This window comes from Dendropsophus ebraccatus, chromosome 6 (genome assembly GCF_027789765.1).
Source record: "Dendropsophus ebraccatus isolate aDenEbr1 chromosome 6, aDenEbr1.pat, whole genome shotgun sequence".
Taxonomy (NCBI): Eukaryota; Metazoa; Chordata; class Amphibia; order Anura; family Hylidae; genus Dendropsophus; species Dendropsophus ebraccatus.
Window position 1 is genome coordinate 112,889,931 of NC_091459.1, and position 72,089 is coordinate 112,962,019.

General features: G+C 41.9%; 2 protein-coding genes across 3 annotated transcripts; one reads left to right on the forward strand and one right to left on the reverse strand.

Moving 5' to 3' along the window:
* Window positions 1–959: 959 nt before the first annotated feature.
* Window positions 960–31,835, reverse strand: CLDN18 (claudin 18). 2 transcript variants are annotated; one of them, XM_069975682.1, is made up of 5 exons: window positions 31,539–31,835; window positions 9,637–9,801; window positions 7,582–7,720; window positions 5,804–5,914; window positions 960–4,573 (listed from the first exon to the last, which is right to left on the reverse strand). In XM_069975682.1, the coding sequence occupies exons 1-5, from the start codon at window positions 31,756–31,758 to the stop codon at window positions 4,426–4,428; spliced, it is 783 nt and encodes a 260-aa protein (XP_069831783.1). In that variant the 5' UTR covers window positions 31,759–31,835; the 3' UTR covers window positions 960–4,425. The 2 variants fall into 2 exon arrangements, with proteins under 2 accessions (XP_069831783.1, XP_069831782.1); XM_069975681.1 differs by lacking the exon at window positions 31,539–31,835 and adding an exon at window positions 12,807–13,083.
* Window positions 23,595–49,485, forward strand: LOC138795931 (uncharacterized). The gene is made up of 2 exons (XM_069975680.1): window positions 23,595–26,501; window positions 49,376–49,485. Exon 1 carries the CDS (start codon window positions 23,855–23,857, stop codon window positions 26,273–26,275), a length of 2,421 nt encoding a protein of 806 aa, XP_069831781.1. The 5' UTR covers window positions 23,595–23,854; the 3' UTR covers window positions 26,276–26,501; window positions 49,376–49,485.
* Window positions 49,486–72,089: the final 22,604 nt, after the last annotated feature.

Here is a 72,089-nt window from a genome sequence, read left to right on the forward strand (position 1 = left end):
GGAATTAAGCGTAAAAAGACCAAATCTTTCATAGCAAACATAACAGGGTTGGGTGGCCGGTGTGAAAACAGAGATAACGCCAATTATCTACTGGTCGACTTAGCTGTGTCAACACGTCAAGCTCTACCTAGATAAGGGCAGAAACATGGTGCGAGCAGCAGGGTTTCTCTTGGCCGTCTTTCAGGGACCATAGTTAACTATGTGTGAACAGAGGTACAAATATAAATTTCCAGGTTGTGCCATTATCGAGCCGTGTAATATTCCTACTAAGCAGTTGGCAATCTTTGTCTTTCAACATGTTGACAGACACACGACGAGGATAGCAGCGATCTGCCGCCGTCGCTTTAAGTAATAACTTTTTGGCACCAAAACACAGACGTCTAAAAAAAAACACCTATAAAAGGGAAAAAATAAGGTGTTGAGTGAGCATTGCCTTAAAATAGTGTTTTCATAGCTAAAATTTTTTCTTTTTTGGACGGCACAGTAAATAACGGCCATTATTTTTTAACAACAACGTTATTATGCGCATAAAGGCTGTTGTTGCAAAATAACCGTCATTATTTACCATGCAATGGCGTCTGTCCGAGAAAAACTGCCGCCATTTTGAGGATGTATGAACATAGCCATAAGGTATATTCTCTTCTCCTATGCGCGGCCTGTGCTCCAATCATTTTCTGTGAGACCCCAAAACATTTTTGAGCACTAAAACATTTGGCAGCCCCATAGAGGGTGAATGGTGCAGGCTGCTCAGTGAGTCCCTCATTCATTTTGGGGGACAATTGCATAACCGTTCTTGGGATCAGCTTGTTGTCCCCTATCCTATGCATAAATAATAACAAGCTGAGATGGCGATGTCCCCTTTAAACTTACTACAAATTAAGCAAAGAAAAGTTTTTGGAACCTTACCCACTGTCTGATTCACCATACACCAGCACAAATACAAAGAAAAACACACTACAAATTTTTGGCACATTTATTGATATATAACCAAACGTAAACTAAGCATAACAAAGTAGGCATTTTCTAAAAATTCATAGGAAAACATAAAGAAATACAGAAATTCTGACAGTGTTGAATGTATTTGGTAAGGTAGTCACGCCAAGGTTTGATGAATAAAAAAAGAATTCTATAAAAGTTCTGTAAAAAGCAGTGACATGGAATAAAACACATCCTTTGACCCTCTGAGATGTTAGAAATCTTTTGATACCAGTTAAATGGTGCATTCTAAGTAGGATCCCTGTTTCAGCTTTGCATTGGGGCCCAGTAGCTTTTAAGGGATTTTCCTGGATTTTTTTTTTAATAATGGGCTGTCCTCAGAGTAGGCCATAAAAATCTTATTGGCAACCTTAGACCCAGCACAACCTGTACACAATGTTCCGAGTTGTCTGCTTCTGTCTGTTTTTACTGTATATACTCTGGCACACAGCTGCTTGGTGGGGTGATCAGGCCTCCACCATCTTGAGGATAGAATGTCAATAAAAAGTCAAATCTTTATGACTCTTTTATCACCCCCCCCCCCCTTCATGAGCCAGGACGTAGTACTACTAACTAAGCGCCCCTTTACGTGGACCAACTGGTTTCAGATAATAAGAGCCTAGTTTACAGCCTTTGAACGGCTCAATCAGGCAGTCGGGTCACACAAACAATCAAGCTTGATCATTCTTGCGGCCATTAAACTAATCAGTTACACAAGGTGATGTGCAACTGATAACAGTGATTTTATTGGCTGCACAAAAGATGCAATTAGCCAACAATTTACCATTTTCTGGTTCATCAGCTGATCGTTGGCCGTTTTACATGGGCCAATTGTCATGAGCGAGTGTTTCTACGAATGCTCATTTGCCAGATAGTTGGTGCATATATATATTAGGACCTTAAATGTGGCCTCTCTTTTCGGACCCAGCCTGTCCTTGTTTAGATGATTTTTGGCTGATTCATTAAATAAGTTCAAGGGAGGTCTGGATGCTTTTTAAAAATAAGATAATATTACAAATAATGGCCAATAGCTTTCTGGTGATACGTTGATGCGGGGATTATTTTTGTTGGAGTTTTGAAGTTGTGGAATCCTGGGGGGGGGGGGTGTTGAGAGTTTTTTTTGCAAATCACAAATAATTTCTCCTTTCTTATAAAATAAAATAAATTCATCATGTAGTCTATGCAAAAAATTGCAAATAGATAAATGAGGAATGATTGCTTATTGGCGGCAAGGGGACCATTAGAATTTTGTTTTCTTCCTCGCCTACATCAGCAGCCTAGAGATGCCTTAGACTGCTATCTCTTCTCGAATATTTATGTTAACATGGAAAGGTACAGGGCTTTTTGAAATGAAATCCATCTTTATTCAAAGAAGAGGAGTAGAATTGCAAATTAAATTGTACTGAGATTCCATAGAACCTTAAACTGGCACAACTCGCTGATTGTATATGGCAATAAAACCCCAGAAAACTCAATGTTTTGCTTTCAAAATGCAATAGAAATGTTTTCTCAATGCTCCTTTCCTGCTTTTCTATAAAATCTCATAGTACGTTGACAGTGTGTAAAATCAGAATTTATGTCTTCTTTAACTCACTGGGAGAAATGCACTTGGGTAAAGTCTGCCGAAGTTAAACCAGCAAGGAACTGAATAGAGATGTACAGGCCACCTAAATGTGAACCGCTTCATTGAAAAGCTCTTAAAGCCTCTTAAAATTCCCTTCGCTGCTTTGAACGTACATTGCAACATTTCCATCTTTATAGACTTGACCACCTGTGCTAGAAGGTATAGTTTTATCATGTATAGAAACTTTCTAGAAGTTTTGACAATTTAATAAAAGGGCCCCCCTATAATAAAAAGAAAAAAAAATTGGGCTAGGTTGAACACTTCTCAGATGAGGAGCCATAAAATTTAGATGTATCTGATCGGAATGGAATTGCTATCTACATATTCTACATATATGCCTGTATATATTTAAAGGATAGATTGGTGCCGGCACAGGGATGCCGATGCTGTGGTCCTTTTTTTGAACCACAGCCCAGATACCGTGCACGGTGCCGGTCTATTCCCAGGCACTTGCCAGGGGTGAAGCACTGGAGACGGACCAACCCACCCCCAGTGGGAGAAAAATCCCTGCCTCTCTATCATGCGGCTCCATTGGTTCTAATAGAGCTGCGTCATAGAGGAGAGGGGGGTTCCTTTCCGCCCCCAGTGCTTCACCCCCGGCCAGTGCCCAGGAATAGACCGGCGCCGTACGTGGGGACCAGGCCACTGTTCAAAAAAAGGACTGCGTCACCGGCTTCCTGTCCTGGCACTGGTCTAGCCATGTAAAAATCAGTAAAGCAATGTACCAGTGGTACATACGCTTTAAGCTAGTAACATATGGGAGGGGAATTTAAAGGAGTTGTCTGGTGAAAAAAACAACATTTTTAGAAAGGTGTTTGGATGGCTTGAAAAATAAGGACCTGATCCTCCATTACTATACCCACTGCTCAACATTAGTGTTGAGTGAACTTCCTGAACTGTTCGGGTTCGGCGACATTCTCCGAACCTGAATGCTGTGCCGCTCTAGCAAATCCAAGAAAACATTTTTGGTGGTTAGCACTCAAAATGTTTTGAAACACATGCCACATTACTTTAAAATTTGAAATTGAGGTGCAGATAGCTGTCAAACTTGGGAAAGCCCAGAACAATGTTGGCTTTTATTGCTACTGCCGGTGCTCCTGGGGTTCCAGCTATATCCAGAAAAGTTAAATATGTCTTGGAGAAGTATGATACTAGTCAAAAACATAGGCACTGTGTCTATTTATTTATATATTTTACAACCAAAAATATCAATAGTAAAAAATAAAAAAAACACAAAGATAAAATTAAGCTGGCGATAGACAAAAGATAGCTGTTGGCCAAAGGCTATGTCCTCTGGTCCCCATAAACACTGCAAATGCTCAGCCAAGAGTGCAATGGGGAAAACTGCTAACACCTCTTTGGCAGTGGCTTATCTCTCAAAGAACAAAAAGGATTGCCATGTTGAAATTAAACATCAATCGATCCCTCCGCCAATATCTGCCATGGAGTACAGGTATAAAAGCCCATACACATTAGATAAGTTAGACAATCCCACAAAAAATTAAGGCTTGGACAATTTTATCTAATATGTATGGTAAATAGGTGTGATATTCTAAAACTAGACTTGAGAATTATTTTTGCTGAAAAAATATATACAAACATCATAATGATACTAAAGTTGGAGTAATATATATGATGTGACATTCTCTCCTATTCTCTCCTATGTGACAAGTTTCTGTCCTATACAAACTAAAGAGACCTGAACTTATTGCCTGGTTTGACAATTATTCTTTGGTTTTGGGTGAGGGATGTCACTAGGTACAGGACTCTCTAATTTGCATTTTACACATTATGTCACAAAAGCTAAACTGCAGTCATTCACAAAGTTACACATAGTCATATTTGGAAGGAAAGCTCTTGCCATCGTCGCTGCGCCGAGACTCGTTGTAAATGGATTTCTTGCTCTTGTCTTCATAGGCGGAATTTTTGTAGGCGGGACTTTTGGCAGCTACATGGTAGGAAACAGCTTTGTATCTGTACAGGAAAAAAAAGTTAGGGATGAGCACATTATACATTATATAGTCAAATATTGTATAAATATTGTCAAAATTATAATATTGTCAAAATTTGTAATACATTAGAACATTTCAAATATTCAATTTTTTTTTAAATAAATATTTTAAAACCCCATATTCAAGATTCTAAATCTTTCAAACAAAAAATTATTTTTAAAAAATAATTATCACACTTGGTGTAGACAATAAATTAAAAAATAAATACATTAAAATATACATATCTTCAATTCCTGAATTGTTATTTTTCATTCCAAACTACAAATATTTTTTTCTTCAAAACACAAAAACATTAAATGGTAGTACTACTTAGTTAATCTGAAAACACTTGGCTTGTCCAATGGATTCTAGGAAGTTCCACTAATCTGATTGTACAGAACCACAGTTAAGTACAGGTACAATGCTTTCATCTGAATGTGGCCATTCTATACATTTGCCTTTAGGAAAGTTACTTGAAATAGCAAATTCATTAAAGGGGCTCTCTGCTTTGGACAACCCCTATTTGAGTCAAGTATCCACTAACAAAAGATCTTAAAGGGGTACTCCAGCCCGGCTGTATTTTTCAGATATGGCCGGGGAGGGGGTGGTTTTCGATGGCGGAGGTCACTTACCTCCCCGGTTCCAGCGCCGAGTCCCGGATCGCGGCGCCCCATACCCCTGTCCTGCGTCCGCTTCCTGGTCTGAGCTGCCGCACGAGACGGGACATCTCAAGGCAGCTCAGCCATTCAGCGGCCGAGGCGGGACCCTGCTACGGCCGCCGAATGGCTGAGCTGCCTTGAGACGTCACGTCTCATGCGGCAGCTCAGACCAGGAAGCGGCCGCGGGACAGGGGTACGGGGTGCTGCGATCCGGGACTTGGCGCTGGAACCGGGGAGGTAAGTGACCTCCGCCATCCATAACCACCCCCTCCCTGGCCATATCTGAAAAATACGGCCGGGCTGGAGTACCCCTTTAAGATCTTTTGTTAGTGGATACTTGACTCAAATAGGGGTTGTCCAAAGCAGAGAGCCTCTTTAATGAATTTGCTATTGTAATCGGTAAGAAAACTTGGAAGTGTTTGATTTCTGTACAGCGCCACCACAGGACATATTAAAAATGACGCAATGTTCGAATCAATGGGTTATCTGCCCTGTTGTCAACTTCCCTAATACCGTACAATATGACAATTGGTTCTGTAGAGAAGTAGACTTACGTGGTTTCTGGAGGCATTAGACCTCTGCATGCTATGCACATCATAATTCCACCGATAAATGTGATGCCACCAGCAACCCAGCCAACAAACAGAGCAGATCCAAAGGTGTATCTAATAAGACAAGGACATATTATACATTGTTAGTGTGAGCTAGCTTATACAGCTGTGCAGTATATGGTAGATCTTTCTGGAAGGGAGTATAAAAGGGCATGATATGGGAAACACTGCTATGGAACTATATAGGTGTTTAGAGATCAGGCTACTTCTTGACTGGGTGTTTGTAGGATATACCGCATGGTGACCTTATTGGATTGCTGTATTCTCGCCTTATAACACATATATCTTGTTGTTTTTATTCTTTTATTTACTTTTTTTGTATCTTGTTGCTTTGTAGTTAGCTTTATGTGTCTGTGATTGTTTTTGTGGGCTACACAAAATGAGAATGTAAAGGCAAGATCTGACTATATACAGTATGGCCATATTTCCCTGTTTTTGATTATTATATTCCACCCAGGTGCTAAACTGTATCCACTGAGTGTATTTGCATGGAGATTTGCATTCCGTAATGCCTCACACACACAAGAAGTTAAAAAAAGGACCCGCACAGCAAATATTAAAGGGGTATTCATAAGAAAAAAGCGGAGTCAACTGGAGTCAGAAAATTATATAGATTTGTAATTTATGTCTATTCAAAAATCCAGTTACCAGCTGCTGTACGCCATTCAGGAGGTGATGTTTAATTACCAGTCTGACACAGTGCTCTCTGCTGCCACCTCTGTCCATGTCAGAAACTGTCCAGAGCAGGAACAAATCCCCATAGAAAACTTCTCCTGCTCTGGACAGTTCCTGTCACAGACAGAGGTGGCGGCAGAGAGCAGTGTGGCAGACTGGAAAGAATACACCACTTCCTGCAGGACATACAGCAGCTGATAACTGCTTGAAGGCCTCAAATGTTTAAATAGGAATACATTACAAATCTATATAACTTTCTGACACCAACTGATTTGAAAGAAAAGATTTTTGCAGGAGTACCCCTTTAGGTTAGAAACATTATATGCCTTGAATACAAATCCACTGTTAATTTAAAAGAAAACAGCTTTTTTTTCAGTAAACTATGGGAGATTTATCAAACATGGTGTAAAGTGAAACTGGCTCAGTTGCCCCTAGCAACCAATCAGATTCCACCTTTCATTTTCCAAAGAGTCTGTGAGGAATGAAAGGTGGAATCTGATTGGTCGCTAGGGGAAACTGGGCCAGTTTCACTTTACACCACGTTTGATAAATCTCCCCCTATATCTACAGTATTTCACTTTTATGTGTGGACTGTATGAGTGGATTGTATTTATTCTCACAATCTTAAAATCCACCATTACCATTGTATTGCATCTATACTTTATCCCTAGTTGCTCGAATTTGCAGAAACCAATGAAAAATAGATATGACTTAAAGTGATTGTACCACTAATAAATAGTTTTCTTGATTTACACATGAATGGATTGGCAACGGCTCTGGGATACCGGTGTTGTGGTCCCTTTTTTGAACCATCACCCAGCAGGCCCGCCTCCAGTACTTCATGTCCGCCCGGTGCTTGGTAAAAAGAGCGTGACATCAGCATCCCCGCGCTAGTGTCAATCCATTCATGTAGAAAACAAAAAAAGCAATGTACTAGTGGTACATTCACTTTAAGGCTGCCATACACAGGTATATCAGGTAGTAACTGCATTGTGTAAGAATCTCCTACGCCTCATTGGTAACCGGTAAATATTTCTCACAATTACCTTGTCTGAAGGGTCTGGAGACCTCCCATACCTGAGAAGCCACTAATGGCTCCACCTGTATACATGCTAGCAGTGGCATTCCAGAAGTTGGTTATCAGCATATTAGCGAAGACAGACACCCCGATTATGGAGCAAAGACCTTTAAAAGATGAATGATAACATTAATCAATAATTAACAATACTAAAACCACAACATGGTCATAAAAAATGGGAGAAATAAATAGGAAACATTCAAAAGGTAGAAATATCCCAGTATTTAAAGGGGAACTCCAGGTAGAGGTTAAAAAAAATGAAACTTCTGCAGAAGCATATAGCATTACTTATCTATCCCAGTTTTGAAACTACCAAAAATCCATTTGTTTCTGGGGGTTTTGTTCTGTATTGTGTTTCTGTCCTTCCTGGTTGAGCAGTTCCCAGAATGCAATGCTTTCCCTCAGCTGATCATCACAGCCCCCCACCCATCACAATCAGTAAAATTAGTGTTGCAGCTGCTTCTGGTTGGTCAGAGATGGTGAATCACTCAGGGGATTGGTGGATCCAGCCAAGCCTCCTGTGACATCACGCCCTGCCCCCTGTCTGCATCATCAGCCTGCGCTCAGCAAACACACACAATGTGAGACAGAGGCATGGAAGATTTGTTTCTTAAGGGGGGAGAGCAGTGGGAGCAGGAGACAATGTGGATTGGCACAGGGGCCAATTTTTTCACTTCCTGGATTTCTATCAGTTACCAGTGTGGCAGAACTGTACAGATACAGTAATACATTGTATAGACACATCTATATAACTTTTAATGTACTTTTAATAGAAAACAAGTTTTTCTTATCCGGAATTCCCCTTTAAAGGAGTCAATAGTTTTACACGATGACCATAATGTAAAATATTAATCCATGTTAACACATTAACTTTAAGCTCCAAATTCTGACCATGTGATGTTAAGCCTTTTCTTTTGTTACATGACGGATGGGTCCGCAGGCTTTTCTATACCTGTATTTACACTGTAACTATAACTATATTGACCTATGATGTGGTCTATTGAAATATTGTTCAGCAAACATATATGAGTGTCCCAACACATTTATCATTACTTTACACTTCATCTCATTGACATTCGTGGAGATCTGTTACACCTTGTTGTTGATATTAAGTAAATTTTCAATGTAATAACTGATGGCCGAACAAATGTTCAGCGGTCAGTTACCTCTTCTGTACGGCCCCCATTCTTCCCATACAGAGCAATGTTCAGTAAGGCCAAGTGTTCTTGTGTTCTCTATGGGGAGGGGAGGGTTAAGCTGCAGAGAGTTGTGACTGTGGCTTATCTCTCCCAGAACAAAGGGCTTGGGCAGCGATTTTCCATCACAACCAAACATCTATCTCCACCAACATCATCTGCCAGTGGTCAGTTGGGAGACTCGTGTGCTATGTTAAGCTATGTTCACACAATGTCTTTTGAGCTCCATTTAAAATGACGTTCGTTATTCATAATTATGACGTCCGCGGCAAAAGCGTCCGTTATTCAATACACTGTGTGCATTGGACGTCCATCTTTCTATTGACTTCAATGCATTACCATTACAGTCAGTTAAATTGCGGCAATAACGGACGTTTTTTTAGATATCAATATCGCCCGCCTTTTCTCTATTTTTGACGTTGTGTGAACTTCGCCCTACAGATAATTAGATATTTTTTGCTCAATGTTACAAAGAATACAGCTTATTTATAATGATACAATTCTAGAGAGATCATTGTTGGTTGGTGGCTTCATCAGGGGTGATATAACACATAAATCTGTCCAGTATATTACATACATGTTTAATTTAATCAAACTAATAGGCTAATGACAGACGCTCCTTTAAAAGTCTACGGGGCTACTACCAGAAATAATCAACAGTGGGTAAGCGAAGCATGCTACCATGCACTTCTTCTCGCTTGTTCCTCTGATCAATGGGGGTCTTAGCTGTGAGACCGCAAGTTTTTGTCAAGTCAAAATTTTTTCTAAATAGCAGGTACATTTACGACCATGCAATCCATCAGAGAGCTATAATACAACCTACTCACCTGCAACAATGAACATTACTCCTGATACCAGGGTCATGTTGGCTTTAGCAGAGTCCTCCATACTTCCAATCCTGATACATTTCAGGGCAAAGATGGAAATTAGTAAACCAATTGCCCCAAGTACTATTCCTACGATCATCAAAGCTCTGACTGCCTGGAACATAGCTGTGAAAAGAAAGATATTAAAATTAGAAATATTCTCAGTATAGCTTTTATACTTCAGTAATGCTTTTTATGCTTCAGTAATAATAATGGTCCTTGTTCCCATTAGGACTCACAATCTAACTTCGCCTATCTGTACAGTATGTTTTAGGAGGAAACTCACGCAAATATGGAGGGAACCTACAAACTCTTTGCAGATGTTGCCCTTAGTGGAATTTGATTCCAGGACCCCAGCGCTAAAAAGCTAGAGTGCTAACCACTGAGCCACACAGTAGCTATAAACATGTTACTTGTATGAATTAAAACTATAAGATTTCTTCAGAAATGTGCCTTATCTTAGAACATTTCAACAAGCCCAGACGAGACTTGGTCCCACAAGATGAAGAGACTTGGTCCCACAAAGAACATGGAGTGAGGCATCATTTTTTTTTTTCTTTTCAAAAATTTGTGCCTTTCACTCTCCCCTTCCCTCAACATTTACTATCTTACAAATAATATGTCTATTTTAATAGTCACTGATGTTTCATACAACTTCCCTCCAAAGCTGCTTCCTATCATATATTTTTTTTGTAAACTTTGTTTACAAAAAAGTATTCTTTATGCCAGAAAAAAAGGCTTTAAAGTCTTGGCCACTGGTGGCCTCACTTCTTGACAAACTGTTGTCCACTACTTGTCATTGTGAGAATTTTATTTCTAGAAGCAGAGAGACCAATACAGAACACAGGAAGTGGGGGGGGGGGCTTATATAAGAAAAGAAAGCCTAGACTGTTGAAATGTAAGCTGAGTCTATCTGTCTCCTTCAGATAGTTCATGCTGTGCTCTAGGGGGTCCACACTTCCAAATCAAGGCTTCCATCTTATTTCTTACTGTCCATAATAGTATTGCAAGCTGAAAATGCTTGTTTTCCAACTATGTACACAGACCTGCCTCCTGAAGGTACCCCCCCCCCCCTCCTTTAGATTGGTCTAACAGCAGCAGCATTTTAATGCTTAGAAATTCCTTGGAAAATGAAAGGTTGAATCTGATTGGTTGCTGGGGGCATCTGAGCCAGTTCTACTTTACATCAGTTTGATAAATCTTCCCCTGTGTCACTCTAGCAGAGACGAATGTGTGCTGCCCTGGCCAGAGATGTAAGGGAAAGGAAGTCCAGGTGTGAGTGCTGCTGGAAAACAGCCCAGCCTTGGTTCCACCCCTTAAAATCAATAGAATTATAAATGGCTTTGCACCTTGAGGGGGCACTTAGTAGCTCTTACATAGTATGGTGCCAACTGGTATTCACATTGTATAGCAATTTGCACATCCACATCCCAAAGAAGGAAGGAGACTGATTCTGTATAGAACTGCTACCCCCAACAGCACAGTTTAACAGAAGGACCAAGAAAAATAAATTTGGTACCATATGAAAGCTTGAAATCCTGTTATGTCCCTGTGCAAAGATCAGATGTTTTCTATTCTTATAATTATTTTTAATTTTGGGTACAACTCGAGATTGCAGAGGCAAGTTTCAAATCTGTGGCGTTACGGGTCGCTGTGAAGTTTCTCCAGGAAAGTCTGCAAAGGACATTTACACAGTCACAAAACAGTAGGGGAGAAGTGTCCTTCCTTCAACGCTGTCAAAACCTGGGTTTCTCATTTCAGGACTGCTCAATTCACCGTTAAAGATGCACCCCATTGTGGGCGCCACACAACCTCAAAAGACCTGGCAACAAGCTTGTGCCTCTGCCAACTCAAGTTCTACTTGAATTTGAAATTACTATAAGAATCGAAAACATCTACCGGTTCATATGGTACCAAATTCATTTTTTAAGGCCAACTGAAAGGGTGTTAAGCCCAAGCAGGGGGGAACAGGGGTGGTGATATTTTTACAAGAAAGTATGTGTTTCTTTTAATCTTGGATAACCCTTTTAATGTAGACCAAACCAAGTAACCTGTGAGCACCCAATGTCGATCTCAGGGGAAGGAAGTGTCGGATAAGTTGGATTTCATCATGCCTGATCCTTATGTTCTTAGGAGATAAAGCTGTTGGCCAAACCAGCAATCTGAAATTGTTGGACGCTTTATTACATATATTCTTGGTATTTACTTTTGACATTGTATTTTTATCCATCAACCCTACACTATATAAAGACCAATATAGGTAGGTGACTAAATATAAGAGCATCAAGGGAACTTTTCCATTATAAGTTCTTCTTCTAATATACAGTAGTTGTATAAATCACTAACTCTTCTATTAGAAGTAGATTTTCCCTCTAAAATATATAATAATATACCGAATATATATATATATAAAAATATACCGAAGTCCAACATTTGTGTAAAAGAAACCTTATCTCTCCTATCAGGTTTCCATTATTCTCGGGCAGGGTGTGGACTACGTTGAAAATTTTCATAAGGTTGATAAGGTTTTGCACACCTGAATCATTGGTGATAAGATGTGTTCTGCTTTGTAGAACAAAAGGGCAAATTCACAATTGGGGCACCCTTTTTTTTAAATTTCATTACTTGAACGCCAAACGGCTAAACACAACTTTTTCCTATTTTAAAAATAAACAATTTCATATTTTTATCCAATAATTTTCAATGACATCTTTTCTTCTGAGGGCACTTAGCTCCCACCTGAATAACAGTCTTGAGAGATGTAAAGCAGTGTTTGCCCACTTCATTATCCTGCTCAGACTATGTCAATGGCTTTTCCACCTCACTAATAATTACTATGAAACAACTCAACTCTAGAAATAATAGAGTATGAATATAAATGTTATCCACGTAATTCCTGTAGATGTGATGAAGTTACCTACACTATTCCAAAACCATCTCAAAAACATCCTTAGCTGGTCAATATGTGTCAGTTTAATTATAACTTATTCCGTTCAAAATCTTTGGAAAATATGAAAATCTCTGAGTATCTATAAATATGTCACTCAATATATTAGATCACCTAAGAATTTAATGCTAAAAGAAACACATTATACAAGTATAAAAGAAAACATATTGAAAAATAAGTAGACCTGGTAACCCAAGGATGGTGAAGTAGGGACGGCACTCTGTGAATCCAGAGCTTTGTCGTACGCAGCTTCTCCATAGTCCCTGGTACTGAAATGTGGAAGTCACTGGGTTGTCGTAGAGGTCCTGTGTACTCCATGGATCCAGACATGTGCATGCAATGATTCCAGCAAAGCCCAGGGCTGAGACTATAAAGCCCATCGTTTGGCACATTGTGACCGACATGGTTGAGAGCTATTGAAGGTCCCGGCTGGTTCTGTGTGCTTCTCCTGATCTACTAGAGTCGCATTCTGAAGGACAATTATAACCTCCCCTTTCTGCTACCTGCTTTGTTTGCTCAATATGTTTTCATAAGATATCACAGTTTCGCCCTCATTGTGGGCAGTGTGTGGTCGAGTTTCACATGACCAAAGAGATCTCCACTAGGTAGGGCAAATGATGACAACAGAGTAACAAGGTTGCAGCATCATGATAGAAACCATCGTCACGGTTTCTGTTTCGACCAAGATTGTTAATGTTTTGGTCTGATGTCCCTATTTAGCAGCTTTGTTCCCCCCATACTTTCCAAATGTGATATCATCATTACTTATATTAGACTGTGGTCACATGTGCCTTAAAGACTCAATTGAATTTCATCGAATTTGATGTGTGTATAACACGATAGGTGGCTGTATCCTTTTTAACTGAACCTTCTGAGCCTCATAAATCAATAAAGGGGCCATTCCGTCCAAACTGAACCTTTTCGTAACACCCGTAATACCTAGTTAAACATTTTTTTAACAGCTAATTAAAAAAATGCAATTGAACCACAAAAGCTATAAATATACATTAAGACTCTTAATGTATATTTATAACGTTAGTGTTTAAATTGCAGTTTTACTAGGTTTAACTAGGTGTTACGGGTGTTACGAAAAAGTTCAGTTTGGATGGAATGACCTAAAGTCTATTAAGCACTGATGAAGTGGGTCACATAATGATTAGAGATGAGTGCAACTTGAACATGCTCAAGTCCGATTGTTCTGGATTTGAATACTGGTGGATAAAGAAGTTGGATGCAACTCTAGTGAGACTGGGGAAACATGGATACAACCTGTATCCATGTTTTCACTGATTCCCTAGGGCTGCATCCAACCTCTTCAGCCGCCAGTATTCAAATGCTGAACAATCGAACTTGAGCATGTTCAAGTAGCACTCATCTTTAATCATTATGTGACCCACTTCATCAGCGCTTAATAGGCCTCATTGATTTATGGGGTTCATAAGGTTCAGTCAAAAAGAATACAGCCACCTACCGTGTTATACACCCATCAAATTCGATGAAATTAATCTCTAATGATGAATTGATAGCGAATTTATAGCCCAAATGTACCCTTAAGTCCCAAATTTTCGTCTTCTATTCAACTACTTCTGAGTTATCGTGGTATTCTAACCCAAAGATTGAGTAAAGTAGAGCCAACAGTTTAAAGACTGTTTAGGGACTCCATTACTATAACTCAAGGTTCTTGTACTGTGTTTGGCAAATAAATTTAATATATGCCCCACAATGTATGAAACTATTCCATTGACTTCCATATTTTAAAAAATATATATATTTACCAGCCAAACACCAAAAAACATACCAGAAGGCTACACCAATGACATTTGTCTTATTATATTATTAGACATACAAGTTAAAAGTATTTCCCAAACTATAGAATGAACAGTATAAACCTAGACTTAACTATTGTCATTATATCCATAATAAATTATCGTAAATTGAACCCTCCCCACAACATCATAAAAGCATGACCAGTCAGGGCTACTGTATAACTGAAGTGGAGAAACGCGGTTGTTCTACGTGGATAACAGATGTTTACCAGAGGGTTAATAATTCTCCTTGATCAGAACCTCATATAGACGTGTGGAGACTTACAGGCCATTCCTTTTTTCCTATTTCTCGTAAGAAAGGACATGCAAAGTAGTTCTCTCACACCACCTTTTTATGGTAGTTTTCCTTTCAAATAAGTGTTTCACTTCAACTAAGAGTCTTAGGGCCCTATTACACGGAACAATAAATGTCCCGGTTTGGATGAATATCGTTGCATGTAATAGAGGCAACAATCAGCCGGTCAAACTATCATCGGCTGATTCTTTCTTTAGAACTAGATCTAAGATCATCGGCCACCGACCGTGCATCGCTACGTGTAATAGCCCAAACACTTAGTGGGACATTTACTAAGGAGTCTAATAAGTGCAACTATTCTAATGGGGATTGGGGGGTATTTTGTTCCAATATCTTGTGACTGATTTATTAACATGTAGCACTGCCATAGTAAATGTATCTAATTAAAAAGGTGCAAAAAAAGGCGCAAAAAAGTTGCAAATTTGAAAAAATTGCGCAGTTTTATTCACCTGGTACTGACCAGACGTAGGCCTGCGTCTGTTTATGCGACTTTTTAAAAAGTCACAAATGATAAACTGGGCGCTAATCCCAGATTATGTGAACTTTTGGGTGAATACTTAAAACAGGCAGATTAAAAAAAGTCAAATCTAAAAAATATTTACCTGTCAAATACTGGTTCATAAATAGAACTTAGGCCAAAAATGGGAGAAAAATGCAATTATTCACCGAAAATTAGGCGCAAAACCTTTGATAAACGTGCCCCTTAATGCTTAACCACATTCCCGGTGTTCTCCTGCGCATTGTATGCGTCCCGGCACCATGCACTACAGCTTCAAAGCGACCTGTCCGAGCTGCTCAGCCAATCACTGGCTGGCACTGCCAGATCAGCACTTGTTTACAATATTGATCAGGCCTTCATTGGCCTGTGTAATAGGACCCTTAGAACATGACTAGGGATAGATGCATCTGCAGGTAGCTGTTTCTGGGTAATTGCCCCTTGTCATTACAGAGCAGGGTGCTGGCTATTGAGAAAACTATTGTCGCTGGACCAAAGAAATGATAAATCTCCTTGAGAACTTACAGACCATTCATACTCCACTGGGAATTCTGGGAAAAAAAGTATATGCAAGGTAGCTTTCCCACACCATCTTTCCCCTGTTCAAACAGAGTATTGTTCGCATATGCTCAGTATTGATCTCACTCAAAACCGCAATGTGCACATTTTACCTTAAAGGGGACTCCAACTATAAACATCCTACTCTAAACTAACCATGGTCCTGCTGAAGTGTCATCAGGTCCCCTGCTGAGCGGACTTGTCTCGGCAGTGACAGCCTGTTTAGCCAATCACTGGTTATGGCAATGTCCAGCTTTAGTCAGTGATTGGCTGAGGCGGCTGTTACTGTCCATCTGAGAAGTAGCAATGGGAACGTTCAGCAGGGGACCCGAAGACGCGGCTGGAGGACCCCGGGGCAGCGTAGTTAGGTAAGAATAGGGTCTAACATGCTTTATGTAGCCCACCAATATATCAACATTTTTAAATAGCCGGAGTTCCCCATTTAACGTCTCCTCCTATTAAGTAATTCTAGAAACTACCAAAGTGATGTGGAGAAAAGTTGTCAACAGTGATATTTTTTCTTTGATCCTTCCTCTTGACTCATTTCCTCTTAGCAGAACTTCTTGTTCCTCCCCTATCAGTTTAGCAGGCCCAGTCTTTTGTATCATAGGCAGGGGCGTAACTACCACTGTAGCAGCCATAGCAGCTGCTATGGGGCCCGCTGCTTCAGGGGGCCCCGTTGTCTTTGAGCTGTCATCATTTGCAGCACCAGGTGTCCAAGCACGCCTACTTGGTTCTCCAAATATCCCTTTAACTGCAAGCATTCCTGACAACCTATTGCAGTTATGACTAGACTTGAAGGCTTAGGTGGTATTACATGGGCCGTTAATGCCTGTAAACAAGCAGCGATCTGCAGCTCGTTTACTGGACCTATTACACGGCCCGATAATCGTTAAACAAGGGCTGCAGGGACATTGTTACCGATGTCCTTGCAGCCCTTGTTTAAACTACATACATACATTACCTATCCACGTTCCAGGGCTGCTGCTGCGGTCTTCTTCTCCTCGGGTCCTGCGCGCTCTAACTTCATTGTGGCCTGTTAGCTTACAGGCCACTCATCCATTCACAGGCCGGGACCGCCGCGGCCTGTGATTGGCCGGGCGGCCTGTCAGCTGCCAGGCCACTCTGAAGCTAGAGCGCGCAGGACCCGGGGAGAAGAAGACCGCAGCAGCATCCCTGGAACGTGGATAGGTAATGTATATCGTCAGTCGCCGGCCGCGCACCGCTATTACACGTAGCGGTGTAATAGTACCCTTAGTAGTCAGTTGGGAAGGGGGGCCCCATCAAAAGTTTGCTATGGGGCCCAGCCATTTCTAGTTTCGCCTCTGATCATAGGGCCATATAACATAGCCCAAGCTGCACTGTAAACAAGGGCTTATTACAAGGCTTGATAACTGTGTAGCATCTGTTTGCCGCACACTAAGATATGTGCAACCAACAGCAATTTTTTTTTACATGTAAGAATCAAGTGACCAACCAATGTGTCAGCACTTTCCAGTTCATTGGCTGATCACTGGTCCCATTACACAGGGGGATATCAGCTTATTTTGTAATAGACATTTATACTATTGCATGAGACCTGTTTTCACCTACCAGATCAAGGAGAAGTGGGAGCAGCCAATCCATACAGTATCCAGATGCCATCGAGGTGGAACTCTAGTCCTGTGGACTGGTAAGTACTGTGTCCCTCTGTTCCTCTATTTGGTCCCTTGTCAGAACTTAATCTCATGAGATAGTATAAGGCTATTTTTACCTGTACTAGGTTGGTCAGTAGTTGGTGAGTATTTTAGCCAACATCAGGAGTGTGTGCCCAAAGCACAGAAAATGGTCAACATTTTTCCATTATGATTTTTCTCCATGTTGGTTCCACTTCTGGTTGTGGTTAAACTACTAACCAACATTCCAACCATATACTGACCAATATATTATGCGTAAACCCATTGGCTAGAGCGGGTGAGATCAGACAAACGTTTTCACGCGGTTTACACGCTTCGTCAGGTCTAGCAGACCTCCACTAGCCAAGTCTCACACACTACCGGCGGATTGTTTTTGCTAGTCCCACTGCACCAGTTGTATTGTATAGTTGTAGTGCCGGCCATCTGTCTTTTTGCCCATTGTAAAATATAGACTTTACGTTTCATATACTCATAAGAACATCATCCATATAAGCAAAACTTGGTCAGCATGACTAAGCTATATTTACTTAAGATTAGACAACCAAAAGCCCATTGTATAAGGGCCGGATGAGACGGGCGGACTGCTCCCCGATGCTAATTTAAATAGCCTATTACATGGCTCTGCTATTGTGCGGGCAGAAACACACAAATGATTGCCAGATTGTCAGTCCTATCTTCCATCACTTGTTGGCCTCATCATATCTCCTATTACACAGGGAGCTGTGTGGCTGATGAACAAATATGAGGTCGGCCAATGAAAGAACATCTGCTCCGTCCTCGTCTGTCTACTGGGTCTATTACACGGGGTCATAGCAATATCTCTTTATAATAGAGCCCCCCCCCTTTTCTCCCCTCAAATTGTACCGGGTCAATGTAAGCCCAAAGGGGAAGTTATCTCTTAAATTTTCCCTTTTCAATTGACTTTCTCCATAAAGAGATTAAGGTGACGTATAGAGAAAAATCACCTCTAAAACTTTCCATATCTGTGAAATGTAATAAAAACACTAGCACTGATATCAATAGTTGAAATTTCACATTTCAACCTCTTCAACTCAGTGAGGAAACAATACATTTACATTGCCCAGTCTGTACAAGTATATACGAAATTACAAATAGAATTAAAGGGGTACTCTGGAGAGAATTTTTTTTTGTAAAACAACTGGGCCAGAGTTATACAGACTTGTCAATGACTTCCAGTACTTCCAGTACAGCTGCTGTATGTCCTGCAGGAAGTGGTATATTCTTTTCAGTCTGACACAGTGCTCTCTGCTACCACCTCTGTCTGTGCCAGGAACTGTCCAGATCAGGAAAAGTTTTCTATGGGGATTTGCTTCTGATCTGGACAGAGGCTACAGCAGAGAGCATGGTGTCAGACTGGAAAAAATACACCATTCCCTGCAGGACATACAGCAGCTGATGAGTACTGGAAGGCTTGAGGTTTTCTTTTTTTTAAATAGAAGTCATTTACAATTCTGTTTAACTTTTTGGCACCAGTTAATTTGATTTTTTTTTTACTCTGGAGTACCCCTTTAACTATGTCATTCTTCCTGAATAAATCCTGTATGAATAAACTAACTGCATTACCACTCCTCTTTTCAGTCAGTGTTACAGTACTTGGTTACAAATACAGTACTGCTACAGAGTCACGCTTTTAACTCAGACCGGACGATATCAGATGATGTAGGGTTACGCCCTACTGATAACTGGAATGGTCAGGCCCAGATTTATCAATCAGGCTGAAACCAAAACTGTCTGGTTTTGCCCATAGCCGCCAATAGTAGCTGAGCTGTGATTGGTTGCTGTGGGCAACCACACCCACAGGTAACTTCCTCTTTTGGTTTGCTTACTTCAAGGCAGTTCAGGCTGGAGCAATCTGTAACAGATCTCTAATACTGTGACTAAACCTTTAGTAAACCTTTCTCTCTAACTCCGCCCTCCCTTCTGAGACGGCTGATGTAAACAAGTCCCTGGCAGGCTTTATCTGCAACATTGTTGTTTCTTTAAACAAATGGAGAGAAAGGAATCCGCACTCACCGGTCTGCAGATAGTAAGGTTTATTGTTCCATACACCAGAGGCAGGAGCTGGGAGGGGGAAGGTGTTACGCAGGTGTGCTCCTTGCAGCTACAATTGTTTCTCGCCTACTCGGCGCTTCGTCTGGCTGTGAGCAACGTCAGAGGAAGGGGGAGGTACAATATATACAGAGGCAGGTAAGGGACAAAAACAAAATTAACATAAATGTGAAACGATACAAAATGTAAATTACAATAATGTGTTCATGTCATTGCGCTCATTCAGGCCACAAGGGCCTGTGGCGTCTAGTTTCAAGATCCACTGGGTTTCGCGCTTTAAGAGGAGTTTGAGCCTGTCGGAACCGTCTGTGGTATGGTTAACCCTTTCCAGGCCAAAAAATTGTAGGAGCTTGGTATTAGACTGGTGTACAGTCCTAACGTGCTCAATCAGTCGTGGTACTCCTTTGCCCGTGCGCACAGAGTAAAGGTGTTCTTTGAACCGCGTCCATAGAGGGCGCTTAGTCTTACCAATATAGAATCTGTGGCACGGGCATAGGATAGCATAAATAACGTGGGTAGTACGGCATGTAATTAAATCACGCACAAAACAGTCCTGACCTGCCAGATTAAGGAAGGACGTATTATACATTTGCGAACAGTAGGAGCAAGAGCCGCAACGCTTATTACCTTCTGGTCTACTCTGTTGGAGCCAGTTCAGATTACGTTTAGGTGTACTTCTGTTTAATGAATCGCCTATAGTGGCATTTTTTCTGAAGGTAATGAGGGGTTGTCTATGAGCCACCGCTGCGATATCAGGGTCTTGCTGTAATAGGAACCAGTGTTTTTTGATGATATTGCAGATGGTGTTATTCATCTGAGTATTTTGTAAAATGAATGAAAATCTTTTATCATCAGAAGCATTAGGGGAGTTGGTGTTAGACTTATGCCTAGAGTGATGCAATGAAGCTCGATCTATTGCTGAGACTCTGGTATAGGCTTTGTCTATGACGGACTGGGGGTAACCCCTACTGAGAAGGCGAGACTTTAATTCATTAGCTTGTCGCTGAAACCCTGTTTCAGTGTAATTTATGCGTTTGATTCGCAACATCTGTCCATAAGGGATGGAGTTGCGTACCTGGGGAGGATGGGAGCTCTCATAGTGAAGTAAGGCATTGGCTGCTGTATGTTTACGAAAAACTGTCGTGTGTAACTGAGTAGATGTGGCTGTGACTAAGACGTCTAAAAATTCTAGACTGTTTCCGCCAAAATTAGAAGTGAAAAACATGTTACAAGTATTAGTATTGTTAAGATAGGAAATAAATGAATCAAATCTATCAGCAGTACTACTCCAAACAATGAAAATGTCATCCACGAACCGTTTATACAGCAGTATGTCCCGACAAAAGGGGTTGACAGGGGCAAAAACAGAATTGACCTCAAGCCAAGCTAAAAAGAGATTTGCGTACGTACAGGAGACCGGCGTACCCATCGCGGTGCCGGTCTCCTGGCGGTACCAATCTCCTTCAAAGGTGAAACAGTTATTTTGGAGCACGAAAAGAAGAGCCTCTTTAATAAACAACTTAAACTCAGAGGATTTTCCCATGCCTGTGAGGATGTGGTGAATGGCCTCCACACCCGCATCATGGGGGATGCGGGTGTAGAGGCTCTCCACATCCACAGAGGCCAGGGAATACGCAGGACACCATTGGAAATCACGAATAGTAAGGAGGAAATCATTAGTATCTTTGAGATACGATGTGAAACATTTGAGGATCGGACGCAATGCCCAGTCCAAATATTGAGATAGACCTTCGGTCACTGAGCCGACCGCCGAGACGATGGGACGGCCCGGCGGGCGGCTCAGCGACTTGTGAATCTTGGGTAACAAGTACCATTTTGGTACTCTGGGGGACTCAGGGATGAGTCGCTCCGCAGTCCTAGAGTCAATGACGCCAGATGTCACATGTTTATGCAACAGAGAACGGAGTTGTTCTTTAATTTTCGGCGTTGGGTCTTTACTCAATCTGGAATAAGTACGGGCGTCCTGCAGCTGGCGATGGGCCTCCTGTACATAATAGTCCCGTGTCATAACAACTGTGGCACCACCCTTGTCTGCTCTTTTTATGAGCAGATCGGGTCTTGATTTCAGCCATGTCAGGGCTTTCTGTTCCTTGGTGGTCAAATTGGAGTGAGGTTGTGGGTATAATAGTGCCTTGGCATCTCGCAGCACTGCTTTCTGAAAGAGATCAATAGGGCTGCCTGGTGTCACCTGAGGGGCAAAGGTCGAAGGATTGCCTCCTGTGAACGGCTCATCGGTGGAAACTGCATAGTTCACATCTTGAGTATTGTCCTGGGAGTCCATAGTGGCAAGATCTAATATGCACATTTGTTCCTGTGTACTAAAAGTAGTGGGAGGAAAAAATCCTAAAGGGCCGATGGCATAATGGATCTTAGATGGCTTGGCACATGAAGGTGTTTTATTCTGGATGGCGAAAAATTTGTGCAAATTGATTTTGCGCACAGCCTTGTATAAGTCGCTTTCAAATGACACAAATGAGAATTTTTCGTTAAGGCCAAAATTGAGTCCCTTACTTAAAAGAGATACACATCCCTCCGGGAGCTCAACTTCAGAGATGTTGATCACTGAAGGGGGGTCAGTTAGCGGCGCCATGAGACATGCTTCCGTTTGGTGGGGCCCCTGTTGGGCACATTTCCACCTCTTCCCACCCCTCCTGGTTTTCTTCCTAAAGGGGGGGCATCGATGTCATTGGGCGCATTGCTGTCAGACATACTGGACTCAGAGTCCGTGGTCCAGAAGTCAGATACTCTACTGGTCTGTTTTGGTCGCCTCCTGGTTTTCAAGTTCCAGTCAAAGATGCGATTTTGGTCGTAATCGGCCTTATCTCTGATGAATTTTTCTCTTTTACGTTCTTTCAGATCAGTTTGAAATGAAATAAGGCGCTTGTCTAGCTTACTGAAAAAAGCCATGGATTGTGATTCCGGTAGGCGTGTGCGGTATTCCATTTTAGCTTTGAGAAGATCTGTGGTCACTTTTTCATACTCTGATTGATTTTTTTTGAGTATGAGTTTCACGAGATTCAAAGCATGTGAATGATGGGCTTCTTGCCACTCTGTAATGAAAGCAGGGTCATCCTGGAATTGAGATGGTGATTTATACGCCCGGAGACCTCTGGGTACTCTGCCTTATGTTAATTTTGTTTTTGTCCCTAACCTGCCTCTGTATATATTGTACCTCCCCCTTCCTCTGACGTTGCTCACAGCCAGACGAAGCGCCGAGTAGGCGAGAAACTATTGTAGCTGCAAGGAGCACACCTGCGTAACACCTTCCCCCTCCCAGCTCCTGCCTCTGGTGTATGGAACAATAAACCTTACTATCTGCAGACCGGTGAGTGCGGATTCCTTTCTCTCCATTTGTTTATTCTACTGTCCCTGGCTGTTTCCTGCACCCCGATCATAAAGGTTGACCTGCACTGAACCTTGCTGCATGTTCCCTAGCTTGCAGCCTCACGATAGTGTTGTTTACTGCTGGTGCCGACTGAACTCCTCTCACCCGTTATATATCATGTCCTTTCCTCTCTCCGGTACGGCACAGCATGATTTACACACAGATACTGGCATGGACACTGGGAACGCAGCTTCAGTTGAGGCTTTGATTGCTGGGAGGGTGGATGCAGGTGGTTTCTTTACCTCCTGTAACACCAAGGAGGAGGTACAAGTCATAGGCATCAGATCCTTGGAGAACCGCATTAGTAATCTGGCGGAGAAAGAGATCAAAGCCTTCTGGACAGTTAACTCCTTACAGTCATATGTGGCTAGCGGCAGAGTACCCAGAGGTCTCCGGGCGTATAAATCACCATCTCAATTCCAGGATGACCCTGCTTTCATTACAGAGTGGCAAGAAGCCCATCATTCACATGCTTTGAATCTCGTGAAACTCATACTCAAAAAAAATCAATCAGAGTATGAAAAAGTGACCACAGATCTTCTCAAAGCTAAAATGGAATACCGCACACGCCTACCGGAATCACAATCCATGGCTTTTTTCAGTAAGCTAGACAAGCGCCTTATTTCATTTCAAACTGATCTGAAAGAACGTAAAAGAGAAAAATTCATCAGAGATAAGGCCGATTACGACCAAAATCGCATCTTTGACTGGAACTTGAAAACCAGGAGGCGACCAAAACAGACCAGTAGAGTATCTGACTTCTGGACCACGGACTCTGAGTCCAGTATGTCTGACAGCAATGCGCCCAATGACATCGATGCCCCCCCTTTAGGAAGAAAACCAGGAGGGGTGGGAAGAGGTGGAAATGTGCCCAACAGGGGCCCCACCAAACGGAAGCATGTCTCATGGCGCCGCTAACTGACCCCCCTTCAGTGATCAACATCTCTGAAGTTGAGCTCCCGGAGGGATGTGTATCTCTTTTAAGTAAGGGACTCAATTTTGGCCTTAACGAAAAATTCTCATTTGTGTCATTTGAAAGCGACTTATACAAGGCTGTGCGCAAAATCAATTTGCACAAATTTTTCGCCATCCAGAATAAAACACCTTCATGTGCCAAGCCATCTAAGATCCATTATGCCATCGGCCCTTTAGGATTTTTTCCTCCCACTACTTTTAGTACACAGGAACAAATGTGCATATTAGATCTTGCCACTATGGACTCCCAGGACAATACTCAAGATGTGAACTATGCAGTTTCCACCGATGAGCCGTTCACAGGAGGCAATCCTTCGACCTTTGCCCCTCAGGTGACACCAGGCAGCCCTATTGATCTCTTTCAGAAAGCAGTGCTGCGAGATGCCAAGGCACTATTATACCCACAACCTCACTCCAATTTGACCACCAAGGAACAGAAAGCCCTGACATGGCTGAAATCAAGACCCGATCTGCTCATAAAAAGAGCAGACAAGGGTGGTGCCACAGTTGTTATGACACGGGACTATTATGTACAGGAGGCCCATCGCCAGCTGCAGGACGCCCGTACTTATTCCAGATTGAGTAAAGACCCAACGCCGAAAATTAAAGAACAACTCCGTTCTCTGTTGCATAAACATGTGACATCTGGCGTCATTGACTCTAGGACTGCGGAGCGACTCATCCCTGAGTCCCCCAGAGTACCAAAATGGTACTTGTTACCCAAGATTCACAAGTCGCTGAGCCGCCCGCCGGGCCGTCCCATCGTCTCGGCGGTCGGCTCAGTGACCGAAGGTCTATCTCAATATTTGGACTGGGCATTGCGTCCGATCCTCAAATGTTTCACATCGTATCTCAAAGATACTAATGATTTCCTCCTTACTATTCGTGATTTCCAATGGTGTCCTGCGTATTCCCTGGCCTCTGTGGATGTGGAGAGCCTCTACACCCGCATCCCCCATGATGCGGGTGTGGAGGCCATTCACCACATCCTCACAGGCATGGGAAAATCCTCTGAGTTTAAGTTGTTTATTAAAGAGGCTCTTCTTTTCGTGCTCCAAAATAACTGTTTCACCTTTGAAGGAGATTGGTACCGCCAGGAGACCGGCACCGCGATGGGTACGCCGGTCTCCTGTACGTACGCAAATCTCTTTTTAGCTTGGCTTGAGGTCAATTCTGTTTTTGCCCCTGTCAACCCCTTTTGTCGGGACATACTGCTGTATAAACGGTTCGTGGATGACATTTTCATTGTTTGGAGTAGTACTGCTGATAGATTTGATTCATTTATTTCCTATCTTAACAATACTAATACTTGTAACATGTTTTTCACTTCTAATTTTGGCGGAAACAGTCTAGAATTTTTAGACGTCTTAGTCACAGCCACATCTACTCAGTTACACACGACAGTTTTTCGTAAACATACAGCAGCCAATGCCTTACTTCACTATGAGAGCTCCCATCCTCCCCAGGTACGCAACTCCATCCCTTATGGACAGATGTTGCGAATCAAACGCATAAATTACACTGAAACAGGGTTTCAGCGACAAGCTAATGAATTAAAGTCTCGCCTTCTCAGTAGGGGTTACCCCCAGTCCGTCATAGACAAAGCCTATACCAGAGTCTCAGCAATAGATCGAGCTTCATTGCATCACTCTAGGCATAAGTCTAACACCAACTCCCCTAATGCTTCTGATGATAAAAGATTTTCATTCATTTTACAAAATACTCAGATGAATAACACCATCTGCAATATCATCAAAAAACACTGGTTCCTATTACAGCAAGACCCTGATATCGCAGCGGTGGCTCATAGACAACCCCTCATTACCTTCAGAAAAAATGCCACTATAGGCGATTCATTAAACAGAAGTACACCTAAACGTAATCTGAACTGGCTCCAACAGAGTAGACCAGAAGGTAATAAGCGTTGCGGCTCTTGCTCCTACTGTTCGCAAATGTATAATACGTCCTTCCTTAATCTGGCAGGTCAGGACTGTTTTGTGCGTGATTTAATTACATGCCGTACTACCCACGTTATTTATGCTATCCTATGCCCGTGCCACAGATTCTATATTGGTAAGACTAAGCGCCCTCTATGGACGCGGTTCAAAGAACACCTTTACTCTGTGCGCACGGGCAAAGGAGTACCACGACTGATTGAGCACGTTAGGACTGTACACCAGTCTAATACCAAGCTCCTACAATTTTTTGGCCTGGAAAGGGTTAACCATACCACAGACGGTTCCGACAGGCTCAAACTCCTCTTAAAGCGCGAAACCCAGTGGATCTTGAAACTAGACGCCACAGGCCCTTGTGGCCTGAATGAGCGCAATGACATGAACACATTATTGTAATTTACATTTTGTATCGTTTCACATTTATGTTAATTTTGTTTTTGTCCCTTACCTGCCTCTGTATATATTGTACCTCCCCCTTCCTCTGACGTTGCTCACAGCCAGACGAAGCGCCGAGTAGGCGAGAAACAATTGTAGCTGCAAGGAGCACACCTGCGTAACACCTTCCCCCTCCCAGCTCCTGCCTCTGGTGTATGGAACAATAAACCTTACTATCTGCAGACCGGTGAGTGCGGATTCCTTTCTCTCCATTTGTTTATTCTACTGTCCCTGGCTGTTTCCTGCACCCCGATCATAAAGGTTGACCTGCACTGAACCTTGCTGCATGTTCCCTAGCTTGCAGCCTCACGATAGTGTTGTTTACTGCTGGTGCCGACTGAACTCCTCTCACCCGTTATATTGTTGTTTCTTTGTTATGCTGGGAGGGTTAATCACAGTGAGTTCATTAGCAACTTGACCTCAGAATAACCCTCCCAGCATTACAAAGAAGCTACAATGTTGCAGATACAGCCAATCAGGGACTTGTTTACATCAGCTGTCTCAGAAGGGAGGAGGGGGAGACAGAGAAAAAACTCACACAAAGATTTTTGTGTTTTCAGCACAAAGCAGCAGCTCAGAACTGGGAGAAGGAGTCTGAATAGATAATAACAAGTATGAAATGAATTGTTAGTCTCAACCTGGGCAACAACATATTAAAAGTTATGTTTGAGTGGAATTCCCCTTTAAAGAGGTTTGTTGGGGACTGGCATTTAATATGGCAAAACTGCAGACTGTGCTATTTATACTGTCATAAATACTAGAAAGTCTGAATAGAACTGTGATAGAGCCATGAATGCTACAGTAATTGCAATAGTAATACCGTATTTAGTTGTATATCAAGTCATACAAGGGAGAATAAGGAGAATTTGAAATTATGACTATTAGTGTTTCAGACTGGAAAAAATAAATAGGCTTAAAAAAAGGGTGACTGAGCATAACTAAGGCTAGGTTCATACTGCGTTTTCAGCATCCGTTTAACGCATCCGTTTTTTTAAAAAAACGCATGAAAAACGGATTGCAAAAAACGGATTCATTTGTGTGCATCCGTTTTTCCATTGACTTCCATTATAAAAAAAAAACAGATCCGTTTTTTTTGGCGGACCAAAACGGACCAAAAAACGTTGCTGACCCTATTTTTTTGGACGTTAAAAAAAACGGATCCGTTAAACGGATGCTGAAAACGCAGTGTGAACCTAGCCTAAGGAAACAATCATCAGGCATAAGCCCACTATAAAGGGTTACTAGGGTAAAAAAAAAAAATTCAGATGTCGTACAGACAAGTCAAAAGTTTTTTTTTTTTGTTCAGTGTCCTGGTGCTAAGCCCCCACCAATCCCAGATATAGCTGGGCAAAGCATGCAGCTGTACACTTCTATCCTCAGTTTGCCGCTCAGTCCAACATGTTGTAGGCAATGGGCTCTATTATAAGTCAATCTCCTGCAACAAGTCAGGGTGAGCATTGAGCCGGGGAGAGAAATATACCGGTCTTAAAGGGGTTGTCCATCGAAAATCTTTCTCTTTCAAATCAACTGGTGTCAGAAAGTTATATAGATTTGTAATTTACTTATATAAAAAATCTCAAGTCTTCCAGTACTTATCAGCTGCTGTATGTCATGCAGGAAATGTATTATTTTCAGTCTGACACAGTGCTCTCTGCTGACATCTTTGGCTGAGACAGGAACTCTGTGTCGGTTTTCTATGAATCCTCATAAAAAACCTCTCCTGCTCTGGACAGTTCCTGTCTCGGCCAGAGATGTCAGCAGAGAGCACCGTGTCAGACTGAAAATAAAACAACATTTCCTGCAGGACATATAGTAGCTAATAAGTACTGGAAGACTTGAGATTTTTTAATAGAAGTAAATTACAAATCTATATAACTTTCTGACTCCAGTTGATTTGAAAGAAAAAGATTTTCCATAGACAACCCCTTTAACACTAAAATTTCAAACAAAATATTTGACTGTCTGTTTATAAATAAAGTTACGAAATGTTCACTAAAAGTACTAAAAACAAGAAAATTGGCAGAAACAAGATTGTCAGCAGAAAAAGACCCCTGGTCCATCTAGTCTGCCCTTTTAGTATCTCCCTTCTTATTCTATTAGGATAGATATATGTTTATCCCAGGCAGGTTTAGATTCAGTTATTGTAGATTTACCAACCACACCTGCTGGAAGTTTTGTACTACTCTTTCAGTAAAGTCATATTTAAAAATGTTAAAGGTTTTATTTTGCCATCAGTTACATACAGTATACTTAATTTAAAGAACAGGATACTTTTTTTAAACAATTTAGATTAAGCTTATGGTAGGCTATTTTTCCACAATGTCTTTTTTTCTGTTAAAAATATCCGTCTTTTGATAAAGACGGACGTCATTAATGATCATATTCATTATTGACTTTCATCTTTACTAAAGGATGGACTTCTTTCACATAAAAAAGCAAAAATAAAACAAAAAAGCTATAAAATAAATTTTAAGAAATTCAGTTTTGTTTTGTTTTTTAAATAATGCGCTAATAAAACCTATGGAAAAATGGCCATCCAAGCAAACAATGGGAAACTGTCCGTACAGTTTGTGGTTCAATACCTGCTGATTTATAAGTTTTGTTATGATTGTATTCATTTAGATGAGAGTAGTTAGAGGGATACCAGGGTCACCTTTGTGCATTGGATGTCCGTCATTCCATTGACTTTAATGTATTCTATTAAATCTATTAAATCTATTAATCCTGGCAATAACAGATGTCTTTTCAAATAGAAATAGCGGCCATTTTTTTTTCTTTTTTTTGACGTTGTGTGAACGTACTGTAGCTTAAGAATATGTAACACATTATAATGGTCAAAAAATGGCCGCAATTTATATTATTTTTGCTGTCATATTTTACTTTTTTTTTACTGTGTGCAAGCATAACGATTTGAATTTATAGAAAGTACAAAGTCATTTTTGTAACTAAGAAGTTCAAGAACATTATTTGCATGGTCTTGGTCATCATTTGGGGCTAAAATCCCATAGTGGGAGCATAGCCTAATACTGCAATAAAATAGGATTAGTGCGATGTCTGACTTCTGTTGTAGTCTATATCCTGGAAAATATACTGAAATATGAATTGCTTAAATTTATCTAAAATTATTAATAAAGGTTTTAGAAATAATTATTTTACTTGCTGATTCAAGTATAACCTCTCGCAGATGTATAATAATTAATAAAGTTGCTGTCCAGGAACAAAAAACATGGCTGCCTTTTTCCAAGAACTGCACCACACCTGTCCATAGGTGTGTATTTGTATTGTGGAGCTGAGCCACAATACCAGACACAGCCCATGCATACTGAAGGCGTGATACTGTTTTGGAAGCAGGCAGCCATGTTTTTTAAATCCTGGGTAACCCCTTTAAGAACACTTTAAGGCTTTGTTCAAATGACCTTCTTTCTGTCCTTTTTTATACTAAAAAACATCCATCAGTTTGCATTTTGGGCGCCCGTATTACCATGCTGGTGTGGGTACATTATTTTAATTCAGGTCTTTTTGGGTGTGTGTTTTTTTGTTTGTTTTTTGAAGGTCCATTGAATTTAGTAGTAAAGACGGTGGAAAAATAAGTGTGTGAACAACTTAAAATAACGTCCTCAAATAATTGTCATGAACATTAATTTAACGTCCGCACAAAAAAACATCAGTTATTCAATACAATATGTTTATTGGGCAGCTGTAATTCCATTGACTACAATTAAAAATCAGTGATAATGGACTATATTAAAAAAAAAAAGAGGACGCCTTCTTTTTCTTATTTCTTTAGACAGTGGGAACATAGCCTATGGCTAGTTGAACACATATTATTTCCGTCAGTCTTTTGGTCACTATTTTTTCAAATAAAACCAGGAGTGGGACTGACAGGGAAAATTTTTGACTGACCAACAGACTGGGGGAAATATTATGTGTGACCATAGCCCCACACTGTAGTATGGCAGTCAATATTTTTTTTAGCCAAAACCAAGAGTGTGTCATAGTATGAGTTCGTAAATGATTATTCATTAGGCTGTTTTTAGAAAACAGGTTATTGCCAGAAATGGATTGTAAAGGAAAGGAAAGTATACTGAGAGGAATCTACATCTACTTTTTATAGCCTACTCCTAGTTATGACTTAAAAAAATGACATCAAAATATACTGGGTAAAATCACCTGAATACTATCCAAAAAGACTAACATAAAAGCTGCATAAGCCAAGATGCACCCACACAATTGTAATGCAGTTGTGTAAGCCAAACGCAGTAGGTGTAAAAGTGTAATAATTTTCCTAATATGTTTCCCTCCTTTTGCATCTATTCCTGCCTTTGGTTAAACTGCACCACAGAATCCATCAAAAACTGTTTGTAATTTTAGACATAAAGAATCCATATTCCCTGGAAACTCTTTTGGGGATTACTTTCAAATACTTTTTTGAATTTTCGTTTTTAAAAGCTATTTATCCTGTTTTTTATTCGCTTTTTCTAAATTCTGAAAAGATATTACATAAAATTGTGTAGGAAAATATAAAACGCACTATAAACAATGCTTTCTTTTGTGGCTTTTTTTATTTTTATTTGGGGGCATGTGTTTTTCTTTCCCCAAAGCACGGCATGCCATTTTTCTACAGGATACCAGGAAAACATACATGTTCAAATGTACAAAATTAGGGGGGAAAATGCTCATTCATAAATGGCAAAAAAACAAAAAACGAAAGGTGTGAATGTGGCCATGTCTTCTTGCATGCCTAAACATATAAAATATACTATTGGTGCCAGTTATGCCGCTTCCCTATTCATCTGTTAATATTAAAATTATTTAAAATTCTATCCTATATTTTGAAAACAGCAAATCTGATAAAAACAAGGCAACATAAAGGCTATGCTCACACATAGTATTTATTTATTTTTTTCAACCAAGGGGGTCAAAAACATAGAAAAAGGTGAAATACAATGTGTGAACATAGCCTTACACGATAATATTTGTAATATGATCATGTCTTATAACAATTGCAAATAGAGATGATAAAATTGGCGAAAAACAAGATTAGATGTAGATGTATAGAATAGTTAAAGAATTTTCTTAGACAACCTTCCACTTGTAGACAACCTACTGGTATGCCGTACATCTATCAGATGGTAATTCATCACATGGTTCATTCATCTATGTGATTATTGAAATAAGACAATTATCACAATTATCAAATAAATGGAAAAAAGAAATGTCTCACCGGGTAATCCGAGGATAGTCAAATAGGATCGGCATTCGGTATAACCGGAGCTGTCTGTAACACAACTTTGCCATAAACCCTGGAAATCATAAGTTTCGGTCACCGGGTTATTAGCGAGGTCCTGAGTGCACCATTGATTCATAATGGTGGCCGCTGCTATACCAACCACCCCAAAAGCTGCAAGGGAGAACCCCAAGCACTGGCAGATTGCTAGTGCCATGATGCCTTTCTATGATTCTATGTGCCCACAAGTATAGATTCTACAGAATGGTTAATGCAATTAGTGGCCGAGCTGTAGGGACGTTGTATTTTTACACTTGCAGTGTCATATACAGTGTGGACTGAGTAACCGCCCTAACCCTAATCTGATGCTGGAAGATAAGTGTGACTTTCAGTACCAGGTAGCTTTTGTTGAATCAGACTTTCTGTGTTTACCCTGAAAAAAGAAAGAAAGAATTTCTCCACCCCAATCGTATCTATGAGTAACAGTCACTTAAAAGGGAGCAGATGGCCTTGTTGGAAGTTTTTGTTTAATATACAGCTTATTGTGTATGTCACTAATAAGGAATGAAGCTGTAGATGGAGAGAACTTATTATAAGGTAGCAGAATAACACTAGTAAAATAAAAATGTAAAATGATGTAGAAAACATAAAGCGCTGGGAAGATGTGCAGAACAACCATAGAATCAGGAGACTCACAGTGGGATGGTGTTTATAGCCTTGTAGACCATCAAAGAAGAGGGACATATATATAGGATATTAAAGGAAATCATATAAGGAAATTAAAAGGAAATAAGGAAATAAAAAAACAAACAAACATGTTAACGTATATGTTTTGGTTTTTTCTAGGCTTTGTTCACCATAGACTGATTTAAGACTTTTTTTTTTCTTCAAAAATATCACTCCATATCAGTACTTCATTTATGACCCATCACAATTAGGCTTTGTTCCCACAACGTCTTTTTTTTTACATGAAAAACGCCCCTCTTTTGATAATGGTGGACGTTACATATGACATTTTTCGTTTAAGGGTGCGTTCACACATACAGGATCTGCAGTAGATACGCAGCAGATTTAAAGGGGTTGTCCGGCGATAAAAAATTATTCACAGAATAACACACATTACAAAGTTATACAACTTTGTAATGTATGTTATGTCTGTGAATGGCCCCCTTCCCCGTGTTTCCCCCCACCCACGCTAGACCCGGAAGTGTGGTGCATTATACTCACCGCATATCGTGTCGTCCACGGTCTCCGATCGTCAGCAGTGACGTCTTCTTCGGGAGCTTGGCGGATCTTCCCGAGTGCCGGCCACCCTCTGCAGCGTCATCCGAAGCTCAGCCGCGATTGGCTGAGCATAACTGTGCTCAGCCAATCGCGGCTGAGCGGCTGATGACGCGGCCACTTCATCAGCTGCTCAGCCGCGATTGGCTGAGCACAGTTATGCTCAGCCAATCGCGGCTGAGCTTCGGATGACGCTGCAGAGGGCGGCCGGCACTCGGGAAGATCCGCTGGCCTCCTGAAGAAGACGTCACTGCTGACGATCGGAGACCGTGGTCGGCACGCGACAGGTAATGTATAGCGCACCACACTTCCGGGTACACGGGTGGGGGTGGTGGGACACGGGGAAGGGGGCCATTCACAGACATAACATACATTACAAAGTTGTATAACTTTGTAATGTGTGTTATTCTGTGAATAATTTTTTATCGCCGGACAACCCCTTTAATGGCCCAGATTTGCTTTGAATGTGCAATTTCAAATCTGCGCCATCAAATCTGCTGCAGATCCTGTACTTGTGAATACACCCTAAAAAAAAACGTTACTGTGCTTGGCAAATGTTTTAGGCGAATTAGAGGATGCACAAAAATGTGCAAATTTAAGAATTTTTAGGCTATGTTCTTTTTTACACTAGTAAGTAGAAGGAAAGATGAGGGCACTCACCCGTTGGTAGTGTATGAACTTCAATCTTTATTTCATAGTGCGGTAAAACATCCGATCGCATGCTGGGTCAGAGCAGACGCCATACACCATACAGCTATGTCATGATGGCCATTTCGCGCGCATGCGCACTTCCTCGGATGACGCTCCTCCCGCAGGTCTCAGGTGATATACCTGTGATGACGTGCTGGGAGTGGGCGTTTACAAAAAGGTATATATATATTAAAACCTTCGTTAAAAACAAACATGGTTTAGCTGATACAAAAGACGATATATTTAAATAAACATGCCTAGTTCTATTTTATCATTCAGGCCTGCTTTTTCCTGCGCCCCTGTGGCTAATATAAGTCGAGCTTCTGATTTCAGAAGTTTTGCATTAGTGTCTTGTCCTGCCTGAAAATGGATTCTCTTTAAACCTATAAACTTGAGACAATTGGTATCACCATTGTGTTGCGTTTGTACGTGTTCTAATATTCTTGTTGTAGCTTTTTTATTTTTATTTTTTTTCTTCAAAAATATCACTCCATATCAGTACTTCATTTATGACCCAACACAATTAGGCTTTGTTCCCACAACGTCTTTTTTTTTACATGAAAAATGCCCCTCTTTTGATAATGGTGGACATTATATATGACATTTTTCGTTTTAGGGTGCGTTCACACATACAGGATCTGCAGTAGATACGCAGCAGATTTAATGGCCCAGATTTGCTTTGAATGTGCAATTTCAAATCTGCGCCATCAAATCTGCTGCAGATCCTTTACTTGTGAATGCACCCTAGAAAAAAATGTTACTGTGCTTGGCAAATGTTTTAGGCGAATTAGAGGATGCACAAAAATTTGCAAATTTAAGAATTTTCAGGCTATGTTTTTTTTACTGTTGTCAATGATGTTTAACCTAAATGTGTGTTCCATGTGTGTCCATTAGTGTTTTTAGTATTATTATGATCGCTATATATATTTATGATATCTTTGTATAGATTAATGGATCAGTTCAAAATCAATGTTGGGGTATTTTCACACCACGGAATCGGCAAGAAATTTCAAGCGGCGTTCGCTTGAAATTCTGACAGTTCCATTGATTTAATGGGATTTTTCAAAAGCAATCCGCCATCCGTCCCTAAGAATTTAAATGTTTGGGGTGTGAACTTGAAATTCTTCGCCAATTCTGCAGTGTGAACATAACCCTACAATGCAAATATGAACCTTCCCTTAACCCCTTAAGGACCAGGCCAATTTTGTTTTTTGCATTTTCGTTTTTTCCTCCTTGTGCTTAAAAGGCCTTAGCACTTGCAATTTTTCACCTAGAAACCCACATGAGCCCTTATTTTTTTGTGCCACTAATTGTACTTTGCAATGAAAGGCTGAATTTTTTCATACAGTACACTGCAAAAGCAGGAAAAAAAAAATGTGTGGTGAAATTGAAAAAAACAAAAACACGCATTTTGTTTATTTGAGGGGTATTTGTTTTTGCGCCATTCGTCCTGGGGTAAAACTGACTTTCTATCGGTACCTTGATTGCACATATGCGACTTTTGATCGCTTTTTATTACAATTTTTCTGGATTTGATGCGCCCAAAAATGAGCAATTTTGCACTTTAGGTTTTTTTTGCGCTTACGCCATTTACCGTGTGAGATCAGGAAAGTGATAAATTAACAGTTTGGGCAATTACGCACGGGTTGACAGCAAACATGTTTATTTATTTTTATTTATAACATGGGAAAAGGGGGGATGATTTAAACTTTTTTTTAGGGGAGTGGGCTTTTTATTATTAATGACACTTTTTTTTTTTTTACACTTATACTAGAAGCACACTGATGCCTCATTACGATCTATGCTGTGTAGATATACAGCATAGATCGATGAGATAGGCACTCGATTGCTTCCGGCTGCTGCAGCCGGAAGCAACCGAATGCCGAGGCGGGATCAGCACCATTACGGCGCAGACCCCGGACGGAGTAGGATGTGTGGATCGCTCCTCCGGGACGATCCACCCCACTAGACACCAGGGAACGGGTCCAGAAGGTAATCTGATGCAGCTGTCAACTTTGACAGCTGCATCTGATTACCTGATTAGCGGGCACGGCGATCGGACCTTGCCCGCTAATAGCCACGGTCCCGGGCTACACGCAGCGGTTTAGAGCGGGGTCGCGTAAATATACGCCCGCGGTCGTTAAGGGCTTAAAGCAATTCTATCATTATATATGAGCAACAAAGTTTTATCACTTATTGATGGGTGCCACCACGCTTAATCCAACAGTGCCCTGCTTTTCCAAGTCTTTTTCTGAGATAGTGACAATTTTCTTATTATGCTGATTAGCAAGTCTAGTGGCCCAGTTCTCCCCTGCATTGACTTCCCCTCCCTCTTCCCCGGCCTGGCATTGGGTAGAGGAATATTATTTAGTGGTGTCACTAATGGGAGGGCAGATGGATTTGCTTTAATGGGGTTGTCTAGGAGCATAACTGTCTAATCTCTTCCGTTCCCCCAGAGCTCCTCTTCTGCCCCTGGCATGTCTCGGAAGTAAATACAGTGGTCCCTCAAGATACGATATTAATTGGTTCCAGGGCGACCATTGTATCTTGAGACCAAAACTCTATGGAAAACTGGTAATTGGTTCTGAACCCCTGAAATGTCATCCCAAAATAAAATAAAAAATTAAAGTAAAACTGTTAGCACTGGACAATGGCAAGGGTAGTAAGACAGATACACACAGACAGTGAGACCTAGCTGTTCCCGCCTACTGTCCCTGCCTACTTGCCACGGACATCCGTAGGCGGCTGCGGACAACCACAAAGGCGGTCCCTGCTCTGTAACAAGTGAAATAACAAAACAAGGACAGACAAACAAACAGAATAATTCTGGGTCAACAGTCCGGCAATGGTGGGCAGCAAAGGTACAAAATCGTCAGGCAAAGGAAGGGTCAAAAGTCAAGCAAAAAAGTCAAGGCAGGCGGCAGATAGAGAAGTCAAAGAATGAGCTAAAAGGTAAGGAGAACTACAAGTCACATCAAGAATACACTTAGCCTAGCAGGAACACTAATAGCCAGCACTATCTGCTGGGCTTACACACTATTTATGGAGGATCAGGGACTCAGTCCAGCAGCTGATTGGACCGGCCCCTGATCCTCCACACAACTCACCTGCACAGCAGCAGGTTAACCCTAAATCAGCCCAGGCATAGCAAGTAAGATGGGTGGGCCTGAACAAACCTAATATACACCTGTGTTCAGACAGGGTTCTTGAACTGCACAGAAACACCAACTCAGCGTCTTCTGGGCGCACAGCCTGAACCGAGGGGCGCCAAGGCACAGTCCTAACAAAAATAAGCAGCTAACTGCTTTTAATGAAGCAAGTCCTTACTTACTCAAAAAGAGCTACTGGAAGCTGTAAATTACTTTCTATGTAGAAGACTGGAGCATTTTCAGGGTTTTGTACAGATCACATAGGGTCCCAGAAAAATAAAATGAAGCCGCCATCATCTGGTGCCCAAAAGAGCAGCTCATTATGGTACAGGGAGGGAGCAGTACAAGACATGTAGTATCACACTGTACTGTAGAGTGGAGATACTAGACAGCCAATCACTGCATCAACTTAAGTAATACTGGGCTTTACCAGTAAAATGGCCACTCTCATTGGTGGATCATCTAGTTTTTTACATGTGCTGCAGACCCTGTCTGTGGTATTGTATGTTAAGTCGAATCTCAAATTACAATGGTCCAAAAAGGAACATTGTATGTTGAGAATATTGTATCTTGAGGCCACTTTAAAGGGAACCAATCAGCCCGTTTGAGCTGATATGGTTCCCTTGAGCATTGTATAAAGCACCTGGAGCGGCCCCGCAACGTACCGGCCGCGGCCGCAGCAGGTGCTTTATATCGGAGAAAATGACTTTTATTCCCCGGTTCGTGACTAGATACAAGCGGGGAAGTAGTCATGGTGGGCGGCTCTCCGCTCGTATCTAGTCACTGCGTTATGCCTGTCAGCGCGCTCAGAGGGGATGGTTGACAGGCAGAGAGGTCCGTTACTGGCCGCTCTGCCTGTCAATCATCCCGCCGAGCGCTGACAGGCAGAGCGCAGTGACTAGATACGAGTGGGGAGCCGCCCACCATAACTACTTCCCCACTCGTATCTAGACACGAGCCGGGGAATAAAAGTCATTTTCTCCGTTATAAAGCACCTGCTGCAGCCGCAGCCGGTACGTTGCGGGGCCGCTCCAGGTGCTTTATACAATGCTCAAGGGAACCATATCAGCTCAAACGGGCTGATTGGTTCCCTTTAAGTTGAGGGACCACTGTACTGTGATCTCGGACATGTGGGAACTTGTAGTAAGTTTCCATGTTCACACTGGCAAAACCACACTTGCAAGTTTTTTTTTTTACGTTTTTATTCTAGTACTGGTGAGTGCCACGTGACTTCACCACCTAATAGCTATTACCTGCTTACTTGATTTGTTTCCACATATGAAGTTCAAGACCCACTTACTATTTGCTGGTTGTGGAGCTACACAGAGACGATCACATTGCTCCCTGTCTCCATTGGGGCTCACTATGTAAAAATCGCAGCCGCCTTTTATAATAAAGGTCGACATTGCACAAATAACATCTGTTATTTTTTAAATAACAGACGTTATTTGCACAACGACAGCCATTATTATGAAAGGCAGCTGTAATTTTTACATAGTGTGAACATAGCCATAAAGTGGGGGGTAACAAACAAGCAACATACAAGCTGCATGTAATGTTTCTTGGTTGGTCCAAAATATCATTTTGCCCTTCATAATCACAGCTTTAATTCCTCACTATACATATTACCATGCTCGCTCTGTGTAATATATTGTAGATTAAGATATACATAATACCCAATAATTTCAGAATATTAACATCTAGTCTTCATTTATTTCAGTTACTCATACGAGACTCATAGGATATGAGACATGAAAAGGGAAAAGTGAGAGACATTGGCACTACATTGGCTGGTGTGCGACCTCTGCTACAAATGCTTGGTTCAAAGTAAAACAAACATCACTCACTGCTTATGAGCAAAACTAAACATCAGAGCGTTTACTGCAGATTAGGAGACCTCCGCACCCAGTCTCCTCACACACTGGGAACCAGCACCATTACCATTTTCCATTAGTGTTCACAATGTCTCTCCTGACGCTCATAGACAGTAGATTGAGAGTGTGAGTCATTTCTGTTTTAGTTACAATGGCTCCATGCGGAGGAGTGACTGAATCTATGTATCACTTCCGTTTTTTTTTTCCCAGTAATATTTTTTTTTATATATACACTTACACATGAGATCGCTGAAAAGTACCATAAAACGAATGGATCAGGCTACTTTTTATTCATACCTAGTTCCATGTAAGGCCTTTTGTCACAGTTTTCTCCTACAAACCAAAAACAGTAGCAAGGGCTATTCTAACACATTCCCCATAAGAGTACCTTCACACTTACCAGATCGCACTGGATTTTACACTGCGAGTTCTGCAGCGTAATTCGCTACCATATGGGTTCACACCCATTTTTCACTGCGCTGCGAGTATTTAAAGCTGCTTCTCACTTAACCCAGAGCTGCTCGGCTAATACATTACCTTGCCGCGCTCCTGCTTGCTTCTCAAGCTCCTAGCTCCCTAGTATTCCTCTCCGCCAATCAGTGTGCTGCTCCACAATTTCCAGGAATCACAGCGGGTTTCGCTGCAGAACTGGCAGCAAGAAATCTGCTGCGATCCGTTATGTGTGAAGGTACCCTTAGACTACAAATTGCTGTATGAAAGCAATGAAAGAGTTAATAGGGCCAAGATGTAACCTCAGTGTCTTTCTTAGAAAAAAACAGAATGGAAAAGATCTGACCATGTCTATGTTTTTGTTATGGTCTGAAGGTTTCTGGGCTTTCGAATATAAGGCCATTTCACATGGAAATATACATTCGGTAAGCAAGGATGTATAGACCCGCTCAAAAGATGAGATTGGCTGACGAGCGGCCATTTTTTCGCTTCTTCGCTGATTACTGATACTTTTACATGGGCTGAATGAGCATTTCAAGCAAGTATAAAAAGGTTGCTCCAGGATCCCCGGCTCCAGAGACGTCACGACTCGGTAGATGGATTGCCTGCTCAGCCAATTAGTGACTGGGGAGGATTTTCCACCGAGTTGTGACAACATCAGGACTGCTGCCATGCACTGATTGGCTGATGGGGAGCCGGGAGCCTCACACACAGCCGCGGCGTAGAGCAGATAATGTATGCTCCGGACCGGGGGCTGCGGGCGGTGGGATGCGGGGGGTTAAAGGGGCCGGGTCACATACTGGCAGCAGAATGAAAATTTTGCTGCGTGTATGTGACCCATTCACTTCACACTACCAGGATCCACAGCGGATTTTGCTGCAAACTGGCAGTGTGAAATCCGCTGCGGATCCGGTACGTGTAAAGCAACCCTAAGGGTGTGCCAAAGCAGACAGTAGACACAAAGACAACTCAGTGCAATCCTTCTTCCAGTGGGTACAGTTAAGTTATAAGGTATATGCTATGGTAAAAAAATATCTACACAAGAAAGCCAAATGGAACAGTCCAAAAGGTGAAATAATATTATCATTGTCACATATACGATACACTTCATAACCATTAAACTAATGACAGTCAAAGCATCACTGTTTCTAGCACAATTTGAGCTTGTCTTACTCCTTGTCTTCCTATATGAAGTGTTTCTTATCAGTCATTAACCAGAGCACAGATAGAATCCCAGGGCTGTATACCAAGCTGACATGATGATGGTAATGTACACATGGGAACTCTATATCAGTGTAATGATCGGTCTCTACTACTGTTTGCACACATACTCCAGTGAACTGATCAATAATCTATTAGACTATTAATTACAACTTCAGTACAATATTATTATTAGTATCATTCAATCAGTACTATTAACTAGATGTAGTTGTTTTTTTTAACCTTTTGGCAAGTTATTTAAACTTTCAGTATAAGCAGGTTATTATACCATAAAACACTTCAAGGACTCAATACAGGGGTGTAGCTAGTAGTAGAGTAATATATCCAGATTTAGGTGCCTGAATCGGCCCCAAGTGCTCTCTGTCACATAAGTAGACACCAGTATTATAAATGGTAGGTAGTACACATGGTCAGGGCCGTATTAACAATTGCTGCTGCCCTAGGCACTAAACCTGAAGACGCCCCATCTTCACGCACCGATTGGCCTTACCAGACCTGACCAATTCCACCATACCCCCCACCCCCCTGGAAAAGACACCAGATTTACTGGCAAGTCTAAACAGGATATGGGAGACTAAAAAAATTATAAAAAAAAGTTTTTTCCTTCCCCTGCTCCCAAGGTGCTGCCCAAGGCACCGGACCACGGGTGCCTAGTGGTAAATACGGCCCTGCACATGGTACGTAGTATTAATTGTAGCATGAATTACAATGGAAGCACCCTTCTTCAAACCCTTAAACCACTATTAAAATAAGTCACAGGATCATTAAGCCAAAACAGAGCTTGTAATTTATAGTTCTAAGCCTGCAAGTTAAAGATTTACAGAGTAATCGTGCAAAGGTAAGTGGATTTGAGAGTGGGGCAGTGGCTTAGCTACCATGAATGCAGACCATGCAACTGGTATGGGGCCTGTGCAGTAAGGGGGCCCAGGAAAGCGTGGTCTGCCTTTATGGTAAGTCTGCTTTTAGCAACAGGCTATACAGCCACACCAATAGGACACTACCTTGTCCACCAAAAGTATGTGGTTAATTGTGGTTACTCACCACTTGCTCTGTACTCTTTAACTGTATTGTCATATATTTATAATTGATCTCTTCCTTAGAAGAACCAATACTCACAATTGTTAACTTGAGTTTTTTTTATCAGATAACTTATTTGTTGGCCGATCATCGATTCTTTTACATGGAACATTTATTACTTATCTATCCTTTTAGACCATCAATATTAGATCGGTGGGTGTCGAACACCTATGCAAAATAGCTTTTTTAAGAGGCTCCAATTTAAGTGCTGCAGTCTTTTATATGTTTCTATTGGACAGTTAGTTTTTGTAAAATTATTGCAGCATTGTCACTAGGATGCATAGTTATAAGTGCAACATTTGCAAGTATGAAGAGACTGCAGCACTTACACAAGTACTGCAGGGTGTAATTAGAGATGAGTGAAGCAAATATAGCAAATCAAAATTCACTGCTAATTGAGCCGTCAATTTGCTTTGTTCTGAGAAGCAAATTCCCCCCCATTCGTTAAGGAAATTAAAAAAATAAAAAAATAAAAATGGTGGCTGCACATGCTGTCTGGAGCATCATTGGAGAGGGAGAAAAGGAATAGCCATAATTCCTAGCACCTGTCAAATCAGCCTCAGGCCTCTCTGTGATATCAGCACCTCCCCTTCCCCCCTCTATAAAAGGCAGTTTGTTAACGGAGGTGGCCAGTTGGCTGTGTGTGGAGGAGAGAGCAGGATGGCAGCAGGCAGTTGGAGCAGAGCAGGGAGAGACTAACAGAGCAATATAGGGACAGCAAGGAGAGGATAGGAGGGCTGATTGTGGGGGATTGTTTGTTGTAGCTGCCAAAAAGTGTCTAGTTTACCAAGTAAGTCGGTGCATATAGGAATTCACTGGGAGCAGTGAAGACACAGTCCATATTATTCACTGACTGGGCACTGTAAACTCCCGTAAGCTCCTATTGAGTTATACAAATTTATTGGGATCAGTGAACTGAGCGAATCTTAACGAGTTTGACCCAAAATTTGCAAAGCTCACAAAACAAATTTTTCTACAGGTAATCACCAGGGGTGCTTGAAGTTGGACCCCCAACAATCAAATATTTATGGTCTATATTAAAGATAGACGATATAGTTTAAAAAGTCTGGCTAAGACCCTGTTCACACTGCGACATTCCGTGCGTAAACCCCCTGGACTCGGCGCTGAATCATGCCTTCAATCTCTTTGAACAGGAGGGCTCGCACACCTCCACTCCCTGCTCTTCACCGCTCAAAAATTGACATGACGATGGCGCCGATTCTGTAGTGTGAACGGGGCCTAAGCCTTTTAAACATGGTGGTTCTCAGTCCTAGGGTAATTTGGGATGATATATGCTTGATCTAGGGAAAAGAATACAGATAACTAAAAATAAAGATGATTATGGACACAGAATGAGGCTATTCGCAGATAAGTAAAAAAAAATTTGACTAAATTGTTGCCAGATAAAAAGTATTTTCTTGCTTAGTTCATGATAACATAAGTGTCCATCCCGACTCATAAGTCAAAGAAAAAAGAACCTAATTTTGATCAAGAACCCTCACCACAATACAGTACCGTCCTTTCAAAATAGACCAGTCTGGATTTTTATGAGCACACTTAGTGTCACAAATCCCCCTAATTCTCAGGTCGTATCATTAAAGCTTGGCTAAGGATCACATTTAGGATTAAATTGACCAGAAGCTTCCAGCGGGAGCAATTACCCATTAAAACAATTGGAAACAAATTGACAAAGCAGTGGTATTATCGAAAGAGCTACTCTCATCCGTCACTCATTCTCCAACACAAGTTCTTAATGGGAAAACCAATTTCTCCCAACTAATAGGCCTCCTCGGAATTAATCTGAGAGACAATAGGGTAAAGGAGTGGTTCTGCTATTAGCAAATGATGCAGAGCCAGGTTCTCATTATTTCAGGAGCTGCAGTCCCTGTATTCCACTATTATGTTCTGAACACGAATTACAACCCTCATTTGAAATGATTAAGTGGATATAATTATTTTTCAATTAAAAGTTAGGTATTCCACTCCAGATCCATCATTTAACTCGCTTCCTTCTCTTTCTATCTCTCTGTTATTTGAAATATGCTCATGTGTCTGCAGATTAAAATAAGTCACAGGATCATTAAGCCAAAAATAGAGCTTGTAATTTATATTTCTGAGCCTGCGAGCTGAAGATTTACAGAATAATCGCGCCAAGGAAAGTGGGGTTGAGGGTGGGGATTAGGAGAATTTCGGAGTGCATGTATCATTTGATGGTTTATTCCCGGCAAGGTGACCAGATGACACAAGACTTTAGAGATATAATACATTACATATGTTCTTGGACACTAAAGGCGCCATGTTAAAGACTCAATCTAGCAACATTTTGCCTAAAGTGAATGTACCATCAGTACTCAAGATTCTCACATGGATAGAACGGCACCGGCACTTTTTAACCGCTGACCGGTTCCCACAAGCCAGGTATGAAGCACCCGAGGTAGGCGTCCCACCCCCAGTGGGAGGAAACTCCCGCCCCTCTATTGTGCGGCTCCATTGTTATTCTAATGGAGCCACGTTATAGAGGGGCCGTTCTATCCATGATGATGTCTTAAAGTGAATGTACTGCTAGTACATTCCCTTTAACTGTGAACTATCAAAAGGTTCTTGCAAATGAACCTGCCGATATCCCCCTTCAGCTCTTTACCTAATGTGTACAGCCCTGCTCTTCTTTTTTCTGTCCGTTATGCCATTTTGGAACATTTTGATGCGCAGGACATATGCAAATGAGGTCCTTAGGTGCACCAGCCCTACAGAGCACCCCCCTTGGCCCGCCCACCACCTCCTAAGCATTTTCATATATGCATAATTATGCCGGCACGTCTTCCCATGTTCTTCAGAGAAGGGTATAATTATGCATATATGAACATGCAGAGAGGATGCTGAGAGGGGTGCTCTGTAGATCTAATTTGCATATAAGCTGGGCATCAAAATATTCCAAAATGGCGGGATGGAGAAAAAAAAGAAGACATGGGCTGTAAACATCAGGTAAAGCGCTGAAAGGGGATATCCGCAGGTTCGTGTGCTGATAGTTCCCTTTTGAAGAAAACCCGACTACTTTCTAACATTTTAGTAAATACTTACTATATTACTATGAAATTTCAAGAATCTGCATATATATACGTTCCTACTGCCGATGCCAAGTGCAGTAGGAATATGTATTCGTTCCTGCTGTGAAGGGGTTTTAATATGCACAGGATTTCACACATTAGTGTCCCTGGAGCCAGGCATAATGACAGGCAGCCGCAATCACTCAGCTGCCTGTCATTAACCCCTTAAGCGCTGTGATCTATAGCGATCACAGCATTTAAGGAAGTCAGTGAAAGAATAAGTAGATATCACTGACTGATTAGGACCCCCACAACATAACATTAGGGGTCCCAATAACTTTTCTTGACAGGCAAAGAAGAAATACTTACCTTTGTCCTGTCGAATTGGCGATCTTCTCATAGAGTCACCAATTATACTGATCAATGCTATGCAAGAGCATAGCATATATCAGTACTGTATATGCAATTTAATGACTGCATATATAAGCCTCCTTAGGGAACTTATAAATAGGGATGAGCGAACCGTCGGACTTTTGGTCCGACGGCATCTTTGCTCAATTACTATGCCTGCGATGCCTGCGATCCCGGGTGCATACAGTAGTTGCGATCCCGGGAATCTGCGGGCAGGATCTTCCAGGGAATTCAAGATACATTCACCTGATTTGTGACATCACAGGGTTTTTTTTGAGAATTTGAAGGCTCTCTAATCTACTAAATTACTATGTTTTATAATTGTTTTAAATTGTTATTGTTTCAAAATGTTTTAGTCTTCCTTGGGAACTTGTACAAGCAATTATTTAATTGTAGATCAGTGCAAAGCTATTTCACTGCATTGATCTATTTAGTAAAGACCTTAGGCTACCATGACAATGGATTGGCTCCTCTCAACTGCATGGCAGAGAGCAGATCTGACCTATTGATGCACTAATGATGTGGCCTATAGGAGTTAAAAAACAGTAAAATAGCCAGCATCAGAGATTGCTCCATGCAATCCAATGGATAGGCCATCAAGCATATCAATATTTTTTTTTCCCCTCCTGGAAATTGTCCTTAATGGCCCCATGAGGGTTGTGATTTGATGGTGTCTTGCCAAACTTTAAACTATTTGGAATAATGTTTCACAAGTTTTACTGAATGGTAGATCCATTGTTTCTTCCTTATCCCTCATCGACTGCATACAGCTGGTTGCGGACCCATACACACAAAACGAGGTAGAGGGGAGCTGGCTATTCTGTGTATAAGGATTTAAGTGACATAACAGAAAACCTAAGGATCCTCGTTTCAATGTACAATCTGTATCAGGACCCCACAACCATGTGCTATTTATAATAACTGGTGTCTCTACATGTAACGGGGGGGGGGGGGGGGGGGGCATTGCCCTTTTCTATAGCACTAGAACACGGGAATAACCATATAGATGGGGCCTTGCAGGTAAGAATTAAGAATCAGCTTAAATTAAAGTATCATCTCTGTTGCAGTATCACTCTTGTCTCGTTCTTATCTCATTTTCCTCTCTTCTGGCCAATATGTCTTGTTTGACAGTTCCATTCAAAAGATTTTCTTTTCTCCATCCCGCAGCCCTTCACTCCTTGCTTGAGTCTATTGACCAAAGGGGTGTGATTGTGATTAGATTGTGTGAAGAAGTTATAGTTTAATGCAAAAGTGTTCACGCCCCTTGTCACATCACTTATTCTGTTGATTTGAATATTCAGAGTAAGCATAATCTCTGCAAGGGGAACAGTTGGCCAATGTACTGTATGCAAATTTTCTTCTTTTTTTTTTTTTTTTTTTACATTTATCATAGTGAATATATTTCCAACTTTAATATTTGCAAAAGTTTGAGTATCCTGTCCATCACCAGCCCTTCAGAACACACCCTTCGAAAATACCTTGGAGTCAGGAACAGTGTTTGGCTATGTTTCCACTAAGTTTTTAACTTTTTTTGAAAAGATCAAAATGGTGTCCGTCATTTTACTGTTTGGCCGCCCGTCAGTGCAATGACAGCCGTTGGTATATTATTCTACTTTAGGTGGACTGATTGGCCTTTGGGTGTGGCTTAAAGCGACTCTGTACCCACAATCTGACCCCCAAAACCACTTGTACCTTCGGATAGCTGCTTTTAATCCAAGATCTGTCCTGGGGTCCGTTCGGCAGGTGATGCAGTTATTGTCATAAAGACAATTTTGAATCCTGCAGCGCTGTGTCTAACGGCTGGGGCTTACATTTGTATATACATTAGGCTGGCACAACCTCTATGTCCTTCCTCCCCACCCTCCTCATCATTAGGAATGCAGGCAGATTGCTTCCTATTCCCCACCTGTGTGCATAATGAACATGGGCTGGATCGTTAATACACCTGTGCAAAGCTCAAACAGCAGTAAATGTTCCTGGATCATTCCTAATGATGAGGAGGGTGGGGAGGAGGGTAGGAGAGGTTGTGCCAGCCTAATGCATATACAAATGTAAGCCCCGACCGTTAGACACAGCGTTGTAGGATTAAAAGTAGTTTTTATGATAATAACAGCATCCCCTGCCGAACGGACCCCAGGACAGATCTTGGATTAAAAGCAGCTATCCGAAGGTACAAGTGGTTTGGGGGGGACAGATAGTGGGTACAGAGACGTTTTAATTTAAAAGTCCAATAAATTTAATAGTAAAAACAGGCAAAGGACGGTGAAAAAAATAAACTGTGTGTGAACAACTAAAAAATAACATCCGGTGTTTGCAAAAGATGTCCAAAAATCTTTGCCATAATCATTATTTTGACGGCCGCGCAGACAACATCCGTCATTTTATACACTGTGTGCAGTGGACCTCCGTCATTTCATTGACTTCAGTGCAGTGCATTGAAGTCATTTAAATTGCGGCAAAAACTGACGTCTTTTTAACCCTTAGACGACCCTGGGCGGTCCCGGGTGCCACTTGTAGCCCGGGACCCCAGCTATTAGCAGGCATGGTCCGATCGCCGTGCCCGCTAATTAAAATTAATTGACAGCTGCATCTGAATACTTACTGCAGCCGACTCCCTGGTGGTATAGTGGGGAGATCGCCCCCCCGCAACGTTGTCACGGAGGAGCGATCCCCGTGTCCGGCACCGGCAGGGGTCTGCGCCGTAACGGAGCAGCCGAAAGCAATCAAGTGCCGATCTCATTGATCTATGCAGTATAACTATACTCCAATGAAAGGTGAAGTCCACAGCTCCTTAAAATGTGAAAATCTTTATTTTGCGTTCAACATCAAACAAAAATAGACATACTGAATAAAAACAAGCGCCTACGCGTTGCGGAGATACACTCCTTAATCATGGCCATGGCCATTTACCCCATACACTTAGGGTAAATTTTTCCCAATAAAAAAATCTAATAAAAACACCATATTCCATGTATCATGTATGTTTTTTTGTTTGTTTTTTTACACTGTGGACAAATGTTAGCTAAGAGTCAGTAGTAAAATATGTAATACCATATGAACATGGTGGTTTGGGTGTTTTTTCATGCTTTAGGCCCATTGGCACCTTTTCTAGCATACTAAGGCTATGTACACACTATTTAAAAAAACACAGCCGTTGTTTGCGCAAATACGACGTTGTTATGAAATACGGCCGTGTTTTTTACGTAGTGTGAACCTGCCTAAGGGTGTGAAGTATTTTCAAGAAATAGTGTTGTTTTTCCTTTCATAGACTTATTTAGGTGGGGAAAAAACCATTCGAGACATTTATAAAAAGTCCAGCAGGCGTATACAACAGGCAGAAGGCACAGATTTGCCCCTTCTCCCTGGCATATCCCTCATGGCCTCCTCCCGCACCTCATTTATCATGTTCGCAGGTGTAAATCATGATCCAAATCTACACCTGCTTGAAGCCAGGCACGCAGCTTCAGGCACCCAGCCGGACAAATTTACTAAGAGGCGTGCCTCTTGGTGAATCCGACCAGGATAAAGGGGGTGGAGCCTATTTTACGATACAGGATGCAGGATAAGGCTATGTTCACACACTGAACTTCCGTTAGTCTTTTTTCAACCAATACCAGGAATGAAACTGATAGGGCAAAATTATAATGGAAAGAATTGCACAGTTTCTGTTTTTATCAACCCACTCCTGGTTTGGGTTGAAAAAAGACTGACCAAAATACTATGTGTGGGCTGTAAAGAAAACATTTGTCTAGCGGCCACTCGTCCGTGATATGCCGTAGTATGCCAGACAGAATGCATCACGGCCAGGAATAAGGTGGTACAGGTTACAGTGCCACCTAAATGTCTGTTAGAACATAACATGCTGGGACTGACTTTTTTTTCACATACTAGATATTGTGGATTTGCATTTGGTGAACATTTATGTTGTTCTTTTTGTATTTATTATGGATAGAAAAAAACTAAAACATCCTGTTTGTAGAATGCAATAAAAGCAGTATTGTGTTCTTGGCTCTGCTCAGATGGATTTATCTTCAGTTCATAATGAACTTTATTTGAGTTCCCTGAATCGCAATGTGTTTTCGATCTGAACCAGGTTCTCTGTTAGGTATTAAGCATGGTATACAAATGAAGAAAAAAGCAAATAAAACCAAAACCAGCAAATAAAAACCAAGCAAATAAAACCAAATAAGACCAGAAGCACAAAGGTCAAAGCAGCATTGCATATGAAGAACGATGCATTTGTGCTACATATAATGAAGACTTCTTGTACATCAATAATAAAAATGCATTCTGTAATAATATAATGATATATATAGTATTTTATTATATTATTACAGCATGCATTATGTATTATTATTATTATTTATTATTATTATTATTATTATTATTATTATTATTATTATTATTATATAGATATAAAATAAAATAATACTAATTCTAAAAACTAAATAAATAGATATATAGATGAATGATAGGTGGGGAAAGGAATGCACAGATCGCATACCTATAGTTACTATGTGCCATTAAATACTAATAAATATAAAGCAATATTACATGGGCACTGTTGTTACTAAATCAGCAGGGGAGGGGATATACTGCATCTTTACAATTAACTTACTAGTATGCTATACTTTCAGCCACTAGGTTGCTGAAGGCAACGACGAAGGCCACGAAACGCGCGTCGGGGTGGTGGTGTCCCGGAGGAGCTACATAACAAACAGACCTTTAAGGTAGTTTACTTGCTGGATCCCCAGAATTTGTGGGGTAATAACAACAAATAGGTGGACTATAGAATTAATGTTATCATATACGCTAATCCAATGAATTTTATGCACTAGCACTTTGGCATTGTAATATAACATTCGTTTAGCATTATTTATTGTGTATTGCACTTTATCCATCTGTAAGAACGACTTATGTTGTGGGTCAGGGATTGCAGCAAATAGTATGAATCAATAAATTAAGAACCACCTCCGGGATAGCCACCGTTCTTTTTAATGTTAGGTTTTTTCTCGTTTTATGAATTGTTTTAAATATATGTACTTAATAAAGATTGAATTTTCTTGCTTCGTAAGTTGAGCATTCTTCTTTTTTGGTGAAAATTGTCAGCAAAGCTGTAGTAGCAGCAGAGTGGCTGCATGCAAATAGTTGACCACAGTGTATACAATAGGACATAGGATACTGCATTGAGACAAAAGTGTGCATAATTTCAGCCAATAGGTGTCTTACTTATTGGGAAACTGCAGTTGAGGCTCCGTCACTAAGGGCCAGTTCACACTGAGCAAAAGGTGAGGAACTTCCTTGCTGAATCAGCATTTAAAATTCTCCCTGAAAAATTAGTACAGAGCAATTTTCCATTGAGTTCAATGAGATTTCTGCTCTGCTGTTCACACGGCGGAATTCCCATGTGAACGTTATGTCGTGGATCCACGACATAATGTAGACAACAAGGGGAGGGCACGGGGGGTTCCTGCCCATTATATATGGGCAGGGGCCTGAGGTGGGACCCTCATCCCTAGATGAGTGATAAAAGAGGAGAGAATAAAAGAGAAAAGAAATATGAGTGTGAATTGTTGGTTTAATGGGGAGTAGCAGTAGGGTTTCTGGTCTCATTATATATGAGCTTGCGCCCGCAGTGAAATCCAAAATCTTGGAGGACATAATATGGAGTGGAGTGTGTCTTCAAGGGTGTTTCCTCAATGTGTTGTGAGACCGGATGGGATATCCCGCTCCTCTACCTCGGGTCACAATAGTTTGTCAAGGAGAGGTATGCTATATTTCCAGTGGGGGGCCATGCCTTGGGGATTCTCGGACGCTCCGAGAGGTGCTTTGGTATTTTCCTCCACCCTTCTGGATCCATGTCCTACTTCTTCTCAGCCCGACCCCATCTTGACCCCCGCTTTAAACTTGAAATCTTCCCCGTAGGTTAGAAGCAGGCCCGCTCTTACCATGAGGCAGAGTGAGGATTCTGCCTCAGGCAGCAGCTTCCGAGGTCCCTGAGGGGGCGGCACAATCCTGCCCTGAACATTGTAGTTAAGTCATTTCTGACTTAACTAAATGACAGCAGCCGCCCAGCAGTTTTACAGGACCCCCTCCTGCTGCCTTATCTGGGTCCCGGCTGCCTTATCTCCAAAGCAAACAGTGGAGGATGTGACCCCCATGCTTCCTCCACTGTGTGCTGCCTGAGCGTCGGGACTGGAAGCAGGAGGAGGAGGAGGGGACTCAGCACGGCAGCCTGCAGAGGTCATAACAGTGAGAAGACCAGGAAACTGACCCTGCAGAGCTGTGTGCTGACTGTCCTGTGCCCCTCTCCCCTCTGTGTGTGCTGCCTGTCCTGTGCCCCTCTCCCCTCTGTGTGTGCTGACTGTCCTGTGCCCCTCTCCCCTCTGTGTGTGCTGACTGTCCTGTGCCCCCCTCCCCTCTTTGTGTGGTGACTGTCCTGTGCCCCTCTCCCCTCTGTTTGTGCTGACTGTCCTGTGCTCCCCTCCCCTCTGTGTGTGCTGACTGTCCTGTGCCCCCCTCCACTCTGTGTGTGCTGACTGTCCTGTGCCCCCTCCCCTCTGTGTGTGCTGACTGTCCTGTGCCCCCCTCCCCTCTGTGTGTGCTGACTGTCCTGTGCCCCCTCCCCTCTGTGTGTGTTGACTGTCCTGTGCCCCCCTCCCCTCTGTGTGTGCTGACTGTCCTGTGCCTCCCTCCCCTCTGTGTGTGCTGACTGTCCTGTGCCCCTCTCCCCTCTGTGTGTGCTGACTGTCCTGTGCCCCTCTCCCCTCTGTGTGTGCTGACTGTCCTGTGCCCCTCTCCCCTCTGTGTGTGCTGACTGTCCTGTGCCCCTCTCCCCTCTGTGTGTGCTGACTGTCCTGTGCCCCCCTCCCCTCTGTGTGTGCTGACTGTCCTGTGCCCCTCTCCCCTCTGTGTGTGCTGACTGTCCTGTGCCCCTCTCCCCTCTGTGTGTGCTGACTGTCCTGTGCCCCTCTCCCCTCTGTGTGTGCTGACTGTCCTGTGCCCAACTCCCCTCTGTGTGTGCTGACTGTCCTGTGCCCCTCTCCCCTCTGTGTGTGCTGACTGTCCTGTGCCCCCCTCCCCTCTGTGTGTGCTGACTGTCCTGTGCCCCTCTCCCCTCTGTGTGTGCTGACTGTCCTGTGCCCAACTCCCCTCTGTGTGTGCTGACTGTCCTGTGCCCCTCTCCCCTCTGTGTGTGCTGACTGTCCTGTGCCCCCCTCCCCTCTGTGTGTGCTGACTGTCCTGTGCCCCTCTCCCCTCTGTGTGTGCTGACTGTCCTGTGCCCCCCTCCCCTCTGTGTGTGCTGTCTGTCCTGTGCCCCCCTCCTCTCTGTGTGTGCTGACTGTCTTGTGCCCCCCTCCCCTCTGTGTGTGCTGACTGTCCTGTGCCCCCCTCCCCTCTGTGTGTGCTGACTGTCCTGTGCCCCCCTCCCCTCTGTGTGTGCTGACTGTCCTGTGCCCCCTCCCCTCTGTGTGTGCTGACTGTCCTGTGCCCCCCTCCCCTCTGTGTGTGCTGACTGTCCTGTGCCCCCCTCCCCTCTGTGTGTGCTGACTGTCCTGTGCCCCCCTCCCCTCTGTGTGTGCTGCCTGCCCCCCCCCCCTCCTCTGCACCATTAGCTCTGTCTTCTGAGGTCCTGACCCTCCACAGCCTCCCAGGACCTGTGTAGCCAGGAGACAGATCAGAAACAGAAGGTATGGTGTGAATTGCGTGAAGTGTGTGTGTGTGTGTGTGTGTGTGTGTGAATGTGCATGTGTGTATTATACAGTAGATACAGTATATGCTGGGGTGGGTGTGCAGTGTTTATAGGTGCTCACTGTGGGGGGGGGAGGGGTGACTGACTGGTTAAGTGGGTCTTTGCTGAGGGAAGGGATTGGGAATTTTCTATTAGGAGGTCAGTATCACCAACAAAGATGCAGTTTGAAGCGATCAGGTGATGTCCACCATTAGAGGGGGCACCATGCTTTGTAGGTCACCTCCCCTGATTAAATGCAGTAATCCTCTATTGGGCACTCTAAAGGATTACTGCATTTGATCAAGGGAGGTGACTTATAAAGCATGGTGAGGGTACAGTGATTATGCGGATCCCATGCTTTATAGTTCCTCATCATCTCTCCATCTTATTCATTGAATAACGACCGCAGAGAACCTGTTAGTTCACACAATGGAGTGTTTGGCTCCTGCCGTACGCTCCATTGTGTGCAGCGGTGAATTCGGATGTGGACGCACATGGGTGGGCCCGCACCCAAATTCAGAAGGAATGAACATCATCCAGCTGGCACTGCAGTACCGGCCTTGATGATCTTCAATAACACCAGCCGCTCTGTGATCCGGCTGTGTCACAGAATGGCCGGTGTTATACATAGTGTGCACATGGCCTAAGGCACAGAGACAGGGGGAATGCCGGTAACTGGTCACACAGCTGGTACATGTGTTTGCATGCAGTATACGCACTGCTGGTACGTACTATGCAGTACAAACACTGCCGGCATATATGTTTATGTGTCATCCAGGGACTGCTGGTATATTTTTATGTGTGTGGTATATTTATAGCTAATATATACCTATATGTGTGGAATAATTGCTACTAGTATATATATGTATGTGTGCAGTTGATCACTAATTATTGGGGGGGGCATTTTAATTTTCGCCTCAGGCAGCAGAAAGGCTAGAATTGGCCCTGGTTAGAAGGGCTCCCTTTTTTCTTTTCTGGTGGGTAAATTTATATTGGGAGCTAGGCCTAATTTTTGAGGATGGCTAGAGTTGATTTTTGTCAATGGGGGTGGGGGTGGGGGGGTCTCCATCCCAGTCCTCGGTAGAAAACAAAAAATTAAATGTAATATGGAATGTTTTTCCTTTTACTCTTGTTGGTCAGTACATGAGAGCCTTAAAGAGGGTATTCATGTCTTAATGTGGAAGTCGGTTTTGTCAGTTATCTCTTGTGTTATAGTCATGGATTTATCTATGTTGTCTTCTTCTGCTCCTTTTTTTTTTTTTTTTTTGAATGTGCGGTTGGGGAAAAAAACATTTAAAAAAATAAAAATAGGGCAGGTATGGCTCTATCAGATTTATATTTATATTACCTGGCAGGTCAACTTAAGTATATGCCCTCTTGGGTGTTGGCAGACCCACCCTGCATGTCGGAGAGGCATATCCTGGATTATTCCAACTTGCCCTCCTTGTGGTCCATACTACACACACAGTCCCTAACCATCAATTATTACCTCTTACGAAGGTGGCCAGACAGGTGTGGATTTCTGCCGGCAGTATCTTCACGCATTCGGATACCATGGAGGAAACCCCACTTTGGGATAACACTGAATTTTCCCCAATTGATGGCTTTCCATGATGTGCCCTACTGGAGAGAGAGAGAGGAGTTAGCTGTTCCCAGTTCAAGAATATATTTGCAAGGATTAATTTATATGTCATGACAAAAGAAGGATTGTTGCTGACAGGGATGAAAATGGATTGAATGTTATAATAAATCAATGTTATTGATAGTGACAAGTACTAAACACCTTTAATATAGCCACAAATAGTACTAATAACTCATAATATTTAAGCCTGTCTAATGGAAGGGATATCATGTTCCACTGGGGGGGGGGGGGGACTGTATCTAGGATAGTAGAGCAATCAACCTATTTAGGCTGGGTTCACACTTTTTTTTAATGGAAAACAAACTATGAAAAACAGATAAAAAAGGATGCATTTGTGTGCATCCATTTTTCGATTGCTTTCCATTATAAAAAAAAAAAAAGATCAAAACGCATCTGATTTTTAAGCGTACACAAAAACGTGGTGACAATGTTTTTGTGTCCACTAAAAAAAAGAAAAACGGATGCGTTTTGATCCGTTTTATAATGGAAGTCTTTGGAAAAAGAATGGATCAAAACAGATGCACACAAATGCATCATTTTTTTCATCCGTTTAAAAAACAAAACAAAAAAAAAAACAGATGAATGGAACAGATTGTAAAAACGGAGTGTGAGCCTTACTGAACTGAAAGTCTTGATGTCATCTTCCTGTAAGTGCTATGGGACGCAATATAAGTGAATATATAGAAAGCGACTCACCTCTAATAACAGAATGCCAAATTTTGCTCAGAACTCCCCCAATTTGGTTAGAGCGAGCACTTACTATGTGTGATACACTGTACTGCATGTAAGGACATTACAATATACTGCCTATAGCCGCCGTATAGACCTACTTCCATTATATGAGTGCCAGTCCACTCTTTCACACCTTTCACCAACACGTATAAGTAACACTGTAATACATGACCCCAAATGTGTCACTAGATGGCAGCCATGTGTCACATTTTGCTTCCTTTGAGACTTCTCTTGCTACAAGATTCTTCCCAAATGACAAGAAAATGATATGGAGTGTACGACGCTTACCCCGGGTACAGGGACAGCTGGCTTCAAGGGCACATTTTTATAACATGATTTTTTTTTTTGTTGTTCTCTTATTTTGTATCATCACTTTGACCTTATACTTGATCAGTTTGGCAATATGTCATCATAAAACAGCAGGAGTATAGTCTACGTGCAGGTCTTTAATCTACTCGTATTCCTTAGATCCAATGCAAGAAATTGTATTAAAATTCTCTGATTTTCAGGCCGCTCTGACTTTAGTGATATGGCCGCTTTTACGGGTTTCTAAGGTTTTTAAGCTTTTCCAATTTGCTGATTTTTGTTTGTTTGTTTTTTTCTTTTATTCTTGGCTTGAAAGGTCAATTGAAAGACCTCTAAGGGAAACGCTTATTTTTGTGGCCCTTCTTAAAGGTTAAATGTGAAGTGTCACTATTATGTTAGGGAGTCGGTAAGAAATCAACTTTTGTCCAAATGTAGAGGAATATTAAAGAAGGACGGAGTGTGTCTATAAGGAAATACAGCGGAAGCGGTCATATCCAAGACCAGGGATGGGGAACCTTTGGCTCTCCAGCTGTAGCAAAACTACAACTCCCATCTTTAGCTTTTGAGAGTTGTAGTTTTGCAGCTGGAGCTGGAGAGCCAAGGTTCCCTACCCCTGTCCAAGGCCTATGCCACAAAAGACACAAGTGGTCGGGAGATGAAATGATTACACATGGTCAGCATGGGCCCTGTTTTATTGATATACACTCACTGATAAAAAACCAAACATAAAAATAACAATACTACACCTAGATAGAAATGTCAGATTGCTGCAAATCTCAGCTTGAAGTTATGTCTCTGGCTGATACGTAATGATTACAGGTGTGTTGTTATTAGACATTGGGTCTTACCACAAGATGGTATAAAAGAGCTTCCCCTACGGTCCTGTAAAAAGGCTCTAATAGGCAACCTTTAAGTAGTGTACCTCCTGGTGAGCGATCGCTGACTGCTGGACATGTCTCTACAATGAACCAGAAGACATTTTGGCCCAGCTGATAAACTTCGAGAGGTGATATCATTAGACAGAGAGAGGCAGAATGAGCAAAGAGCACCCTTAGTGGTGGCCCCTGCGCGATGAACAGTATTCGGCCATTTTTCTTGGTCACGGGCTGGCATCTTGGTGATACAGACGCCATCACTATCCCAGCGTGGGTAATTATTGTATTATTATATTTCACATGTATCAGCTTCCTGATTGGTTTAGCTACCCATAGCAGACATACTTGCAAGTATCTTGTATATTTACACATGTTGCACCTTAAACTGGTTATAGGAATTTTGCACTAAGCACTTTTACTGGTATGTGTCTGAAATATTTATATATATTATTACTAGAGATGAGCGAACCGGGTTCGGGTTCAAGTCGATCCGAACTCGAACGTTCGGTATTTGATTAGCTGGGGCTGCTGAACTTGGATAAAGCTCTAAGGTTGTCTGGAAAACATGGATAAAGCCAATGACTATATCCATGTTTTCCACATAGCCTTAGGGCTTTATCCAACTTCAGCAGCCACCGCTAATCAAATGCCGAAAGTTTGGGTTCGGATCGGCTTGAACCCGATCCCGGTTCGCTCATCTCTAATTATTACCTTGTCTGATATATACAATACCTTCCTGCTCTGTCTTTTTTGAGATAGTCATATGATTTCAGACACAGCTGCTGGTGACCATTTAGCATTGCTGACCATTTGTTATTGCTGATCATTTGGTATTGTTTTTGCACTTGGGACCAGGGTACATTATAATAAAATATATACTATGTGATATCAAAGTTTTTGTTGCCGTTCATTATCCTCCCCTGCCTCCATGAATATATTGACACACATTATGTAATCATTTCATGTTTCCTTCATCATTGTATTATGTCATTTTTATATTATTGAATAAGGAGGTTTATATATTTAGATTTTTAAGAATATACTTAGCACAAGATGGTATAGTGAGTTTCCCCCACTGCCCTATAAAAAGCCTTTTATATGTTACTTTTAAATGATGGATCTCCTGGTGAGAGATCACTGACTGCTAGACATTTCTCTACAATGAATTAGAAGACATTTTGGCCCAAGAACCTCCAGCTTTCTCTAATAAATTTCTCTTTTGCTTTAATATTGTAATCACTTACATACATATAACGTTTCATTCCATTTAAACAACCCCTTCTTGGTGCATTTTTTTTTTTGTTGTCATTGACTATATCTAATAAATCCATCCATTTACATTTCTGCTGTCAGTCCGTCTGGCCCAGATGAACTACTTGCCGGTAGCAATGATATCTTGTATGTCCATTGGATTTCTACCATGATTTCCACCTGTAAGTGGGCGTAAACCATGGTAAATCAGGTGCAGGAGGAAGACACGCCTCCTGCCCACCTTGACACCCCCACCCCCACCTTTCTGCCTCTCAGGCGAGCAGGGGATATGGCAGGCGTACACCAGGGAGAAGTTGCGAATGTGCGCCTCCTCCCTCGTGTAAGCCATTGGTGCAGCCTTCATAAATGTCCCCCAATGTGTCCGTTAAGTACTATATTAAGAAATATGTCCATCTATACGTATACAGTGTCCTATGTTGAAGCCTTTTGTCAAAGTATACATTGGGAAATACTGCTCACGTTTACCTTAGAAGGCAGGAAGAATACCTACGATAACTCAGAATAGGCCATTGTTGACTAGTGGCCATGTGGGACCAGCATATGAATTCTCATTATGATGGGTAGACATAAAACATATATACATTTGGGCCTGCTTTGTTTAAGCCCTTTGCTGACATTGCTATACTGAATGTGGGAAACAACACCCTTACGATAACAAGACGGCGTGATGCGATTATCTTATCTGATGGTATTGTCAGGTTAAAACGCTCACTCTATCAGCATCTAATAGGAATCTGGGGTTTATCTAATCCCAGGACCCATTGTTCCTCATTGAAAACTATGTTTCATTATCCTCCTATGGAAGATAGCAGGATCCCAGGCAGCCAGTCTATTAACCCCAGCTAACCTTCCTTACACTAAATCACACCCTGACCTCACTATGTTCTATGTGACCTGACAAGCTAAGCATCATGGGATGTGAACCAGACGGATTTAATAAAAGACACCACTGAATTTTATTAATGAAAAGTGAACATAAACAAAGTTTAAAAAGGAGAGAGATAACAGAATAGAGAAATATTTAACAAAATGGAGGTTAGGTCGAGCGGTATCCATTTATTGTTATTAGAATTCCTGTGATTTGTTCTGAGCTATTGAGATTTTTTGTTTTATATATATATATATATATATATATATATATATATATAAGGGATGGGCCGAACCTGCTTCGGTTCAAGTTCGTACGAACCCGAACTCTCGAAAATGATTCCCGCTGTCTGCCCGCTCCATGGAGAGGATGGATACAGCGGGAGGACCGCCTGTAAAACAGGTATACAGCCATAACCATAGGCTGTATCTCAGTTTTCCAGGCGGTCCTCCTGCTGTATCCACCCGCTGCACGGAGCGGGCAGACAGCGGGAATCATTTTCGAGAGTTGGGGTTCGTACGAACTCGAACCGAAGCAGGTTCGGCCCATCCCATATATATATATATATATATATATATATATATATATATATATACACACATTTTAAAGCTCTGTTTCTTTCAGTAGCTTAAAGTGATGCTCATGTTTAATCACCTATATTAACATTTCAATATTTCTGATTAATTTATAGCAGCCAAGGCTATTTTTTTTTTCGAATTCAGAGGGCCATACTCATGTACCAGAGTTCGATTTTGAAATTCTGTCTGGTTGTAGTTGCCACTAGAGGGAGCCTAGGAGCTTACTGTTTATACATTGTACTATACAATTGTATACCATAAGCTCCTAAATGGCTCTATGTAGTGGCTGTAGGCAGGCAAAGCTTCAGGATTAACCCTATATTTGTCAGCTTGGCTTGGATTGAAAATGACTATGAAAAATGTATGCCATACATGTGAAGGGGGTTGTCTCCACAGCATGAGAGTAAGAGAACTGGGAAACCCCCTACCAAGTTACAAGGCTAACACTACTGTGAGCAGTCATCATGATATTGAGAATATTCCTTCTAGGACATTACTTGACCTGGCAAGTGGAACCATTTGCTTAAGGCTATGTTCACACTGTGTATGAATCCGTCCGTAGATCGTACACCGCCGTACATGTGCGGCTGAAACTACGGGCGTGGGAAAAATAGACATGCGGCCGGATGCGTACGAACCGCGAACATACGCCCGTAGTACAGTTATGCTTCCCTAGCTTGTTTTGAAGCGATCTGAGGCAGGTCATTTACTTGGAAATCTTCGCCCAGCCCCGTAAACTACACAGAACCTTTTGGATCTAAAAATCAAGTTCAATTTGGCTAAAATAAGTACTTCGTACGGGACCGCATGGAAATCCACGGCCGTGAGTTTCAACATTTCCGTCCTCAAACAATGGTCTTGTTCATTTTTCACGGCGCCGTATACGATCCTGCCGTAAGCTCATACGTAGTGTGCATTATGCGGCCGTATATTGTATACTTTCAAGCGAACGCATCAACCTCAAAACTACGTGCGTATATTCGCGGTTCGCACTACAGACGGATTCATACGCAGTGTGAACATAGCCTAAAAGTGTATAAGCCCTGTAAATCCTGTTGTTGCTAAACCTAGTTGTAATATAGACTTGTGTAAACGTAAGGCCTATGTGCCACATTCATTGCTTTTGCTGGTGGGACCCCCACCGTTCATGGGAAAAGACGAAAATTGTACCTCTAAATAAATAGAGCGTACCCCACGTGCATGGCCATTTATTCTCTATGGGGCTTCTCTTGGGAGCCTCATCTACATGGGCAGCACTCCTTTTATTCACTATGGGGCACCTCATTTACATGATCAGCACTCCATTTATTCTATATTTGGCTTTCAATGGATTATGAATGTTATTCAAGCACCATTCCGGTCATTTGGGTATTGAGTACTTTCAAGTACAGTGATACTGACAAAAACTGGGCTTAAATGAGCATATTCACTCATCTTTAGTTATTACAAATGACTATACCGCCTAAATGCAAAATTGACTTTTCTAAATAAATATCAATTTTTTGTACATATTACATTGTAACCTGCTGTCAAAATTACTGAATTTTCCCTCATATAATAATATTTTTGTGAAATATCAGTGTATTTACATTGGGCTGGCAGTGCAGTTCCTCTTTGCAGATAATTTTGTGTCTTCACATGATACGCAGCAGATACCGAGCTCCAGACAATGGCAGCCACTAATTACTGATAAGAGGCTTCTTGGCTGATTGGCTTCAATCTATGTGAAAATGAACACATCACTGTAATTCAGTGAACGTTATAAAAATCAGAGTAAATAAAACTTAAAATTACCATTTTTGTGCAAAGGCTTAAAACAGTACAAGATTTTTGACTCAAGAAAGATCTTTTATTCTAATTTTTTTTATTAAAAAAAAAGTGATCTCAAAATGTTCCGAGAAAGATAGTATCACTGCTGGTGCATAATTTACACAGTGAAATAATTTAGTTGGGAGGAGGGGTTACTGATACAGGTCATACTGTATGTGAGCCGATATAAAAGACTTGGCAAATGCACAGCATGAAAGTGATTACACTAGGTACTGCTGCTACTGCTAAGAGGCTACAGGAAGGGGGAAGGAGATTTCACCGCAAAAATGTGAACATACATCAGTAGAAACATTGATATTTTCCACATGGGACAGCTGTCCTGAACTTTATGGGTGGTGAGAGATGTGGGGGGAAAAAGCCATGATTTACCTCTTAGGAACTGTATGGATCACCTTCAGTAGGCAAGATGGCTCTGCTTTTCAATACACAGCCTAGGCTCTCCCAAGCCCTACCCTGTTTTCTTGCACATAGTACATGGAAACGGCTGCCCCTTCTTCCTGTGTTTAATCCTACAGTTGCTAGACAGACAGATTTACCTTAGTGAACAGGCAGTGAACTACAAATTGCAGAGAAGGGATACACCTTTTCTTCTCTGAACAACCAGTTTTCCACATGTCCCAAACAGTGAAGAGAAGAGATTTCTTTGCTGCCCTTCTTGTCATCAGGCCAGGCTTATTTCCTAAGCAGATCACTAAAATTACATGGCAGGGCTGAAATTCTGTGATTTTTATTATTAAGAAATTTCTAGACCAGAGTAAAATTTTTTGCTACTAATTTTTTTTTTAAATAAAGTTATATTACTTTGTAATATACCTTCATTAAAATAAATGTTTCATTTTTTTGTTGACTTATATAAATCCCTAGAGTGCCACCAATATTTGTGTCGGGAAGTGCAGGCCATGACTGTAGATAAGGTTTTTATTCTTATGACACTTTAACCTCCTCCCGCCGCTCCACAGTAAATTAACATAGCTGCAGCCTACTGTATGCTTGATGCTGTAGCGACATTAATTTACGATCCAGGATGAGACCCGCCCCAACTTTCAGCAACGGAGCCGTGCTCCAGAGCTGAGAGTTAACCCTATAGATACTGCAGTCAGCATAACTGCAGCATCTATAGGGTTTCTGACAGAGAATTCTCCCTCCACAGAGGGAGAATTTTCTGTCCGCTGTCCATCGGGGCTCTGCGAAGTGATCGCAGAGCCCCGATGGTAGTCATGGAAACCAGAAGCCTCAGGCTTCCGGTTTCCTGGCTACACAGGCCAGCGGGGAGAGGGAGGGAAGGCTGGGCGCATGGGGTGTGTGCCCCTTGAGCTCTGCCCCCTCCCCTCTCTTCCCTGCCAATGTCTGTAACAGCGGTAGAGGACAGAGGAGAGGAGGCAGACATAGAGACATCAGCTTATGGGATGATTATGATCCCATAAGCTGATATCCTAAAATGACCTGGGCATTGAGACATCAATGAAAGGGTGAAAGGGTTAATATTAGTATAATATAATTATATATATATATATATATATATATGTACAATACAGTCAAACCTCATTGACCCTTTTTCTGCTTCGTATATTCCTGCACCGTTGTGTTTCTATTCTCTTCCTCTTCCCAGATCCCAGAACGGAGGCGCACGTCACTCCAACAGTCTGGCAGAACAACATCTCTGGGCATTGTGAAGTGGGCTCTTTGCTTGACTTTTTTCCTAGCTACACAATCACTTTTAATCCTTCAATCTACAACCACAAAAGATGTTCTGAAAATATCAGGGCTAATTATTGTAAGATGAGCATAATGTGGGGATAAACATTGGTAGAGGTAAAAATCCTTCACATCGCTAGAATCACAATGTACAAGCTCTTTCTTCAGGAGATGACAAAGGCTTTGCATTGCTTGTCCACAATGGATTTGCTAATTTCACCTTCCAATGAGGCCTACACCTTCACCCTCGTAGGGCAGACTCTACACCCGCTTTTCAGTGGCGTTACAATGGGAGCTTTATCTACTGTCTATGCAGGCCAATCCTTTGTACCTCTCTGTTTTATCCCCTCTCTCTTATTCCATTCTCTCTTTCTTTATTTCAATGGTATAACAAAGAATTGTTGTTGTGAAAAGATTCCTGGCTAAATAACCTTGATTCATAACAACATCTCAGCCTTCTGTGCTATTTTCTATTGTTGACCCACTGTATAAAAGAAGGAGACATTAAGAATTGTAAGGAAGAGGAAGGGAAGATTAATTCTTATTTGTTTCCAGTCTTCTTCTGCATATTTGTCTGCACGTTCAGCCGGGGGTATTGTTTCTGAAGGCTAGGTGTGCAGACTGCATTCCTTCAATTTGTGGAAAATTAAAACTTAAAATATTTTCTGTTTTAACCCTTTGCCTCTCGTGTCTTGCTTCAGGTTCATTTGTTGAATCCACCAGACAGTGCACAAGGCTATGCCTAGAACGAGGTATGATCAGGAGAAACACTAACCTGCTCCATGTATGGAAAGTCTGATTTTTGAGATTTGTGGATTCACGGTTAGGGTACTATTACACGGAACGATATTCGGCTGAATCGGCTCGATTCGGCCGATTATCGCTCCTTGTAATAAATACAATGATCAGCCGATGACAACAATCATTCGCTGATTGTTGATATAGGTTCGAACCTATAATTGTCGGGCACCGATCGCACATCGCTACGTGTAATAGCGGTGCCCAGCCCGCAACTGACGATATATATTACCTATCCAGGCTGCAGGGCTACTCTTGCAGTCTTCTCCCCGGGTCCTGCACGCTCCAGCTTTAGAGCGGCCTGTCTGAGCTGACAGGCTGCTCAGCCAATCACTGGCCGGGACCACCCTGCAGCCCCTGTTAAAAGATAATCGGGCCGTGTAATAGGCCCAGTAAACGAGCGATGATATAGCAGATCGGCTCTCATTTATAGTTATTATCAGGCCTTCATCGGCCCATGTAATACTACCCTAAGTGATCGTCGGGGATCAGAAGGGTTTTAGCCATCTTCTGCTCCCTGAACAAGCCCTTTTATTTGATATTAGATTGCCAGCTCTGTTCAGCACACTTGTTTTGATGCTGGCAGGGCTTTATGTGGGCGGCACTACCAATGTTACAGAACACAGTTCCTTTGATTCCTAGCGCTCTAAACGACGGTGGAGGAGTCACTAAAACTAAACCCAATTCTTACAAATGCAAACGTTGATAGACAGACCTCAAATATTATGTTGAAATTTATCAATGTGGCTCATGCTTTTTGATAAATCTGGTGCATGTTCACAGCATAATAACATACAAAGTGCCTACACAGTTGAAAATACTTCAACAAGAACCAATCAGATTATTTTAAGACCACTATGAGGGAGATTTATCAAACATGTTTCACTTTACATCATGTTTGATAAATCTCCCCCTATATGTTTAGGAGGGAAGGAGAACTATCAAGCCTCAGAATGGAGTAGGTAAGCACTCCAGAAGTCTTTTTCTTTTAAATCAACTGGTTTCAGAAAGTTATATACTGTAGATATGTAGATTACTTCTATTTAAAAATCTCCAGTCTTCCCATACTTATCAGCTACTGTATGTCCTGCAGGAAGTGGTGTATTTTTTCCAGTTTGACACAGTGCTCTCTGCTGCCACCTCTGTCCGAGACAGGGGTGGCAGCAGAGAGCACTGTGTCAGACTAAAAGGAATACACCACTTCCTGCAGGACATAAAGCAGCTGATAAGTATGGGAAGACTTAAGATTTTTAATAGAAGTAATTTACAACTCTGTATAATGGTGCGTTTACACGTAACGATTATCGTGCGAATTTGTGCGATAACGATCGAATTCGAACGATAATCGTACGTGTAAACGCAGCGAACGATCAAACAACGAACAATATATCGCTCATTTTGATCTTTCAACATGTTATCAAATCGTCGTTCGTCGTTCGCAAAAAATTCGCAAATCGTTCCGTGTGAACAGTCGTTCGCCGATTTAACCAATGTGTGAGATAGGCTAAAGCGTTTCACAAAAACGATCGCAAAACGAATTTTCCGCAAGATATATCGTACCGTCTAAACGCTGATCGTTATGAAAAAAAAATCGTTACTCCGACATCGTTAATCGTAAAGATCGGGCCAATTATTGTTTCGTGTAAACGCACCATAACTTTCTGAAATAAGTTGATCTGAAAGAAAAAGATATTTGCTGGAGTACACCTTAAAGACACTGAAATGGAGTCTGGGAATATGAGTCCATTGGTGCAGGAGATGGATATATAACTTAAACTGTATCAACAAATAGTGCAAGTGGGAAAAAGACCTGGCGAACAACAGAGAACATTTAACATTAATAAACAGAATTAAAATAAACAACTATGTCAGATATGTATTCAAATGTTAACACATTCCTTTGATGGATTTCCTCAATAGATATAGAACATTTGATAGAATACAGTGGGGGAGATTTATCAAACATGGTGTAAAGTGAAACTGGCTCAGTCGCCCCTAGCAACCAATCAGATTCCATCTTTCATTTTCCAAAGAGTCTGTGAGGAATGAAAGATGGGATCTGATTGGTTGCCGGGGGCGACTGAGCCAGTTTCACTTTACACCATGTTTGATAAGTCTCCCCCAGTGTATTTAAAATGACCCAGTTCGTCTTAAATTCTAATTAAATATACCTAGACAGGTTGACCATGATGCAGTCTTCTCTGCAGCCTCTTTCACTCAAATGATGCAACTCCCTCCCCGCTTGGTGCCCATCTCTGTATGCAATCGGTTGGCGCTAACCCATCCCTATATGGCTGCTCACATTGGAGCACATGATGATACACATCACTAAGGATCCTCCTTAGCAGTATGCTGCACTCAAGCATGGCATGCTGGCACTGTGGAGGAGGCACCAGCATGACGACGCTCGCTTTATTGTGTAAACTGACAGGTCTTTCTAAGGCCGAAATTCGATGAATTGCGGCCGCAGAAAACGGACATGTCAGTTCTTTGCGGTGCTGCATGGGATCCCGGGCGGATAGTATACTATGTGTATTCGCTCCAGCCAGGCTCCTATAGAAGAACAGGCAGTGTTCCACACCGTACAAAGTATGGCCGTTGTTACCGATGGCAACAACGGACGTACTTTTACGTAGAGTGAACATAGCCTCACAGTGTATCCAGTTTGTGATAAAGTGTCACCAAATCATGTTGTTGTCAAAAGCTAGTAATCTCACACCATACAATGAAGGATATACTGAAAGGAAACATCAGTATCAATAAGGACCTGAACGGCTTGAATAAAAATAATCCAGTAATATATCTGAGATGTATGTACTATAAAAAAAAAAAGAATTAGCACTAAATTCAAAACTTTGAACTTCTAAAATTATTTTAGTATAATCATCTGAAAATTGTGCTGTGACTAAGCAAATGCTCCCCATATTGTGTCTGATAATTATGTAAGAAAGAAAGTTGCCACATCTGAAATATAACAAAAAAAGCAATGATACAATTATAGTGATGGGCAATTTACATTTTGGTACACAGTGAGAAAAAGGTCAAACAGGGTCAAATTCAAATGGGAAAAGTTATGCGAGAAGCAGTGATTAAATTGATACTCTGGAATCAACTGGTTCCAGATGGTTATACAAATTTGTAAATGACTTCTATTTAAAAAAAAAAAAAGGAAGTCTTCTAGTACTTATCAGCTGCTGTATGTCCTGCAGGAAGTGGTATATTCGTTGCAGTCTGACACAGTGCTCTCTGCTTCCACCTTGGTCTGTGTGTGGAACTGACCAGAGCAGGAGAGGTTTTCTATGGGGATTTGCTGCTGCTCTGGACAGTTCCTGACATGGACGGAGGTGGCAGCAGAGAGCACTGTGTCAGACTGGAAAGAATACACCACTTCCTGCTAGGAAAACCAAACAACAACAACAAAAAAAGAAAAGTACTCATTTTTTAATGGAGTTTTATTTAAATAGAGGTAATTTGCAAATCTGTATAACTTTTTAGCACCAGTTGATTTAAAAACATTTTTTTTCTGGAGTACCCCTTTAAGCACAGGAAGTGTAAAACAAGTTCAGTCCGTTACCAATCACTAGATCAAGTGCATAGCTAGATAAAGCAAAAAAAAAAAAAAACCTCTCCTTGTAGTAGAGTGGTCAGGCTGCAAAGTGAGACTAGAGAGACCAGAGATTAAGTCCTGGTAAGTTCAGCTCATACCATCACCATGAATTGATGTGGTCCTCCCTAGGACTAATTTGTATCCTAATGTAACTATTATCATGGTGACTGTTAATAGCCAGAGGTTCAATGGCCAATGTCAAACATAACAGAGAGAGGAGAAAGTACCAGATTATATTTGAATGACATCAAGTGGAAAGTAATTATAGTCATTATATGATGAATACAGTTCTAGAGCCACTAGACACACAATGGTCTAGGATGTCTGGACTTGACATCGCTATGAAGGACATGTCACTCCGGCTGTATTATTTACATACGACCCTCGCTTTTCTCTGGCGGGACAATTTTTTTTATAATAGGAGGACATATCTGCATTTAGTATCCAAGAAAAAGATCCATTTCTGAAGGTTACAACAGGCGTAAGGTTCAAGTTTAGGGCCACATATACAGACATTTTGTTCCGGATACTTAAAGAACTCCGACCACACAGAAGTAATAAACAGAAAGCTCGGGTAGACATAAAAACCTGAAAGAGAATGAAGACTGAAATATGTGAGAGCTCATTACAGGAGCCGGAGCTGGAGAGGACTAATTTATAGGAAGAACACACTTCACATTTAATGGCGCTGTAATCTTTAAGCAATAATTTAGGAAGGAAATATATGAGCCTACCAATTATGGCATCCTATCTCATGAAAGATTTTAATACCTACACCCCCTTCAAACATAGCCACAGCTAACAAGATATATTCTGCGCATGAGAAACGTTTAATGACCAATCCATCTCTCATTATTACATTCAGAGAGATTAAACTTCCTATGGACACCACACCAGGCTTTGTAGATGAGGACACCGCTACTGACTTGTTAATGGTGTAATCACACTTAACAATGTGTGCAGGTGGCGATGGGAGGGAACCAGGGCTGAATCTCTGCCATATTTGCCAAGGTCAGGAAACATGCCACAAAGGTATCATTTAAAGTACGAAAATCTTTAATGTTGTAACTTATTTTTTTTTCTTGCTTCACTAGTAGGTCCATAACATATTGCACTGTATTTACTAGTAGGACCATAACATATTGCACTGCATTTACTAGTAGGACCATAACATATTGCACTGCATTCACTAGTAGGACCATAACATATTGCACTGCATTCACAATTAGGTCCATAACATATTGCACTGCATTCACTATTAGGTCCATAACATATTGCACTGCATTTACTAGTAGGACCAGAACATATTGCACTGCATTCACTAGTAGGACCAGACCATATTGCACTGCATTTACTAGTAGGACCAGAACATATTGCACTGCATTTACTAGTAGGACCATAACATATTGCACTGCATTCACTAGTAGGTCCATAACATATTGCACTGCATTTACTAGTAGGACCAGAACATATTGCACTGCATTCACTAGTAGGTCCATAACATATTGCACTGCATTTACAAGTAGGACCATAACATTTTGCACTGCATTTACTAGTAGGACCATAACATATTGCACTGCATTTACTAGTAGGACCAGAACATATTGCACTGCATTCACTAGTAGGACCAGACCATATTGCACTGCATTCACTAGTAGGACCATAACATATTGCACTGCATTCACTAGTAGGACCAGACCATATTGCACTGCATTCACTAGTAGGACCAGACCATATTGCACTGCATTCACTAGTAGGACCAGACCATATTGCACTGCATTCACTAGTAGGACCAGACCATATTGCACTGCATTCACTAGTAGGACCAGACCATATTGCACTGCATTCACTAGTAGGACCAGAACATATTGCACTGCATTCACTAGTAGGACCAGAACATATTACACTGCATTCACTAGTAGGAACATAACATATTTGATTGTATTTACTAGTAGGACCATAACATATTGAACTGCATTCATTAGTAGGACCATAACATATTGCGATGCATTCATTAGTAGGACCAGAATATATTGTACTACATTCATTAATAGGACCAGAACATATTGCACTGCACTCACTAGTAGGACCATAACATATTGCACTGCATTCACTAGTAGGACCAGAACATATTGCACTGCATTCACTAGTAGGACCAGAACATATTGCACTGCATTCACTAGTAGGACCAGAACATATTGCACTGCATTCACTAGTAGGACCAGAACATATTGCGATGCATTCATTAGTAGGACCAGAATATATTGTACTACATTCATTAATAGGACCAGAACATATTGCACTGCATTCACTAGTAGGACCAGAACATATTGCACTGCATTCACTAGTAGGACCAGAACATATTGCGATGCATTCATTAGTAGGACCAGAATATATTGTACTACATTCATTAATAGGACCAGAACATATTGCACTGCATTCATTAGTAGGACCAGAACATATTGCACTGCACTCACTAGTAGGATCATACATTTTGCACTGCACTCACTAGTAGGATCATACATTTTGCACTGCATTCACTAGTAGGACCATAACATATTGTACTGCATTCACTAGTAGAAACTAGGGCTGGGCGATATGGCAAAAAATAAAATCTCTATTTTTTCTTTTTTGGACGATTCTCGATTTAAATCTCGATTCTTTAAAAAATCTTTTTGCCTTATAAACTGAAAAATTCTCTCGCAGCGGCAGATACTATGTTTGAGACAACAACTGTATTGCTTCCCAGTGTAACAGTGCTGCCCCTGTGACTAGGGCAGACTGGGGGTGACATAGGGGGACTAGGGGTGACAGAGGGGGACTTTGGGAGCTGGGGTGGACTAGGGGTGACTTTGGGAGCTGGGGTGACAGGTGGACTAGGGGTGACAGAGGACAGAGGGGGACTGGGGGTGACAGAGGGGGACTGGGGTGGGCTAGGGGTGACAGAGGGGGACTGGGGTGGACTAGGGGTGACAGAGGGGGACTGGGGTGGACTAGGGGTGACAGAGGGGGACTGGGGTGGACTAGGGGTGACCGAGGGGGACATTGGGAGCTTTGGGTGACAGAGGGGGACTGGGGTGGACTAGGGGTGACAGAGGGGGACTTTGGGAGCTGGGAGTGACAGAGACAGAGAGGGAGCTGGGAGTGACTGGGGCAGGAGTGCACATAGCCCTCCCCCTCCTGTCACCCCAGCACACAGGTTCCCCTCCCGACCACACACACAGGTCCCCGGTCTCTGGAGGAGGAGGCAGCAGGGACTGCATGGTAGGGTGATTACTGGAGCTGTACAGCGGGATCCGTTCCCACTGTACAGCTCCAGGACCTGCAGCGATCACCATGCAGTCCTTGCTGTCTCCTCCAGAGACCGAGGAGCGAGATGCTGTGTTTATCTAGGGGTGGGGGCAGGTCAGCAGCTCCTGGAGGCCGCCCGCGGCGCAGATCTCGGCACTTCCCGCCCGCTGGCCGCACACTGCCCGTCTCTGAATTGTTGTGACACTGTGCCACCCGGCAGCCTCACACTGTCCCGCGCCGCCCGCAATGATTTTTGGTGAAAATCGAATTTACGATTTTCACAAAAAATCAAATCGATTTCAAAATTCTGGGCGAATTAATCGAGTTAATTCGATTAATCGCCCAGCCCTAGTAGGAACATAACATATAACATAACATAACATAACTGCATTGTTTCTGTATGTTAGGCCTCGTCTTATGTAATGGGTTAAACCATCAGGATGAGAGGTTTCTTGAGTCCTAGCAGTTAGCTCTGGAGCTTGGCTGTCACAGTGATACAGGCTTCTAGGCTGTCACTGTAAAAGGTGTCTGGCATGGACAGTCACTAGGGTGCCCCCCCTCTCATTTTAATAATGGTCAATAAAAGAACTGGTCTCTAACCCTGGAACGACAGTGAGCTGGGCATGTTCACATTAGTATGATCCCTGTCAACTGGATTTGTTGGTCCTTAAAGGGAACCTGTCACCCCCTCTAGCGGGGGGTCAGGAGCCGGTCACCCCGGCACGGGGGTGACAGGTCCTCTTTAAAGGGGTTATCCAGCATTACAAAAACATAACCACTTTCTTCAAGGGACAGCCCAACTCTTGTCTCAAGTTTGAGTGGGGTTTTGCAACTCAGTTCCATTGGAGTGAATGGAGCTTAAAGGGATGCTCCATCAAAAAATCTTTTCCTTTCAAATCAGCTGGTTTCGGGAAGTTATATACATTTGTAATTTATTTCTATTTGAAAAACTCCAGTCTTCCATACTTAATATTATTATTTATTATTATTATTTATTTGTACTTATCAGCTACTCTATGTCCTGCAGGAAATGTTGCTTTCTTTTCAGTCTGATACAATATTTTCTGCCGACACCACCGGACCTATCCAGAGTAGCAGCAAATTCTCTGCTTGGGACAGTTCCTGTCTCGGCCAGAGATGTCAGCAGAGAGCACTGTGTCAGACTGAAAAGAAAACATTTTCTGCAGGACATACAGCAGCTGATAAGAATGGGAAGACTTCAGATTTTTAAACAGAAGTAAAATACAAATCTATATAACTTTCGGAAACAAGTTGATGTGAAAGAAAAAGATTTTTGCTGGACAACCCCTTTCATTGCAAACCCACACACAAACTAGAGACCTGTTTATTGTTCTTTCTGGAAGAAAGGGGCCTTGTTTCTCTAAGGATGGATAACCCCTTTAAGACTCATGCACTAAGGACAGTTGGCTAGTTGCCGGGAAATAGCCTAAGGGTATGTTCACACAACGTATATTTTCTTAAAAACACAGCCGTTGTTCAATGGCCGTGATAATTACGAGAATATACGTTGCATTGCTGTCTGTGGAATCCTGGCCGGAGCGTATACAAATAGTATACGCTTTGGCTGGGATCGCTAGCGGCGCTGCAAACAACTGACATGTCAGTTTTCTGCGGCCGCTATTCAATGAATAGCGGCCGTAGAAAACCCTGTCAGTGCACACTATGAAGTGAGTGGCTCCGGCCGCTCGCTCCATAGTGTGCTGTGGGGAGTTCTGATGGGGGCACATGGATGCGCCCGCATCAGAACTCTGCGGCTGCAAAGATCATCCGGCCGATATTGCAGTACTAACCGGGATGACTTTTTCAAAGACGGACGTTCTGTGACCCGGCCGTGTCATGGAACGGCTGGTCTCATACTGTGTATGAACATAGCCTAATACTGTATAGATGGCAGTCTGGTTGTTTGTTTCCTATCAAAGCCATCTAGCGGCTAACCACATGCTATATATAGTTTTCTTCCAACCAGTTTCAGCCATAGTGCTTGTTCCTGTAAGTGTTTACATGGCTTTTGACCATCACTTGACTACAACCTGTATAATAGTGAATGGTCAAACAGACCTCCTTTGTAGCCAAGTACTCATCATCCTTCTATAGCATAAGCACA

Coding starts and splice junctions, on each gene's coding strand:
- LOC138795931 (XM_069975680.1), top strand. CDS start 23,855: ATGGCGCCGCTAACTGACCCCCCTTCAGTGATCAACATCTCTGAAGTT.
- CLDN18 (XM_069975682.1), bottom strand. CDS start 31,758: ATGGCACTAGCAATCTGCCAGTGCTTGGGGTTCTCCCTTGCAGCTTTT. Junction 9,802..31,538: donor GACTATCCTCGGATTACCCG/GTGAGACATTTC, acceptor TTCTTTTCACAG/CTATGTTCCAGGCAGTCAGA. Junction 7,721..9,636: donor AGTAATGTTCATTGTTGCAG/GTGAGTAGGTTG, acceptor CATCTTTTAAAG/GTCTTTGCTCCATAATCGGG.